The sequence below is a fragment of the Camelus ferus genome, chromosome 9, assembly GCF_009834535.1.
Source record: "Camelus ferus isolate YT-003-E chromosome 9, BCGSAC_Cfer_1.0, whole genome shotgun sequence".
Lineage (NCBI taxonomy): Eukaryota > Metazoa > Chordata > Mammalia > Artiodactyla > Camelidae > Camelus > Camelus ferus.
This window is the reverse complement of record NC_045704.1, coordinates 19862562-19934650: the sequence shown is the minus strand read 5'-3', so window position 1 is coordinate 19934650 and position 72089 is coordinate 19862562. Positions and strand designations below refer to the sequence as shown.

Here is a 72089-nt window from a genome sequence, read left to right as displayed (position 1 = left end):
AAGCAAAATTTAGAATGTAGATATGTTTTATCAATAGATTAGTAAAACAATAATGGGGCCACAGAGATAAGCACTAACTCCATTCAAGTAAGGATAATGATGTATTTACTGATTTAGAAAACTGTTCATGATGTAGTCTGTCATAGGATTTATGAAATATATTTTCTTTAACATTTTTCTGAAAGGATTTGACAATTTGAGAGTGGTTATTAAAACGGTTGATAAAGATTTCTTTTGTGCCTTTTGAATTCCTCTGAAAAAAAATTCCAGTAAAATATTAATATTCAAAGGAACTCCCTTCAAAAAAACATTGTATAGTTCTATTTATATTGTTATATTAAAAGTAAAATAATTAAGACAAAGAGGTACAGATACAATTACAGACATATATGTAAATACATATACACACACATACATATGAATGATACTTCAATTGCTTCCCTGAAACTTAAGCTTATATAAATAAGAATATATCAACAAACCAGTAGAAAAAGCAACTAGAAAGAATAAGTAGTGATGGGTTCAGAATCGTGGAGAAAAAGAAATCAACTCAGAACTGTAATGCACAACTAAAAATTAAATTAATAGTGACAGTAAATAATTAATTTTAACGATCAGTAAATATACATAGGACTAAAATACCTTAGAATTAAATTAGGAAAAATAAAATGAAATCCTAGCACTATTCCTTAATAAATTCTCTCATGTTGAAGGTTGATCTGCAAAAAAAAGTCTGCATTTTCCTCATTCACAGTTATAAATTCTGATATTAAGTAAGGAATGAACTGTTGACGAAGGTCTTCTGACATTTGCTGTATTCTTAAGCATTTAGGTTGTGAAAAGCAAATAAAAGCCTCTTCATATTAATTATGGGATATCTCATCAGCAGGAAGTCCTATCTCAAATTACGTAAAATTCATACTTGAATGCCTCTCCCACAGATACCTTTCAGAGTTTCTTACCTGCATGACCTTTCTGATGTTGTTTTAGATTTGAACTACGTACAAAAACTTTCCCACATTCATTACATTCATAGAGTTTCTCACCGTTATGAATTCTCTGATGTTGAGAAAGGTCTGAAGAACGATGAAAGGCCTTTCCACATTCCTTACATTCAAAGGGTTTCTCACCAGTATGAACTCTCTGATGCCGGATAAAGGCTGAGCTACTACTAAAGGTTTTCCCGCATTCCTTACACTCATAGGGTTTCTCACCCATATGAATTCCCCAATGTTGGCTAAGGCCTGAAGGGTGATAAAAAGCCTTTCCACATTCTTTACACACATATGGTTTCTCACCAGTGTGAATTCTCTGATGTTCTGTAAGTATAGAGCTGTTACGAAAGGTCTTTCCACATGCCATACAAATGTAGGGCTTCTCGCCTGTGTGAATTCTCTGATGTTCTATAAGTTTTGAACTGCTACAAAAGGCCTTTCCACAATCCTTACATACAAAGGGTTTTTCACCGGTATGAACCCTCTGGTGTCGATTAAGGGCTGAACTACTTCTAAATGCCTTAGCACAATTTTTACACTCATAAGGTTTCTCACCCGTATGAATTCTATGATGTATAAAAAAATATGATGCACTCTTAAAGGCCTTGCCACATTCCTTACATTCATAGGGTTTTTCACCAGTATGGATTCTCTGGTGTCTTTTAAGATCTGAGGAATAGTGAAAGGCTTTGCCACAGTCTTTACATAGATAAGGTTTCTCACCAGTGTGAATTCTTTGATGTTCTATGAGTATTGAACTGCTACGAAAGGCTTTTCCACATTCCTTACATATATATGGTTTCTCACCGGTGTGAATTCTCTGATGCAGAATAGTGCCTGATTTACTACTAAAGGCTTTTCCACATAACTTACACTGATAGCGTTTCTCACTGGTGTGAAGTCGCTGGTCATAAGTAAGTTCTGAGGAATGATGAAAACCTTTCCCACCTTCCTCAGTTAGACAGGGTTTCTCACATGTGTGAATTCTCTGATGTGATTTAAATATTGAACCAGTACTAAAGGCTTTTCCACATTCTTTCCACTCATAGATCTTCTCCTCAGTATGAATGCTCTGATGTTGTACACAGTCTAAGACCCTACCATACTCCGTATGTTCATAGGTTTCACCAGGAAGCAAGATCTGATGCTGAGTATGTTCTGTAACTCTACTAACGGCCTTCGCATTTTCCTTATAGTTATTGAATTTCTTGTCAGTATCAATTTTCTGAGGTGCAGTTCGTTGCAAGTCATGTACAAAAGCTTTCTCATAGTCCTTGCATTCACAGGCTTCCTCTTCAATATCAGTCTTTTGATTTAGAGTAAGAGATGTGTGCTGACTGAAAGTGTGCATATTTTCATAGTTGAAAATAACTTGATTATCAAAATTTGTTTCATGAGATCCTTGTTTTTTCTCAGTCTTTCTTTTACATTCCCAATCACCTGTGTAACAGGAACATTCAAGTCCATGTTTTGAAAGATGTCCCAATATAAACCATTGAGGCGATTCTACTTCATAAACTTCCTTCTTCAGCAATAATTCCTTGGTTTCACACCTAGATCCACAGTCTGAAAGAAAGCATAAAAGAGAACATTCAACTTTTTTTCCTGGAAGAAATGAAACTTTTATGGTATAAATAGGGGAATTAAACTGAAATTAATGTATATGAATGTGAATGACTTATACAGTGATCAAATATACTGGTGGAATTTGATAAATGGACAAAGTACAAGAAATGATGGGAAGTCATATTGGATGATAAGGTGGTTGGGACATTTTAATGAGATTTACAGATACATATGACAAAAACACACAACTATGAAGTCAAGCTCTAAAAAAACCAACAAAAAAAGATGGACCTACTATCCCCACTTTTCTTTAACATTTACTGGAAATTACAGACACTGAAGTAAGACTAAGACAAAAACTAAAAGAAAAAGAAGCAAAAGATCAAACCATTGTAAAGTGAGAAAAAACCGACAAGCCTATTATCTGCCGGAAAACAACAAATGGTGGGAGTATTCTAAAAGTTAATAAGATGAAAAATCAACAGATTTATTTAAAAAGGCAGAAGTTTCATTGCATTTATCTTTTGAAATTTTGCTTGCTTATTTTTGGAATGAATTACTAGGAGTGAGATAACTGACTAATGGGTAAAATTCATCTGGCATTTCCTGGACATTGCCAAATTCCTGTCCTAAAAAGTCGTACATTCACTCACACATTTTAGTGCCTATTTCCCAACCACTTCTCAAGCACAGTACACCATCAAACTCTGGGATCTTTGCCAATTTGATAGGTTTCTCATTGTGGTTTTAACTAGCATTTTTCTTTAATGAGCAAAGCTGAGCATCTCCTTATGTGCTTATGTGAATTTCCATTCATTTTTTTACATTCAAATCTAAAACTCATCTGGAATTCAATCTTATGTATCAATAGCGTGAAAGGGCAACCCAGAGTGGGAGAAAAGATCTACAAATCATGTATCTCATAAAGGATTAATATCCAAAATACGTAAGAACTCCTACAACTCCACAACAAAAAAACAAACAACCCAATTTTAAAATGTGCAAAAAACCTGAGAATAGTTTGGCAGTTCCTCACAAAGTTAAACATTGGGTTACCATATGACTCAGCAAATTTCATTCCTAGGTATATACTCAAGGGAGCTGAAAACATATACATTTGACCCTTGAACAAGGTGAGTTTGAATTGTGCAGGTCCACTTATACATGGATATTTTTCAACAGTAATTACTACAGTACTACACAGTCCATGGTTGGTTGAATCCGTGGATAGGGAGGGCCACACTTGGATTAACCCCCACATTGTTCAAGGGTCAACTATAATCATGCAGAAACTTGTTCTTGAATGTTCACAGCATCATTATTTGTAACAGCCCAAATGTGAAAATAATCTTTCTATAAATTGATGAATGGATAAACAATGATGGAATTTGGCCATAAAAAGGAACTAGTGATACGTGCTACAATACGTGAACCTCAAGACATTATGTGAAACAGTCAAACACAAAGACCACATATTGCATTATGCCATTTATATTGGCAACCTATGGGCACAAGTTTTCTTTGGGGGATGAAGTAAATGTTCTAAAATTAGATTATGCAACATCTTTGTAAATACACTAATAGCCATCTAATTGTATATGGTAAAAGGGCACACTTTATTATATATAAACTATAGCTCTAATAAAGCTATTTTTAAAAAATAAAGTTTTTAAAAATATGTCATTTTACCATTCTTTGAACTTTTCTAGAGATTTGAAATGCTCAAAAGGCAAAAGTTGGAAAACTAACCAGAAAAGTGTAATTTTATCCAAATATAGATCAAAAGAAGATGTTTTTTAAGTAAGAATACACATTCCTCATGAGGATGTAATAAAATCACTCTCTTCTTTATGCCAATTAGCATGTACTCACTCTCTACCATGCATTTTAACACACAGCTTTAAATATGATATATACACCCATGCCTTTTGTATTTTCTCTCCAGCTGTACTCCTTTTGAAAAATCAGAAACCTAAGCTTAAACAACTCATTAACTTTCACATTTGGATGTCTGACAATCACCTTAAACATAGCATGTGCAAAACCAAACTCTTCAATGAACCTTATTTTTGCTTTGTATGCCACATCTTAAAAAAAAAAGTGAACTCAATTTTTCCACTAGTCAACCCAGAAAACGTGGAGTCATTCTCAACTCTTCCCTTTTTCTTACACCCAACAATCAAAGTATCAGCAAAATCAACAATTTCTGGCTCTGCTATCTAATCACTTTTCATCAGTAAGCTATTAATACATTGCTCCCCTAGACACTGGAAAAAGCATTTCTTTGGCCTCCCTGTTTCCACCTTGTACCTCCAACCTTTTCATTACCCAGCATCTAGGGTAATCCTTTTAACGTGTGAGTCAGTAATTAAAACCTTTTATATATGTCACATTTTAGTCAGAATAAGAACTTCATCATGATTTAAAAGCCACGGCATAATCTGACCCATTTCAAAATCAGCTCTGATCACATTTCACGTTTCTTCCCTTCCCTCACTGTCTGAGCCACACTGGACACTTTGCTGTTCCTCAAACATAGTACTTCTCTTCCTGCTTTATGGCCTTTGTATCTGTTATGCCTTTTTGCCTGAAATTCCCTCTTCCCAGATAACCACATGGATTACACTATCTAACACATGTTAGTTGAATGAAAGAGTGCACGTGTCTGGTTCTCCTCCTTCACTCCAATCTCTTCTTACCTGCGACCTCTGTCTTTGGATTTCAGGCACATGCCTTTTATCCCCAATACTCTATACAGGGGTGAACACAATCACTCCCAATGCTCCAACTATTATACTTCTGTGGGGCTGCAATGGACTGAATGTTTATGTCCCTCCAAATTTCAGATTTTGAAATTCTAACCCCTAAGGTGATAGTATTAGGAGATGGAGCTTTCAGGAGGTGATTAGGTCATGAGGGCAGAGCCCTCCTGAGTGGGATTAGTGCCCTTATAAAAAGAAGCCCAGAGAAACTCCCCTTCTTCCATGTGAAGTTATAGAGAGAAGACGATAAACTATGAGGAAGCGGGCTCTCACCATACACTAAATCTTCTGATGCCTTGATTTTGAACTTCCCAGCTTCCAGAACTGCGAGAAGTAAGTTTTTGTTGTTTGTAAGCCACAAAGTCTCTGACACTTTGTTATAGCATCCCAAATGGATAAGAGATGAGCTCCCCACTTTTCCATCCTTAGCCCTTTCTTCTGACTGCCCTATTGAGCTCCTCTTGTAATTGATTCTACTTTTAAAAAAATTATTTATGGACTCGTTCCCAGGTTTCTTAGTCTATAAATTTCTTAGTAGCTTAAAATCTTATCATCTTGCCATCATCTAGTAAACATCTTGTACCAATTATAAAATTAGTAACTGTTGGTTCGAAGAATAAATGAGTAAAATAATGAATTGAAAAGTAAACTGGTTCAGGGAAGAAAAGTCTCCAAAAATTTAAGAGAAAGTGACACTTAAATCTAAATGCAAAAGAAAATAAGAAATTGTATAAGACTATATTCAAAATGAAGGTAGAAATTGGTCACTGAAGAGGAATAAGGGTTGTACTTCCCACTTTGAAATGGGAAGGAAACACGGACTGTGGGAGGTAGCGGTAGAGACATTTGGACAGTTTGGTGCAGAGATCTTACTTTCCTCTACAGGTTTTGACTATGGATGGAAACTTCCCAGAAAACATCTCAGTGTTGTTTCCTCTATAAGCAGCTGGGTTACATCCTTCAATGCCCTCTCCTTGCCTGATCATCCCTCACTTACCTGGAAGCAAGTCCCTTGTCAGCTCTCTGTCAACCATCCAGGGATCTTCCCCTTCCTCCAATAAGGACACCACATCTGGCTTAGGAATGGAGAGTCCTGCTCCCAAGAGAAATGGTACACAGTATTGCTATGGGAGGCTTAGAATTCAAAATCAAAGAGGAGAGGTCACTATTTAGAGGAGATGAAGCTTCAGCCTCAGCCCCAACGGAGCTGCGCATTTTCAACTCTTCAAAGCTCAAGCCTTTTCCTTGGGAACAGGGAAAGGAAATGTACAGAATATTTGAAAGGAGCTGAGAAATTCTCAGTGGGAGAATCAAATATTCCAGAGGGAAAACTGAACTTTTAGAGATAGGTATGCTTACCAACTGAGACCAGGTTGTTATAGTTTTCCAAAATCACATTTCTGTACAGATCCCTCTGATCAGAATCCAGGCATTCCCACTCCTCCTGAGAAAAGTCTATAGACACATCCTTGAATAACACCAATCCCTGAAACAATAAATCCATGTATGAATGATATAATAAAAACAAATGCTTTTAAGATGGGAGGAGATAAGAAAAAGGTAAAAATACAGGTGATAAAGAAAGTGTTTATAGGAAGTGACACATAGAACAGGCTGGTCCTGGAGGCCCAGAAGTCAGTATGATTTATGTCTTCAAACATTCCTGAAGATAGATCAAGCTATCTGTTCATGGCAGGATATTTTCAGTATCCAACCACTTTTGGGAGGTACAAAGGCTAGCTGAGTGGAGTTTCTCTATTATTTGAAATAGTATAAGTCATCCTCTAGTCTACTAACACCTGGCATATAATTAATTGTCAGTAATTGACAGTTCCCTTCTCCTACTCTTAACCCTAAGGAAGAAAAAGAGATCAACTCTACAAATTTTCCGGGAATAAAATTTGAGAATAAAAGGAATAAAAAGATCCTTTTAAAAAATTAAGACAAAGAAAACAGGTCATATTAAGTATCAAGAATCGGAAATGCAATGGATTTCTAAACATCACTGTTGGAATCAAGAAAACACTGTAAAGACATACCTAGAGGAGAGTTTCTCACCATGGCAATGTTGACATTTGGGGCTGGATAATTCCTTGTTGCAGGGCTTCGGGGCTGTTCTATGGATTGTTTTTTGGATATACAGCACCAACGCCGACCTCTTCTAGACTAGATGCCAGTATTACTCCCTTCTCCCAGCTATGACAATCAAAAATATCTCTAGACACTGCCAAATATCCACCCCTGGCGGGGGATGAGGTAGGGGCAAAATTGTCCCTGGTTGAGAACCAGTTTAGAGTCTGGACTAGCAAGGGCTTGAAATATTCGCCTCCTATTTCTAAGCATCTTTGCTTAGAACTGGTTGTGCTCTGTAAAAGCTACAGAGCAAGCCATGAAAGAGGTATACCAGGTACCTAGATAAGGATAAATAAGGGTCACAAGAGAAAGAGGACAAAAAGTTCCAATGTAACTGTGAAAGAAAAGTGCCAGGATGACAGCTGGGTAGCAAGTGGGAAGAACAACCAATGGAGACAGGAGCAGTAAAACAAAGGAAACCAGAAGAAGGCACTGAAGAAATAAATGACTGATGCTTGTGACAATATGGGAAGTGTTATTGATAGTCATGTGGCAGTGATGTTTGTACACTTTGATGGATTAGCAATACAAATGTGGAAAACTGAACAAGTAAGTTTAAAAGCTAATTAGTCCAGGAAAAAAATTACTACATTAGAAATCATAAGTCTGCTTAGTAGACTATTTGTAGTATAACCAGGCTATATATTTACACATTAGTAATGACACACACATGATAAAGTTAACTAAAAATCATGTTATAAACATTTTGGGGAAAGTGTAGAAAAAAGCTAAGTTTCCATTCCAACACACAGGGAAGCCAAGGAACGATGACTAAACATGATTATTCCACAAACAGCAAAATGAGAATAATTGGAAACACTACAGGGATAAATACTGAAGGCAGTTAGTTGAGGGTAACTGTCTTGAGACAGGAACTAGGTGATATGGCAAGGCCCTGCTACTTTAACGAGAAGCATCATATTTCAGTTTGAATCATTAATACTTAAATTTTGGTATGAGTTTGAAAATCTCTTTTTAATAAATAGAATCGTCATGTAAGTTAAGAAAATTTTCAAGACATAGGTTGATTCTTATATCACATAGTAATATAAAGGGATTTATTCTTTTTCTGAAAATTCTTTAATAAACATCATTTTGATTAGAAGCATTTTTATACATCATTTGGAGTCACTGACTTAGTCTTTCTTCTCATTTTGTTCATTAATAAGAACTTTAAGGTCTGTCTGGGCTCTAAAAATTCTCAAACAACTTATGCTCTGGGATGATCCAACCTGCAGCCAGGCACCAGTAAACTGTAATAAATGTTCCTGGTTCCTGAATTGCCAAAATCTGCTGGAGAAGGATCAAAATTCACAAAAGACTGAGGTCAAGAGGGAAGGGGATACTGACACAACATTGTAAACTGACTACAACTCAATTAAAAAAGTAAATTAAAAAAAAAAAAGAGGGAAGGGGATAGCTCAGTGGTAGAGTGCCTACTTAGCATGCAGGAGGTCCTGGGTTCAATTCCCAGCACTTCCATTAAAAACAAAAGAATTAAAAATTTTTCAATTAAAAAAAAAGACTGAAGTCAAATGAAGACTGGACCCACCAACTACATCTCCCATCTTGCCTTACTAGGAAGCCTCAGTCTGTGGAGATGATCATGACTTTCCAGATGTGAGCTCCCACTCAGGTTCTCAGCTTGACCTCATCACATCACAGTCTGTGTAAAACAGGTCCATTTGGCAAAGAATGTCCACATTTTCCTCCCTGTGCACTTTTGCTTCGCCAGTATTCCTGACCCCACAGGGAAAAAGATAACGATTTACAGAAAAAAGTTGTGGACACCTGGCAACTGAGGGTACCAAGGCAACAGAACTAAGCGGATGGGATGAAAGGAAATGAATAGTAGGAGGCCCTGGAAGAGATGCTCCTGCCCAGGACAGGTCAAGATAAAGAAGGCAAAGGCTCATGTGTCTCAGGAAGCATCACCTCACCTGGGTCATGGCTTTCAGTCTTTTCAGGGAATGCGCGATCCTCAGGGCTCCTCTTCTGAAAAAGGGCAGAGTCCTCAGCCTGCAGGCCAGGCAGAGCAGCGCCGGCCTCCCAGTTCCCAGAACAACCCCGTTCAAACGGCAGTCCTTTATCTTACTGTCCACTCTTTCCATTTCACACGGACACACTGACAGGAATGGGAGGGAGACCGGACAAATCCTATCCCTTCCCTAAACCAGAGACCCGGGGCTCCAGCTGCAGCAGAATGACCTCTGGACGGCTGACCGTGTCTGGAGACGCGGACGCGACGCCCCTATCCCGGGCCACCTTATTTCTGAGCGTCCCTGTGTCCTCGCTACTCCTGTGGAGCAGGACTGTGAGACTACACCTACAGCATTAAGACTCGCCTCAGTCAAGACCCTGAGCCGAAGACGCGCCCAAATTCCGGCCCCAGACCAAAGATCCGGGGCACTGCTGTCCTCAAGGAGGCCACCTCTCCCCTGAGCACAGCTGATCAGTCAGTCCTGGACGTGCCCACATATAAATCACTCTCCCGGTGTTAAAGGCGCGGCTCGCTGATAACCAAGCCCAACTCGCTAAGACCACAGCGACAGATACACAGAAAGTTTACCGGATGTAAGGTCTCCAGTCGCAGGGTAGTGCTTATGCCCATTTGGGTCTGGCCCGAAGTCACTCCCACACCGCGAGGCTTTCAACCCTAAGAAGGCCGCTCCTTCGTGCCAAGTAGGGATTGGAGCAGATAAGACGCCTCAGGGAACTACACTAACGACGCTGTAGACAAAGCGGAGACGGCCAAACTGCATCTGCGCCTGCGCAGTTGGAAGCGTCGCGACGTTTGAACTACAATCCCCAGAATCCTTTGAGCCCATCCTTCAGCGCCCTAGACAGCGCCACCCTGCCTACACCGCCTGTGCGAGACCACGCGGGCCTCTTTGGTGAACCGGCACTGTGCGGTGGGTTGATATCCCGGCTCCCCTCTTGTTATTCAGCAGCTAATATTGCTCAATGCCTGTGTGGTGGATGATTGGCAATGCCCTTGGCTCAGTCGGTCCCATCTGAGAAGTCATTCCTCTGTTCAGAAAACTTTAGAATACAGGCTCAGAAAAGTTTAGTGACAGCTAAAACTAGAAATGGATTGCGGCCTAAGATTGATTTTTTAACAATTTAAAATTTCTGCCTGGGGGATAAAATTGACTAATTTTTGCATATGCTAAATAAAAATTTTTAAAAAGTGATATAAGGAGAAAAAAATGAACACCTTGCATCATCTCCAGACACCCCATACTCTCCAAGCAACCAGGGCATTCACCACCTTTCCACTATCAACTGAAATAAATGCACAACCTAAAAGTTGAGAGTCATGTTTTACTTGGTTGATAATTCTGAGGACTCAGCCCGGGATAATAGCCTCTCAGATGACTCTGAGGGACTGCTCCAAAGAGATAGGAGAGGAGCTAGGATATATTGGAGTTTTACAACAAAGACCAGGTAGTCAGAACGTTAAAAGATTATTTGTTAACTGAAGAAAACCAGATATCTCAAGTTAAAGAATTCAGCGATTTTCTATGTATGGGAGGAAGCAAATATTTGGGCTCATTGAATTTATTCCTTTGACAAGCATCTAGCTATCTAGGGCCAGTATCCTGTCCTTTCTTATTCTGAGTCCCCTCAGAGTGCATGGTTGTGAGTGGCTCCAGAGGCTGGACTGCAGGCTTGTCTTCACTGAGGGGTGGCAGCAGCTGCTGATAACTTAATGGCTTCATCATTCTTTGTTTACTGACATGGCTTGAAGTATTTTTCATTCACATCACCATGACAATAGGTGCGTGTCAGTTTGTTTCTATGCATGTGCTGAGTTCATATATACAGATAAATATGATACATTTTAAACAAAAATATTAGCTTGTAGGAGGGGTAGGGGATTAAAATAAAAATATATATTACCTTGTTATATACACAAAATATTGTTTGTAACTTTCTTGTTACTATATAGATACCTTGTTCTTTTAATTTGCTGTACATTTCCATTAAACAGATGTATGATAATTTAACCAATTTATTACTGTAACTGACTCCTCTCCCCTAGTCTTTTGCTGTTAGACTGGTGCCATAAATTATATTCTTTGTGGATATGTCTGGTGACATCTGTTACATAAATTCCTCCACAAATTCTAGAGAAATGAATACCTGAGTTTTCTTTTGATAAGTATTTTGCTACTGCCTTCCTTTAGGTTTTATCAATTCAGCTGTCCACTATCAACATGTAGATTAGATACACAATTTCCTTACTTTGTCAATCTGGTGGATGGATATTGCATTTCTAAATTCTATATATCTTACTGAGATGGGAGTAAAAATTTCCAAAGGGGTAAAAACTTCTTTGCAGTTTCTGTGATATATTTTTTCATACTTGCTCATTTTCTATTAGGTCATTGTTTATATTTTCTCTTAACGATTTGTATTGCCTATTTTTGTTATTAAGTAATACTGACTATTTTCAATTTTTAAAGTCTCCAGTTTGGGATTTATATTTTGACTTTCAATAGTGTTTCCAGTTTGCCATATAAAAGTAGACAAATACATTTTTTCCTACAATGGTTTTCCTATATGGTTTTGTGTTACTTTAACCTTATTATTTTTCTCCATGTTTTTCTCTAAGATTTTATGGTTTAGTCTTACATCTTATAATTCTTAGTCTACATCTTTGATCTATTTGCATTTAATTTTGTTTTGAGCTGTGCATTAGGATTCTATTTTTTTTTTGAAATCTCCTCCGTATGGCTACCCTATTACATTAAGCCATTTAATGGATAATCTGTTTTACAGATATGTCCATGTTTTACACAAGTCCTGTGAACTGATACATTCTCTAATATAACCACAATAAATTCTCAGGAAATTTAACAATTACAATATTATGATCTAATATATAGTACATATTCAAATTTCTCCCAAATATCCCAACAATTTCTAAAGCTTTTTAAATCCAAAATACAAAGATCATTCACTATTTTAGTTGTCATATATCATTAATCTTCTTTGATTTGGAACAGTTCACAGCTTTCTTGTACTTCAAAGCCATATATTTGGTGTCCAGACTGCTTTTCTCCCCCCAAGTGTCCTTCTAAACATTTTAAAAAATTCCCCATGTTCCAGGCTAAATATTTTTGACAAGAATACTCCATGGGTGATAGTGTCCTTAATGCATCACATCAGGAGCCACATGATGTCACTTTCTCCCATTTGTTGCATTAATTTACTTCCTTAAGCTTGTGGTCAACAGCCCTATTCACTGTAAAGCTATCTTTTCTACTTTTTTTTTTTTTTTTACTATTGAGTAAGCTATGGAGTGATGTTTTCAGACTGTTTGAAAAAATATGTATACAAATTTGTCTTATCTTTGCCACATGGCTACTAAAAACATTGGTTGAAAATCTATATGTAAAATGATATATATATATGAAATAATACATCCAAATCCTCAAGATTTATAACAATTCAGAAAGGTATTAAATGATCAAAAATGCCTTCATTACCATATACTACCTTTCCTATCTGTTTGGATATATAGCTAGAGCTAGACTCTTGATTATTGTAGAATTGAAATATACCTTAATGTCTAATAGTTCTAATTAACCAATTTTTATTATTCTTTTTCAGAATTTTACTGGTTTTTCTGGTCTTTTTATTTTTCTCCATAGACTTTAGAATTAGCTCATATGTTTAAAAAATTCTTGAGTATTTTTAATTGAGAGTACATCACATTTATAACCTAAGGAACTGTGATATCTTGATGATGTTAGCACTGCAATTTCAGAACATGTTATATTCTTTCACTTTTTCATCTTCTGAGTGCTTTAGAAATTTTAAATTATTTTTCCATATTGGTCATGGATATTTCTATTTAATTTTATTTGTGATAACTCAAATTTTTTGTGACTGCTTAAGTAAAAGAGTTTTTTTTCTATTGAAACTTCTATTTCTTAAGACTGTTTGCACATGAGTTAATTGATTTCTGTATGTTAATTTTCTACCAAGGCAACTTCAGATTGGTCTCTCTCATAGTTTAAAAGGATGATAAAATACAACTTTTTTCAATAAGCCTGTGTGATGTAATTTTTTTGCAATTTTGGAAGTGATCTATAATACATTGTCCAATACAATGGCCACTGGCCACAGGTAGTTACTGAGTGCTTGAAATGTGTCTAATGAGGCAGAGGAAATGAATTTTAAATTTTATTTATTTTAAATCTAAATTTAAATAGCTGCATGTGGCTTACTGGCTAAGGTATTGGACATTGCAGGGTAAAGATGTCAAAAAAGCTGAGAAATGGGATTGGTTATGTTGTATAAAGTCTGAGCCACTATTCAGATACTTCCTATAGTCTCCACATTCATAGGGTCTCATACCAATAGGCACTATATGATATAAACTAAGTTTTGAAGTCCTACTAAGGGCCTCCCTATATTCTTTATAGTCAGATTTTTTTTTTTTGCCAGTTTGACTTTCTTGATAAGTAGTAAGTTGTGAGTCTTGTCCATAGGCATTTTTATGTTTTTTGCATTCACAAGACTTCTCTTTAGTATTAAATGTTTCATGTAGAGAAAAAAGTGTATGCTGAAAGGAAGTGGGCATGTCTTCAGTGGTAAATGACATTTGGCTAAAATAGCTTTCCTGAGATCCCTTTTTAAGTCCATGCTTCGTAAATTCTTCCATTATAACCCACTGTGATGAATCTGTTTCATAATTATCCTCTTTCAGAAATAATTTCTTGTTCTCACACCTAGATTTATATTCTGAAAGAAAATACAAATAAAAACATTCACTTTTTTTCTTGGAAGGCACAAAACTTAGAATAAAAAAGGAAGAATTACAATTACAATGTCTATAAATGTGAATAGAATATAAAGTTCTGATATGATGGTGCAATTTAAGAGATAAAGAAGATTTAGAAATTGAAAAGTGATATAGGAAGGTAAAGGGAAGGTGATTAGGAAAAGATTAAATCAGTGATTGTTAAATTGTGGAACAAATTCAAAGTATGCTTTGGCAAAAAAGAAAGTTTGATAATGTAGCTTGTTGAAAGACTATAGGTAAATAAGTCTCTCTCACACAGCCAGGTTAGCAAATAAAAATGATACAACCACCAGAAACAGGTATTTGCCAGTTTGTAGCAAAATTTATCCTTTGAACCAGCAATCCCAGTTCTACGAACCCAAACATATACTCTCTGGAAAGAATCTGAAAATATTTATACAGAGGGTATCACACCATCACAGAACTCTTTGTAAGAGCAAATGAGTAGAACTAATCTAAATAGCCACCAGCATGGTATCACTTGAACTCACTGTAGTATAGGAGTACAACAGAGTTCTATGCAACTAAATGAAGAAATGAGAAGCATCTATATATTCCTATGGAGTGATCTCCATGACATATTCTTTCAAAGTGAAATAGCAAGGTGGAATAAACTCTATCTACGGTATGCTACCATTTATATAAGGAAGGGAATTCATGAAGAATATATACAGAAACGTTCACATTGAATACAAACAATTAAAGTATAAACCATAAAGTTTATAAGCTATTTCCTTTGTTGGAGGGAATGAAAGCAGTGGGAGGGGACAAGAATGGAAGCCAAATATCTATGAATATATGCTATTTTGTAGATCTGACATTGAAACTGTAAATATTTTATAAAATTGTAAAACAAAATTAAATAATAAATGCAAAAATGTAAAAAACAAAATTGAATAGATGAACCTTGTTAGGCATTGGGTTGTGCCATAAGCAGAGACAGAAAATTATTCTAACACTGCTGAAATATAAGATTTGATTGCACATTACTAGTGGGTTACCAGAGACACTATTGAAAATGTTGCATGGTAGTGATGGGAGTACTCTTATTACTTAAAATATTCAATATATTTTATGTACATTTTCTGGAAAAGATAATTGAAAAAATAGGAGAAACAAAAGGGAATCATCTCAATGCATCTGATGAAGTTGGATATAAAATGAGACAAGGACAGTATTAGGAAGAAAAATTAAGATTCAGTCTAATGAATGTAGATGTACAGATTCTAAACAAAATATTACCAAATTGGATCTAGTAATTTAATTAAAAAAAAAACTTCATGATCAATTGTATTCATTCTAGGAGTATCAGGTTAAAACATAAGAACATTTGTTAATGTTAAGTCACTATATTAAAGGGAAATGATGATCCCAGAAGAAAAAATAATTAAATAAAATTCAACATCCAATCATAAAGTAAACTCTTATAACATATGAACAAAATAGAATTTCTTTATACTAATGAAGTGTATTCTTATGAAAATACAGCAAAAATACGAATAACAATGAAAGTTTAAAATCAAGTCCAAATTCACTTTGTGGTATTCTTTCCCCAAACCAGAAAATCCAATCTAATCATCAGAAAAACATCAGACCAATACAAATTGAGAGAGATTCTACAAAATACCTAACAAGCATTTTGTCATAACTGTCAAGTTCATAAAAATCAGAAAAAACTAAGAAACTGTCACAGACCAAAAGATATGACAAAAGAAAAAAGACATTAATGTACAAATGAACTGATTTACAAAACAAAAACAGACAGAAAACAGATATAGAAAACAAACCAAAGGGGAAGCAGAGGGAGGGATAAATTAGGAGTATGGGATTAACAATTACACAATACCATATATAAAATAGATAAACATCAAGGATTTACTGTATATCACAGGGAACTATATTCAGTATCTTGTAATAACCTATAATGGAAAAGAATCTGAAAAAGAATTATATATATGTATATCTATCTATCTATCTATCTATCTATCTATCTATCTATCTATCTATCTATCTATATCACTTTGATGTACACCTGAAACTAAAACAATATTGTAAATCAACTATACTTAAAAAAAGACATTAATGGAAAAATATAAAATCTGAATACATTCTGCAGTTTAGTCAATAATAATAATGTACTAATCTTGGGTTCTTAGTTTTGACAAATATACCACAATAATGTAGAGGAAACTGATATTGGGTGAGAGGTATATGGGAATTCTCTATACTATTTTTAAAACTTTTATGTAACTATAAATTTATTTTAACATTTAAAAAGAAAAGAAAAAATTATGCCTATACAATCATGAAAAAAGATGAAGACAGAAAGTAACACTACTTCTATTGAACATTTCCTGGAAGGTGTACCCACTGCAGTAAGATTAGAAAGAGGCACCCAAGTTACAAGCATAGGAAAGCAAGAAAGAAAACTAAAAATATTTGCAAATTTCATGATTAGTGAAGACTCTACTAATTATTGGAATAATTAGTTTTACTAATTAATGAGTTATGACAAAAATCAACACATAAAACATCAAGAAAGAAAAGTTGATTTTATGTAGCTTTTTAATTTTTGCTACTGTATCTATATGGAATGCCTTCCACAACATCCTGTAAATAATAATAATAAAATGATCAATATGATAAAAAAAAAGCCTCTAGCCAGGCTAACTAAGGGAAAAAAAGAGAGAGAAGACCTGAGAATGAGATAAATAAAATAATGGACATCACTACAGATCTCATGGACTTAAAATGATAATAAAGAAATATTATGAACAACTCTATGCCCACAAATTTTATAACCTAGGTGAAACAGAACAATTCCCTGAAAGACACAATATGCCAAAACTTACTCAGATGAAACAATCTGAACAGGTGACAATGTATAAATGAAATTTAATCAATACTTAATAACCTTCCAAAATAGAGGGTACCAGGCCCAGATGGGTTCACTGGTGAATTCTGTCAAAAAATTAAGGAAGAAATTATTCCAATTCTCTACCATCTCAGAGGATAGAAGCAGAAGGAATACTTCCTAACTCCATTCTATGGGACCAATATTACCGTAATATCAAAACCAGACAAGACTTACAAGAAAAAAACTACAGACCAGTATATCTCATGAATATAGATGCAAAAATTCTCAAGAAAATATCTGCAATTAAATTCAATAATATCTAAAAAGAATTATGCACCAGAACGAAATAGGATTAATCCCAGATATAAAAAGCTGGTTCAACCTTTGAAAATCAATTAATGTAACCCATCACACCAACAGACTAAAGAAAAATCACATAATCATATCGATAGATGCAGAAAAAGTGTTTGACAAAATCTCACATTCATTCATGATAAACTCCATAAACTAGGAATAGAGGGGAACTTCCTCGACTTGAATCTGAAGGAATCAACAACAACAAAAAATCTCCTAGAACTACATATGGGATTATAGCAAGGTTAAAGATTAAAAGGTTAATATACAAAAGTCAATCAATTTCCTATATACCAGTAATGAACAAGTGGATTTTAAAATTAAAACCAATATGACTTACATTAGCACCCCCCAAAACAAAACACTCAAGGTATAAATCTAACAATAGGTACAAGAGCTATATGAGGAAAACTACAAAACTCTGATGAGTGAAATCAAAGAAGAACTAAACCAATGGAAAGATGTTCCGTGTTCATGAATGAGAAACTTCAATACTGTCAAGATGTCCGTCCTTCCCATCTTGATCTATAGATTCAATGCAACCCAAATCAAAATTTCAGCAATTTATTTTGTGGATGTTAAGTTGATTGTATCATTTATATGAACAAGCAAAAGGCCCAGAATGGCCAACACAATAGTGAAGAGAAACAAAGTTGGAGGACTGACACTACAGACTTCAAAATTTACAGTAATAATACAGCAATTAAAATAATGTGGTAGTGGCAAAAGAAAAGAGAAATGGATCAGTGGAACAGAACAGAGGGCCCAAAAATTGTTCCTCATAAATACAGTCAACTGATCTTTGACAAAGGAGCAAAGCAATACAATAGAGCAAAGATAGTCTTTTCAACAAATAATGCTGGAAAAACTGGATATCCACTTTAAAAAATGAATCTAGATTAAAAATTAAATGTATTACATTTCTTAAAAATAAATTACAAAAATTAATTTAAAATGAATCATAGACCTACATACAGAATGTAAAACTATAAAACTCCTAAAAGATAACACAGAAGAAAATCTAAATGATTCTGGGTTTGGTGATGACCTCTTTTTACTTAAGTTTTTAAAAAAATTTTAAATTTTATTTTATATCTTTATTGAGGTATAGTTCATTTATAATACTATATTAGTTTGGGTTTACAGCATAGTGATTCATCATTTTTATAGATTATACTCTATTAAAAGTTATTACAAAACAATGGCTATAATTCCATGTGTTGTACAACATATCCTTGTTGCTTATCTATTTTATATGTAGTAATTTGTATCTTTGAATTCCAAACCCCTATCTTCCCCCTCCCTTCTTTCCTCTTCCCCACTGGTAACCACTAGTTTGTTCTCTATATCTGTGCATCTGCTTTGTTTTGGTATATACATTCATTCATTTTATTTTTTAGATTCCACATTTAAATGATACCATACTTTGTATTTCACTGCCTTATTTTACTAAGCATAATATTCTCTAGGTCCATCCATGTTGCTGCTAATGGCAGAATTTCATTCTCTTTTATGGCTGAGTAATATTCCATTTTATATACTTATCTATATCTGTATCTATCACATCTTCTTTATCCATTCCTCTGCTGATGGACACTTAGGTTGCTTCCATATCTTGGCTATTGTAAATAGTGCTGCTATGAACATTAGGGTGCATGTATCTTTTAGAATTAGTGTTTTCAGTTTTTATGGATATATACTCAGGAGTAAACCTGCTGATTCATATGGTAGTTCTACTTCTAGTTTTGTGAAGAACCTCCATACTGTTCTCCATAGGTGGCTGCACCAATATGCATTCTGACCAGCAGTGTACAAGGGATCCCTTTTCTCCACATCCTCATCACATTTGTTATTTGTAGACTTTTTGATGATAGCGATTCTGACAGGTGTGAGTTGATATCTCATTGTGGTTTTGTATTTCTTTAATAATTAGTGATGTTGTGCATCTTTTAATGGGCCTGTTAGCCATCTGTATGTCTTCTTTGGAAAAAGTCTATTCAGGTCTTCTGCCTATTTTTTTTTATTGGATTGTTTGGATTTTGGGGTTTTTTTTTGATGTTGAGTTGTATGAGCTGTTTATATATTTTGAATATTAACTCCTTGTATGTCTATCATTTGCAAATACTTTCTCCCATTCAGTAGGTTGTCTTTTTGTTTTCAGCGGTTTCCTTTGCTGTGCAAAAGCTTTTAAGTTTAATTAGGTCTCATTTGTTTATTTCATTTTTTCCCCCTTAGGAGACAGGTCCGAAAAAAAAATATACTGCCACAATTCATGTCAGAGTGTTCTGCCTATGTTCTCTTCTAGGAGTTTTATGGTTTCAGGTCTTACATTTAGGTTTTTAAAACATTTTGAGTTTATTTTTATACATGGTGTGAGGAAATGTTCTAACCTCATTATTTTAGAACTTATTTTAGATTTTTTTTTGTACAATTTTATTTATTTATAGGAGTTAATTAGGTTTGTTCCTTTATTTTTTAATGGAAGTACTGGGGATTGAACCCAGGACCTTGTGCATGTTAAGCATGCACTCAACCACTGAGCTATATCCTCCCCTCTAATATCATTATTTTAATTGTAGCTGTCCAGCTTTCCCAGCATCACTTATTGAAGAGACTGTCCTTTCTCCATTGTATATTCTTGCCTTCTTTGTCATAAATTAATTGATCTAAGTGTGCATTCATTGCTTTCCTTTCCGTTCCATTGATCTGAGTGTCTGTTTTTGTGCCAGTACCACACTGCTTTGATTACTGTGGCTTTGTAGTATAATCTTAAGTCTGGGAGGGTGCTTCCTCCAGCTTTATTCTTTTTTCTCAAGATTGCTTTGGCAATTCAGGGTCTTTCATGATTCAATATAAATTCTAGGATTATTTGTCCTAGTTCTGTGGAAAATGACACAGGTATTTTGATCAGGATTCCATTAAATCTGTAGATTACCTTGGTTAGTATGACTATTTTAACAATATTAATTCTTACAACCCAAGAACATGGGATATTTTTCCATTTCTTTGTATCATTTTCAATTTACTTAATCAGTGTTTTATAGTTTCCTGAGTATAGGTCTTTCATCTCCTTGGTTAAGTTTGTTCCTAGATATTTTACTCTTTTTGATGTGACTTTAAATAGGATTGTTTTTAAAAATTTCTCTTTCTGATAGTTGATTATTAGTGTATAGAAAACCAACAAATTTATATATATTAACCTTCTATCCTGCAACTTCACTGAATTCATTTATTACTTCTAACAGTTTTGTGGTGGAAACTTTAGGGTTTTCTATATAAAGCATCATGTCATTTACAAATAGTGATAGTTTTACTTCTTTACTTCCATTTGTATGCTTTTTATTGATTTTTCTTGTCTAGTTGCTGTGATTGGACTTCCAAAACTATGTTAAACAGAAATGACAAGAGTCTGCATCTTTGCTTTGTTTCTGAATTCAGGAAAGTCTTTCAGCTTTACACCACTGAGTATGATGTTAGCTCTGAGTTTTTCATGAACGGAGTTTATTATGTTGAGATATGTTCCCTCTATACCAGCTTTGATAAGTTTTTATCATGAACGAATGTTGAATTTTGTCAAAATTTTTTTCTGTGTCTATTGGCATAATCGTGTGATTTTTATCCTTCTTTTTGTTAATGATGTGTATCATATCAATTGATTTGCAAATATTGAGCCATCCTTGCATTCCTGGAATAAATCCCACTTGATCGTGGTGTATATTCCTTTTTATATACTGTTGGATTCTGGTTGCTAATATTTTGTTGAGGATTTTTTTTAATCCATATTCATCAAAGGTATTGACCTGTATTTTTTTTAAATATCTTTGGTTTCAGTATCAGATTGATGGTGGCTTCACAGAATGTATTTGGGAGTGTTCCCTCCTCATCAATCTTTTAGAATAGTTTGAGAAAGATAGGTATACATTTCTCTTTGTATGTTTGGTAGAATTTCCCTGTGAAGCCATCCAGACCTATACTTTTGTTTGCTGAGAGTTTTATGATTACAAATTCAATCTCACTGCTAGTGATCTGTTTGTTCCAATTATCTGTTTCTTCTTGATTTAGTCTTGGCATATTCCATGTTTTTAGAAATTTGTTCATTTCTTCTAGGTTGTCAAATTTTTTGGCATATAATTGTTCATAATATTCTCTTATGATTTTTTTGTATCTCTGTGGTGCCAGTTATTATTTCTCCTCTTTTATTTCTTGTTTTCTTTATTTGATCCTCTCTCTTCTTGCTGAGCCTGGCTAAAGGTTTATCAATTTTGTTTATCTTTTCAAAAAAACAGCTCTTATTTTTGTTGATCTTTTCTTTTTTTGGTTTCTATTTTATGTATTTCCCTTCTGACCTTTATTATGTCCTTCTTCTGCTGACTTTGGGCTTTGTTCTTTTTCTAATACCTTTATGTGTTAGGTTAGATTGATTACTTGAGATTTTTCCTGTTTCTTGAAGAAGGCCTATATCGCTATAAACATCCCTCTTAGTACTGCTTTTGCTGCATCCCATAGATTATGGAGAGTTGGGTCTCCATTTTCATTTGTCTCAAGGTACTTTCTGGTTTCCTCTTTGATTTCTTCATCGACCCATTTGTTTCACATTAGACCATTGTTTAGTCTCTATGTATTTATTCTTTTTCCATTTTTCTTTCTCTAGTTGATTTCTAGTTTTATACTGTTGTGGTCAGGGAAAATGCTTGATTTAATTTCCATCCTCTTAAATTTGCTGAGAATGTTTTGTGGCTTAGCATGTGATCTATTCTGGAAAATGTTCCATGTGCAATTGAAAAGAATGTATATTCTGCTGTTTTGGGATATAATGTCCTGTAGATATATAGTAAGTCCAACTGGTCTGTTGTGTCATTTAAGGCCATAGCTGCCTTACTGATCTTCTGTATGGATAATCTGTTCATTGATATAAGTGGGGTATTAAAGTACTCTACTACTATTGTCTTATTGTTAGTTTCTCCCTTTATGTCTGTTAGTATTTGCTTTATTTATTTAGATGCTCCTGTAATGGGTGCATATGTATTAATAAGTGTAATATCCTCTTCTTGTATTGATCCCTTTATCAGTATATAACTCCCTTCTTTGTCTTTTGGCATAGCCTTTGTTTTAAAGTATATTTTTTCTGATGTAAGTACCGATGCCCTCACTTTCTTGTCATTACTATTTGCATGAAATGTCTTTTCCCACCCCCTCACTTTCAGTCTGTGTCTCTAGCTCTGAAATGAGTCTCTTGTAGGCAGCATATAGATGAATCTTGTTTTTATCCAATTAGCCACTCTATGTCTTTTGATTGGAGCATTTAGTTCATTGACATATAGAGTAATTATTGATGGATATGTACTTATTGCCATTTTATTACTTGTTTTCTAGTTGTTTTTGTAGTTCTCTGTTCATTTCTTATTCTTTGTTTCTTCCCTTGTGAGTTCATGGTTTTCTTTAGTTATTTGCTTGTGTTCCTTCCTTTTTAGTGTTCGTGTATCTACTGTGGTTTTGATTTGTGGTTAGCACAGGGTTCATATATGTTGACCTATAACTATATCTACTTGTTTTAAACTGATAGTCATTTAAATTCAAACAAATTCTAAAAGATCTACATTTTTACACTCCTCCTGGCATTTTGTGTTATTGATGTCATATTTTACATCTTCATATTTATCCCTTAACTATTTATTGTAGTTATATTTGCTTTTACTTTTTTTGGTCTTTTATCTTCATTTTGGCTTATTTCAGTGGTTGATCCTAGTCCTTACTATATTTTTGCCTTTCATAGTGGGATTTTCCTTTTCCTATAGATTCTTACTGCTTTTCCACTTAAAGACTCTTTAACATTTCCTTAGGGTAGGTTTAGCATTAACTCTTTTAGTTTTTGCTTCTCTGGGGAGTTCTTTATCTCTCCTTCAATTCTAAATGATAACCTTGCTGTGTAGAGTATACTAAGTTGCAGGTTTTCCCCCTTCAGCACTGTGAATATGTCATGCCGCTCCCTTTAGATCTGGAAATACAGAAAAACTGGCTGATAGCCTTATGTAGATTCCCTTGTAGAGACCCTTGTTCTTCTCTTCCTACCTTAAGAATATTGTTTTTATCTTTAATTTTTGCCATTTCAATTATGATGTGTCTTAGTGTGGGTCTGTTTGGGTTCATCTTGTTTGAGACCCTCTCTGCTTCCTGTACCTGAATATCTGTTTCTTTCTTCAGGTTTAGGATGTTTTCAGCCATAATTTCCTCAAACATATTTTTGGTTCCCTTCTCTGTCTCTTCTTCCTCTGGAACCTGTATAATGTGAATGCTGGTATGCTTAATGTTATCCCAAATGTCATCCCTCTTAAATTGATCTCACTTTTTAAAATTTGCTTTTATTTTGGCAGTTGTAATTGGGTCATTTCCATTATTCTATGTTCCAGATCTTATGTATTCTTCTATGTCATTTAGTCTGCTATTCATTCCTTCTAGCATGTTTTTTAGTTCCATTTCTTAATTCTTTAGAGGTTAGAGCTGGAGCTGGGATTGAGGTGGGACTTCCTCTCTGTTCAGTAGCCATCACTGCCCTACTGGTTGTGGCTGGGGTGGGGGGAATCTGATCCTAAGTTGTTGGAGCGGAAGCCTGAGAGTCAGGGCCAAGGTGGATCTGTTTCCCTTAAGTGTGTGTTTTCCACTCTTCTAGCATCAGGACCCTCATCCCAGGTTGGGGGTGGGGTGCCAAAGCAAGATGGGGCCTGCATGGGTTCTCAGCCCATGCTGGCTGCAGATGTCTGACTGTCTCCAATGTGCTGTCTGTCCAGGCACCAGCAATTGTTTCCCTTGCTCTGTTCAGCTGGTAAAGCTCATCTTACTCTCTCCAATGCATTCAAACATTTTGTTTTCCTCCTTCAACAGAGTGCAGGAAACTTGGACTTCTACAAATGCTCTCTTTTGTAAGTATCTGCCCAAATCAGCTCTCTTCAGGTTTACCATGATCATGGCCAAGAGGGGCTGGGGCTGGTTCACAGACTCCTGCTGGCTTCACAGCCTATACTGAGGACTTTCTGCCTATTACTTGATACATAGGTGTGTGAGACTCCTCTCAGGTCCCTTGGTATATATACATAACTCCCAAAGAGGCAATTTGTGGATCGATGCCAAGTTTTAGCTGTTAAAAGGGGAGGTGTATGCAAAATGGAGGGGCATCTTATGCCACCACGAGGCTGATGTTATTCTTCAGTGTTCAGATTTATGAAGGAGCTATCCTATTTTTGTTTTCACCTTGGTCTAAGTTTGACGGTGCACTTTCCTTCTTACACTTCACAATATTTATTTTTCTTTAAGAGGAATTATTCCTTGTAAAATAAAGAATAAATGTTGATCAAGCTTTTCCTATATTCACTTACATAAATGTCTTTTTTTCCTTAATAATGTCTTTGATGTTGAGTAAGGTATAGATCATGGTTAAAAGTTTATCCATACGTAACAAACACTCAGAAGATAACAATGGTGATGGCTAAACTAACCAAGTGTTTATTATGTGATGTGCATAATTGTAGAATCCATATAAGAAGCCTCTGAGGTATACTAATTACGCCCACATTACCATAAACACATCATATATGTATAGAAAAGGATCTGGAAGAATAAGTAAGTTGGTTAACATTGGGGAAGTAACTGAGGTCAGGGATGTTGGTCAAAGAGAAGCACAGCTTTACCTATAATGTATAAATCATTAAAAGCATAAGAGATCCACATATTATCTCTAAAATGAACAACAAATAAAGTAGACACAATCAAAAAGGGCCAACCAGGTAACTCTTTATAATGGCAAGATTTTCAGTATTTGACAAAATAGGGTTTGATAAAAACAGTTGAATATTTTCAAGCCAATAAAATAGTAACAATATATTTACAGACAAAGAATATTAAAGGCTGGTTGTAGAATAATCACACTTTCTTTCGAAAACAAAGCCAGATATAATTTTAAAGGATTTTTCCCAAAAACTTGACTGTGATTGTCTATGACTGGTAAGACTACAGATAACTGTATCCATTTTTTAAAATTCATATCTACATTTTATGGAGGAAAATTGTTCTGCAAAAAGGAGAATATAAAATTTATAAAAGGTAAATAAAACAATCTTCTGAAACAAAAAGTACACATCCATAAGATACTAAAGGATACTTAAAAGTAACAGTAACTTAACACAAACAGAGTAAAACACAGATACAAACACAGATATGCAAATTTAAAAAACAAAGGCTGACTTGATATCCAAACTTTACATGTATAAAAATATAACTTATCATCAAAAGGCAATAAAAAATACAAAAATAGATATGTGTATTGAATAAATGGTGTTAGGATGAGAAATGAGGGAGGGAGAAAAGGGGTAAATTTAGACCTTCAATAATAATTTAAAATAATTCTGAAATGGATCAGCAATTCTGTTAAAACCCATAAAAATTAAAAATATTAAAAAGAAAGTAGCAGGGTTAGCCCCAAAATAAATTTCAAGGCTTAAAATAAAGACAACATATAATAAAAAGGTTTTCAATGTTTAATATTCACAAGTATGAATTTTCTGAAAGTAATGAAAGAATGAATTTAGATAAAAATCTTTAAATATCTTATTCGGTGTTTTTTTGTCTGAATTTCCTCCAACTGATTAACTGATTATGTATAAGTAAGGCATTTGTACCTTAATTACATTTGTAGAGACTCTCACTAGTATGAATTTATGTGTTGTGTGCTTCCTTAACCATATAATTTCAATTTATAGAGTTTCCAATTCAGAGAGCTTCTCATTAGCATGACGTTTCTTATGTTGCTGAACTTCTGAAACCCGCCCAAAAGCCATCCCACATCCTTTACATTCATAATGCTTCTGACCAGTATGAATTCTCTGATGTTGAGTAAGGCTTGAGCCAGTACCAAAAGCCTTGTCACATTCATTACATTCATAGGGTTTCTGACCAGTGTGTATTCTCTGGTGCCGATTAAGAGCTGAGCCACTACTAAAGGACTTTCTGCATTCTTTACATTCATAGGGTTTTTCACCAGTGTGAATTAGCTGATGTTGAATAAGTTTTGAGCCACTACCAAAAGCCTTCCCACATTCCTTACATTCATAGGGTTTCTCACCAGTATGAATTCTCTGATGTTGAGAGAGGTCTGAACCACTACTAAAGGCCTTTCTACATTCCTTACACTCATAGGGTTTCTCACCAGTGTGCATTCTTTGATGTTGGATAAGTTTTGAACCACTTCTAAAGGCTTTCTCACATTCCCTACACTCATACGGTTTCTCACCAGTGTGAATTCTCTGATGTTGAGTGAGATCTGAGCCACTATTGAAAGCCTTTCCACATTCCTTACAAACATAAGGTTTCTCACCAGTATGAATTCTTTGATGTCGAGTAAGGGCTGATCCAAAACTAAAAGCTTTCCCACATTCATTACACACATATGGTTTCTCACCAGTATGAATTCTCTGATGCCGAGTAAGGGCTGAACCACTACTAAAGGACATTCCACATGCTTTACATTCGTAAGGTTTCTCACCAGTATGAATCCTTCGATGTTGAGTAAGATTTGAACCACTACCGAAGGCCTTCCCACAATCCTTACATTCATAAGGTTTCTCACCTGTGTGAATTCTGTGATGCCGAGTAAGGGCTGATTCAAAACTAAAAGACTTCCCACATTCCTTACACTCATAAGGCTTTTCACCACTATGAATTATCTGATGTCGAATAAGGCCTGATCCAAAACTAAAGGCTTTCCCACATTCCTTACATTCATATGGTTTCTCACCAGTATGAATTCGCTGATGGTGAGTAAGGTTTGAGCCGCTACCAAAGGCCTTCCCACATTCACTACATTCATAAGGTTTCTCACCCGTATGAATTCTTTGATGGTAAGCAAGGTTTGCACCGCTACCAAAGGCCTTGCCACATTCTTTACATTCATAAGGTTTCTCACCAGTATGAATTCGCTGATGTCGAATAAGGACTGATACAAAACTAAAATCCTTCCCACATTCCTTACATTCAAGGAGTTTCTCATCAGTATGAATTCTCTGATGCTGGGTATTGAAAGTGGGCATGTCTTCAGGAGTAAATATCATTTGACTGAAATGTCCTTCCTGAGATTCCTGTTTTCTCTCAAACTGGCTTTTACATTCCCAATCACCTCTGAAACTTGAACACTCAATGCTGTTTTTTACAAGTCTTTCCATTATCTCCCATCAGGATGATTCTATTCCATAAATATCCTTTTTCAGAAATAATTCTTGGTCTCAACCTTGATTCACAGTCTGAAAGAAAATATAAAAACATTCACTTTTTGTGTGTGTGTTCTGGGAGAAATGAAACTTTTATATTAGATATGAAAGACTTAACTGAAAGTCATTTTCATGAAAAATGAGTGGCTTAATACAGTTCTCATATATGATTGGGCAATTTAACAAATGGAAAAGGAAATAGAAAGAATGAGGAGAAACACTAGAAGGTGAAGGAGATATTTAGGAAAACAGATTAAGTCACTTGTACCTAAATAGTGATTTAGATAAACATCCCCCATAGACATGGGGAAACTGATAAATATAAAGATGTCTAGGCCCCACCTCAATTTTGTTAGAGGATAAGACTAGTGTCATATATAGTTTTAAAAGAACATAATTACCCTTTAACCCATTTCTTAGGGTTGTTTAGAGTATTAAGCAACTATACCAGGAAGGAAAAATCTAGGATAAATGGTCATAAATTACATTATCTGAAGGAGATAAAAGAGAAAGATACTTCAGATGTAGCAGTATCTTGATGAGAGATTAATGAACTGAATAAGTCTGGAATGAGCAATGGAGAGGGGAGATTCTTTTGTGGTTAGAATATAGTTTGTTTATGCCATTTGATAAAATCTATGTTTGCCTATGAAGTCTATGCGGCTAATCTTGGGAGAACAAAAAATGGTACTCTGCAAAGGCCACAGCAGAGTAACTGAGAATGTAATTTTAAAGTCAGAGAGCAGGGAGAAGAAGATAGGTGAGACTTGTGGAAGATTACAAGGAGGATGCAGATAGATGAGGAATCTGAACCCCAGCTCTGATGATTATTGAAATGATTCTGAAATCACATATAATGTTTTTATATAGTTGAATAAAGTAACCCTACAGTGTTTGGTAGCTATATTCTGGAAGACTTAAATGCCGTAAAAGAGACCAGCAAAAGAAAAGGATTCAGAGACACCAACTAAGACCCTGAATAAATACCTCAAGCCCCAAAAGGTGAATACATTGCAACCCCATTCTCTTTCTACAACACTCAAATAGCAAGCTGGTTTAGACAAGGCCTAAATATGCCTTGAAATTGTTCTTTGCATCTCCACTGACAATAGCTAATCCTAGCCCAAATGGCCTTTTACTTGGATATTGAAGCAGTATTTTAGCTAGCTGCTACATTTCCAGCTTTGGACCCTTAGCAGTCAGAGTGAAATTCAGTCTGGCACTGTTCTGCTCAAAATGCTTCATTGGTTTCCCATTGTCCCTAGGATAAGACCCACACTTCTAAATTTACTCTAAAAAATCCCTCCAGGATCTGCCTCCTGCTTGTCTCTTCAAGCTGACACCTCTCTCCCATCAACAGTAAGCTAGAGTTACATAGGTCTTCTTAGTTCTTCAAATGCACTAAACTGTAACACTCCCCTCCCCAATGATTTCATCTGCCTGAAATATTCTTTCATAGCTCCGTTCCTACTGCCCCACTCTTAACCTTGCAGGTTCCTGGTCACTGACCTGAACAATACAGATCTTTTCTAAATACTCAGTCTTAAATGTATACATCCTGCCATTACTTCTCAGAGCACTTTTTCTTTTTTCTCCCTTTCTTTGTGTTTTGTTTGGTAATAGGTGATTACACACTTGTCCCCTACAATTGCAAATTTCATATTTTTTTGTATTTTTACTTAATATGTCTGCTACAGTAGAGCCAAGATTCAGGAAGCCAGGAATAAAATCTGTTACTTTAATCAACTTAAACCCTGGCACATGAAAAAAGATCAAAATACATTTACTGAATGGCTAAAATAATAAATTAGTTTCAAATTTTATTATCCTTAAAAATAACTTCTAAAAACAATATTTCTCTAGGAAAATGATATATTTTCTATCAAATAGGACAAGTCAATCACATGTAGTTATTCTTGTCCTTCAAAAAAAAACTCACTAAAAGGAATGAAATGGATTTTTTTAAAAAAGAACAAACCCACAAAGTCAATGAAAGTCAAAGAGGAAATAGCAGCTACAAAACTTTTGAAACTGGGAAGCATGAAGATAAATGACAAACAACTTAACAAACGAAAGAAGGAGAAAACCTAACTCAAAAGTAAGGAAAACCCCGAAGGGGATGATTTATGCTGCAAACCCCAGAAAGGCTTAAGAAATGGGAGCACTACGTACTTAAGAAGGTCTACCAGTTGGCACACAAAAAGTTAAACCAGCTTCTCAGTATCTCCTCCAAAATACAGACAGGCAAATATCATCACACATTTGAGGGCTTCTTGTAACATAAAAGAGACTAAACATAGCCCAAAGGAACTTAGAAGAGAAACTATATGGAAAAACAAGGAAATTTCCAGAAGCCACCATTACTACCATCAGAGGGATATGAGAAGCCATTTCACGTAATAGAAGACTAGGATAACATAAAAGAAGCAAGAGGCAAAAAAGAATTCTTAGAAAATAAAAATATAAAGTGGGAATAAAAACATATCATTAGAAGAGTTAAAGATAAGTGAAAAAATCTCTTTAAAAAGTACAAAAAATATGGAAATAGAATGTAGGAAAAACAACTGGAAGGTTATGCCAGGCAGCTCAACATCTAATGGATGGAGATCGTTTCTGAAAGTGCGCTAATCATCTGCCAAGTATCAGGCAGAGCGTTAGAAGGAAGGAAGGGATTTGAAAACTGCCATTTTGAAATCACCAAACTAATAATTGATTCAGGCAAGGATCTTCAATGGATTCTAAAACCACACAGTGAATGATTGGGATAAGGGATATTCGCTTGGTCTCATAGCATCAATCCACAGATTATTTACTAATTATAAAGGGAAAAATATACCTCTTTATGGAAAGGTTTGATACTCGGTAGCTTTAACCTTAAATGATAAAATGTGGTATCATCAACAGTAGAACATTTTATGCCTCTGATGTAATGCAATAAATGTTACACCATAATATCACCTCTGTAGTATGCTGGTCACTGATAGGTAAATCTAAGCCTGAATCTGAGCCTATTTCTATGAGATAGTCATCAGAGAAATGGGAATGTGAGATATTCTGTAAGACAACTGTCTTGCATTCTTAAAAAAATTCAATGCTATATAAAACAAACAAGAAACAAGGGGCTGTTCTAAATTAAGAGACTAAAGAAATCCAACAACCAAAATAATACATGAATCCTGATTGGATCTGAGATCAAACAACCAACCAAGTAAATAAACAAAAAAATAACATCAGCTGTAAAAAGATATTCTGGGGAGCCACTGAAGATATTTGAACATGAAATATTTGAGGTGGTAATAGAGAGTTTATGTTAATTATCCTAGATTTGATACATCACTGTTAATGTTTGGAAAATGTCCTTATTCTTAGGAGATGCATGCTAAAAGTATTTAGGGTAAAATGTCAGGATGTCCTCAACTTATTTTCAAATGATTCAGGGGGAAAATGTGTGTGAGTGTGTGTGTGTGTGTGTGTGTGTGTGTATTTAGAAAGATAAAGCAAATGTGGCAAAATGTTACAGTTGGTAATTTTAGCTGATGGCTACACAGAATTCACTGGAATATTCTTTCAATTTTTCTGTATGGTGGAAAATTTTCAAAGAAATCAGAAATCACAGATTGTTTTTAAAAGTAGCATTTAAGAAAAATTTCCAGAACTGAAGGACAGAACTCACCATGTTTAATAGGCTCACTTGATAACTAGCATAAAGAACAAAAATGATTCACACTAAGATATGTTTTCATTAGGTTCCAGGACATTGGGAACAAAGAAAAGACCGTAAAAGAATCCAAAGAGTGAAAAACAAGGAACAAACAAAAGACCAGGAATGAAAATAGCTTTGGAGTTCTTCAAAACACGCTAAGCCAGAAGTCATAACTTCAAATTCTGAGGGAAAATAATTTCAATTAGAATCCCATGTCCTGCCAAAGAATCAATACTGTGTTTGAAAGGCCCTTTTCAAATATGCTAGAGCACACAAATTTAACACATTTATCCCTTCTTACATGCCAAGAAATAGGGAGGCATGGAATCCAAGAAATAAAAACTCAACACAGAACACAGAATTTAAAGGCAAATTCTAGAATAATCGTTGTACATGTACACTTGGTAGGGAAGAACAAAGGATTGTAGGAGGGATGTCTTTAAACACAGGAAACTGACAGGTTTCCCAAAGATTTATTTTCTGGCAGACTTTGAGTATGAATTAGCGATATATGGACAACTAGGTACCACTCTCCCTTTCAAAAAAGGTAATATTAAATACACAGAACACAAAGTTGTAACAATCATGAGCAAGGGAACATGATTCTTAGCTGAGTTATGAATAAAATCCATTAAAGAGTAAAGAAATAAGCTACAGAATGGGAGAAGATATTTATGAATATTTACCTGTCAAAAAACTAGTATCCAAAATATAAAGATCTTTTTCAAATCACTGATAAAAAACCAAATGACCCAAGAGAAAAGGAACCACTTAATAAATAGGAAGACATCTGTTGTATAATAATCTGTCTGGCCTTTATCCCAAGTTCCTAGAACAGAGTTTCTAAAACCCTTGGAATTTCCCAAGTGATAGAAGTGTCTTTGTTACAGGATTACATGTGAGTTTATGCTTATGAGGTGACTCATGGTTCAGCCATACGTAGCTTCAGCATTGAGGCTGGTCGCCAGAAAAATTGAACAATTCTAACCTCCAGCAGAGAGGAGTGGAGCTGGAGACACTTCAGTCATGTGGCCAATAATCAATCATGCCCACATAATAAAATCCCAGTGAAAACTCTAGACACCAAAGTTCAGTGGATCTTCCTGGTAGGTGAACACATTGATGTGCCAGAAAGTTAACACACTCTGATTTCACAGGGAAAGGGCATAGAAGCTAAATGTTCCTTTTCCTTCCAGACCTTGCTCTATGTGTCTCTTCCTTTGGCTATTCCTGATTTGTATCCTTATTATTTATAATAAAACTCCAGATGGTTAGTGCCAGAATTGAACCACAGCACACCAGTTAGGATTGAAATAGTATGGGCATGGATTGGAAGGTTTAATACTGTTGCTCCCCAAAGCAATCTATAGATTCAGTGCAATCTGTCAAAATTTCAATGGCCTTTTTGGAGAAATGGAAAGCCTCTCTCTTTGACTTGCAGATTGCCACCCGCTCACTGTGTCCTCACATGGTCTTTCCTCTGTGTGTGAGCATCCCTGGTATCTCTTTGTGTGTCTAAACTTCCTCTCGTATAAGGATACCAGTCAGATTGGTTTAGGATCCACCTCAGTAGCCTCGTTTTAACTTAATCATCTCTTTAAAAGCCCTATCTCCAGGTCACCTTGTAAGGTACTGGGGTGGGGATGGTTAGAGCTTCAACATTGCAAGGGAGGACACAATTCTGCACATAATATTTACTAAAACCAGGGTTATGGGAGCAGAGTTAAGTTGCTCTTACTGTAACTTTTTGAGTAGTTTTAACGTTTGGAACCATGCTCATATAGTCAAATCCACAAGAATGGATTAATATTAATTTTAAAAAATCAAACAGAATACAAACAGGTACAAATGAACCTAAATGTATTTCAAATGAATAATATAACCACTTGGGGGAGGGGATAAAAAATGAATCCAAGTAAATCTGAACACAGTATTTTAACTATGTACCCTTATCCGAAAGACAAAGAGAACTATAAACAAATATTGAGCTCCTTTAGTAGGTTTGGTACTTACTATAGTATAGGTTAGCAATTCTGAAACTATTTTTGTATATTCTAGAATTGAACAAATTAGTAAATATAATAGGATAATAAGAGTCAGGTTTTTAACCACTGGAGAAGGGAGATACAAATATGGAATAGGCTAAGACTAGAATGAATACTGTAGTCCTAGCACCCAGATCTTGGTTTCTAAATATTTTTTTACAAGAAACCAGGCTCTTTACAGAAACGGTTCACACTGGGCTGGAGGTGAGAGAGTATCTAGAAATGAACCTATAGCATCTTGTTGTGCCAGAAAGTAAGAAAATGCTCAAAGAATCACGGGAAAAGTCAAAAGGAACAGAAGCCAACCTGAATAGGCTCCTATTGGCAAAATCTGGGACGATTTTAGCATCAAAATAAATAGTAAAGATCATATAACCCACTGAGCAAAGTGAAAATCTACAAACTCATACTGACATAACAATTGAACAAATAAGTGAGGGAGAAGGGAATGCTACTCTTTACAACAGAATGCCAACTAATTAACACAGACAAAATCATGGAGATTTTGCAATCCCACCATTTTAAAAACATCATAGTAATAATGGATCTATACCATAATACTAATAGATGCTGAAAGTAGTGACTGGAAGTCTGGTGACGAGCTATTTACAGTTTCAAAGTATCTCCCCACTGATTATCAATTAATTACAAAGAGAAAACTTATCACCTTTACAGTGAAGAAACGTAGTAGATACTACCTTAACCAATTATCAAAGTCAGTATCTCCAAATGGGACAAGTCAATATCACGTATCCCCAGCTAAGACACACTGAGAAGGATTCAATCACTTTTGTGGTATTCCTACTACAGAATTCACAACCTGAATGTAATTATGAGGAACCATAAGACAAGTCCTAATTAAAGGGCATTCTACAATATAACTGGCCTAGCTTCTTCAAAAATGTCAACATCTTGAAGCAAAAAGAAGGAGAAAACAGCTCTTCCAGGTTAAAGATGAAAAGGAGACATGATAACTAAATTCAGCCTGTGATGGCAGACTATATCCTGAACAGTGAGTCGGAGAGAGGGTGAGGGTATGGTGAAGAGCTACAAAGAATATTATTGGGACTAGCAAGAGATTTTGTATATACACTGTTAGACAATAATATTGCATTGTTAAAATTTCTTATTTTAGTAACCCTACTGTGGTTATGTAAGAGAATACTCTTATTCCTAGGAAATAACACACTGAGTGTTCAAGGCAAGGTCACAGGTATAGCAGATACTACTGCCTGCCTGCCTCAAAATCATCCCTCCCCTACTTCCTTATTATAAGCATTTTTTTCCATAGTTTTTTCATCAGCTCCAGAAAATGTATCATGATTTGCCTAAGCCAGTGGTTCTGAATTCTGATTGCTATTAGAATTAATTGGGTAGCTTTTTAAAAATTCTAAAGCTTGAACCCCACTCCAGACCAATTAAATCTTAATGTTTTTCCTGTCATCTTGTCTGAGCGTATTAAGTCATTAATTCTCAGCTGTGGCAGCACACTAGAATCATCTGGTGATCTTTTAAAAACGATGATGTCCAGGCCATATCGCAGACCAACTAAAACAGACTTGCTGGGGGTGGGACCAAGACATCAGTAACCAAGGTGAAGAATAACCAGGTTAAATTAAATGAAGTAATTAACCCTCTGTTCTACTTGTTCTAATTGTGTTTTTCCACCTTATGCAGCCAGAAGTAACCTAATGGCAGTGGAAAAACAGGTCCTGGCAAAGAGAGCTTCAGGTACTGTGAAGTGAATGAGCCACTATGAAGTTTAACTTAGAAATATTAACTGAAGTTTAAAATACGTGTACTCTATGATCTCCATAACTTCACTTTAGTATATATCTTAGAGAAGGTCTGTACTTCGATGTTCACTGGAGCACTGTTTGCCACAGTGATTAACTATATAAAATATAACCCAGAAAATGATTACACATACCACGGTGTTACAAAATATGGCCTTACATGAAGCAATTAAAGTGAGGTAGCTCTATAGTGAACAGTTCTCCATGCAGAATAAAAAAGCAAGTTTCAGAACAGTAACTATAACTACATAGTGACCACTAACTGACACTAAGTAAATGGTCAGGTCCTGTTTTAAGGGTTTTACATGAACCAACTCAATTTTTGGACCAACCGTATAATGCAATTACTTTCCACACTTTGCAGGATGCTCTTATAATCTTTTTATATAGAAGTATTTTTAAGTGACAAAACAGTACTACATGCACACTTACACGTGTGTGCATTTTTAAAAAAGGATAAATAATTAACTGATAATAGTGGCTACCTTTGGGTACTTTGGGTAGATACCTGGGATTGGGGACTATATTTACATAGGACTTGAGCCCCTTCATAACAAACAAAATTATCTTTATAATGAAAATATAATTATATATGTACTTATAATTTAACTAAAAATAAAATTTTAAAAGGAAAATGCTAGCATTTGACTTAAGGAGATGTTCATTGTTTATAATGGAAATAATGTGTAAGCAAACCATGTTTGAAAAAAGGGGCTTGGTAAAATAGTAACAGTATGAGGCCATTATAACTCATGGTAAAGATAAATATATAAAGACATGGACAGTTGTTTATTATGTATTTTGGCATAATAAAGATGGGTTACAGGTCAGTAGGCATAGTATGATCAAATTGAAAAAAGAATCCTAGGTATTTGCTCTCACAATATAACAGCAGTTGTCTTTAATTGATATGAATACAGGTGACCTTTGTTATTTATTTGTGCTTCTCTGTTATTTTCTAAATTTGTTGTAATAATGTTTTTGTAATGAAAGGAATACAGAATACAGCTATCTTCAGAAAAGAAGTGACATATTTGACCAGGTATTCAAAGATTTTTTTAAAACGAAACAATCTAAACATGGCATAGGTACAAGCACAGAGACATAAATTTAAAAATTCAAACAGATAATACAAACTATTTAAATAATATAACAAGTAGGCAATACACAATGGACTACTATTCAGCCATAAAAAGTAATGAAATCTTGCCATTTGTGACCACATGGATGGACCATGAAGGTATTACGCTAAGTGAAATATAAAAAAACCATAAGCTCTCACTTATCCACTTTAAATGTGAAATTTAAACAAACAAACAAAAATCAAGCTCATAGATACAGAAAACAGACTGCTGGTTGCCAGAGACAGGGCGGTAGCAGGTAAGTGAAATGGGTAAAGGGGGTCAAAAGATACAAACTTTCAGTTATAAAATAAATGTCTTGAGGATATAATATACAGCATGGTGACTATAGTTAATAATACTGTATTGCATATATGAAAGTAGCAAAGAGAATAAATCTTAAAAGTCCTTATTACAAAAAAAGTTTTTTCAACTATTGCAATAATTTTTTCAACTAACAGATGTTAGACTTACTGTAGTGATCATTTTGCAATACAGTTGACCCTTGAACAAAATGGGTTTGAACTGCATGGTTCCACATACACACAAATTTTTTTCAGTAGTAAAATTACTGTACTACAAGATCCGAGGTTGGTTAAATCCGAGGATGCCGATACAGAGAAACCACAGATACAGAGGGTCCACTATAAGTTATATGCAGACTTTTTAATTGTGTAGAGTCAGTGCTCCTAATCCTTGCATTAAGGGTCGACTGTATATACAAAACTCGAATCATTATGTTGTGCACCTGAAACTAATATGTTACACGTCAATTATATCTCAATTTTTAAAGAAAGGTTCCTTTGGGACCCACCAAAAGACTTTTAGTTAAGTGCTCTATACTGTAATTGATATAGAGGTCCCAAGCTAAGAAGTAAAGTAACATTTATTGAATTTCTGATGCGTACCAAGTGTTCTACACATCTTATTTCAGTCTCAATAACACTGAGAATGAGAACCTCTCATTTACAGGTTAAACAGCTCACAGGTGGTGTAGCTGAGATCAGAAGCCACATTTGATACAAGAGCCCATAATTTTTACATCGTCACAGAGACTAGTGCAGGTAAAATAATCTGAGGGATGGTTTGCTTATTTTTTTTTCTGAAGGAGCCAATATTTAAACTCAAGGGTTAGTGAGAATAGATGGCAAAGATGTAGAGGCAGAAACCACCTGATGGAGGGTAGTAGTGGTAGTGGTGGTGGAGTAGGGGTTGTTACTAAGGAAGAAGAGAAGCGAAAAGGGCAGTTAAAAAAGAAATATAATACAGGGAGAACAGTAAAAGGTACAATGCAAAACAGACTTGGTTGGACCAGAATGTTATTAAAATAAAAATATTAGAAAATAAATATCTACATCTGTATCTATTTCATATCCCCCACTTCCAAAAATGTATTTGAGGAGGCTAAGAATAAAGGAAAAAAATTAAATCATACACAAATGTCATACATTGTGGGTACTCAATATTGAAAACCCAGGCTAAGATTATTACTATGATTGATCATTATCTGAAGTAGTTAAATTCCTGGCAGTCAGTGCAAATGGGAAATACTTTATATAATGGATTAAATGATTCCCTGTTGCCAAGGACTACCAGGAGATAAGAAAGACCTAGTTGAGAAACATGAAGAACACCTAATATCAATTGAAAGTTTCATGTTATTAGAAGATCCCCCAAATTTCTACTCACATAATTATAGATACAATGCAATTCAGTCAAAATCCCAAAAGATGTCTGAGTGGAACCAAGCTATTTCAAAAATTTACATGGATATGCAAAGGAACACAGTCAAGACACTCTTGAACAAGAACATAAGAGGACTTGCTCCAAATATTGTAAAGTCACAGTGAATAAGAGAGTGTAGTATTGTTACAAGGAGAGACAAACAGAGCAATGGAACAAAATATAAAGTCCAGAAACTGATGTAGACATAATGGTCATTTGATTTTTGACTACAATGGCACTGCAGATCCATGTAGAAAGATGAACTTTTTAATGAATGATACTGGAGCAGCTGGATACCCATGTGGGGGATAATATGAAATTGAATCCCTACCCTACACAAATCAGTTCCAGGTAGTGTAAAGACATAAATGTTAAAGTCAAAAACTAGAAAGCTTTTAAAAGAGAACACAAGAAAATCTTCATGACCTAAAGGTAGCAGAAAATTTCTTAAACAAGCAATAACTATTGAAAAAGATTTCATTATGTTAAAATCAAAAACCTCTCTTCACCAGAAGGTACCAGAGTGAAAAACCAGGCCAGAGCAGAAGCTAATATTTGTCACATGAGCAAGTGATAGTAAACTAACATAAAGAAGATATACATTATGTATACACATTATATACATATATTCAACTGCTATAGATCAGAGAAAACAAATTTATTTTGTATAGCACAGGGAACTATGTTCAATATCTTGTAATAATCTTTAATAAAAAAATATGAAAATGAATATATGTGTGTATGTGCATGACTGGGACATTGTGCTGTATACCAGAGACTGACACATTGTAACTGACTGTACTTCAATTAAATAAACAAACAAACAAACAAAAAGCACAGTACAGAACAATCTACACTGAATGCTACCATTCACATATAATTAAAAGAGGAAAGAATGAAAAAAAATCAGAGAAAACTCAATTAAAAAATGGCAAAATGTCTAAACAAGCATTTTACAAAAGAGGATATCAAGGTGGGCAAGAATTGGTGTTCAATTTCATTGATAATAAAGGCATATCAATTAAATGTGATAACATTAGATGTCTACCAAATTGGCAAAAATGTTAAAGTGTGATGAAACCAAGGGCTGGCATGGCTATGGAGCAAAAGGAATCTCTGTAAATTTCTGGTACAAGTAAAATACTTGCACAGTATCTTTAGAGAACAGTTGGCATGGTCTAGTAAAATTGAAGATGCACAAACCCTAGACCTTAACAATTTAATCACAACGTTAATTTATTATATTAAAGAAACACAAGCACATGTGTACCAAAATATGTGCACAAAATATTCATAGTCACATTGCTTGTAATAGCCAACAACTGAAGCAATTCTACTTCAAATTTCCATGAAGAAGTAGAATACATAAGTAGTAAATTGTGATACTCTCAGACAATGAGATAGTGTGTATATATAGAGAGAGCAATAGAAAAAAATTAACTATAGTGACAGGAAATATGAATGAAGCTCACAAACATTTTTAATGAAAAAAGACGCAGAAGAATGTCTATTCACACAAAGAAAACAGGCAATAACTAAACCTATGTGGTTTTGGAATTCATACCAAAGTTCTAATGATTAAGGACAAAGAAATGATCACAGTGGTTATCACTGGAAGACAACTGTTTGTGATTGTGGAGGGGTACAACAGAGGCTGCTTTAGAGATGGCTGTATTCTTTTTCCTGACCTGGATATTCCTTACATGGGTCTTTATAATTTTCTGTTAAACTGCACAAATGGGTGTTACATGCCTTTTCTGTATCTAATTTGAAAGAAAAAAAAAAGCCATAGGCATTCAAATAAATATGCACCTCTAAAAATGTTTCAAATATTAAATTATGTGGGAAAATATTAAATATAATTTTATTGAAAATGTAGGCTATAAAATGGTAAATACTGAATAAATTCAATTCTAAAAAATGACACTTTACATATGGATGTAAAACACACTGGGAAGAAAATATCAAAAAGTTACCATTGGTTTTAACTGGAAATGTAAATTTTCTTCATTGAGGGGTTGCCGTACTTTTGAAATTATTTAAAATAATCATGTTTTACTTTGATAATCAAAAAGGAATATGTATATATTTTAAGACAGCATTAAGAAAAATTAAACCATTTGACAAATTAGGAAGACAAAGTCAGATGCACATGTGGGTTGGGGTTTAGAGCAAATCACATTTCTCAAGGGAAAAATTCCAGGGATCAGGTCACCGGATAGGCAAGACTTCTCAAGAGAAGGAAAGCAAGTCATGTCCTGACAAAAGAGGATTTCAGGAAACAAGGGGAAATGACAAGCTACCTTGCAGGGGCCTTGTGGATGTTCAACAGCCATTCTTTATTCCACTCTGGAAGTCTCTGTGCAAGCAGAGAAGAGCTGGGGAAGGAGAAAGGAGTCAGGAAAAACCAGGCTCAGGTCAACCTACCGCCCACGACTTACAGATGTGGGTCAGACAAGGCTTGGGCTTCCTGCTCAACACCTGCATTACAGGTGAGAGCAGGGTCATTTGCAGTTCTGGGCAGAATATGTTCCTGAACTCACAGAGGTCTCCTGGGAACAGAGCGCTGGAGTCACAAAGGCACAGACAAAGGCGCCCCGCAACTACAGTGCTTTAAGGATACAGAATCATAAAACTCACACCACGGGGACTCAGGCACTCCAGACCTCAACACAATGGGTTGCAGACGGCCACACAATCATACACACCACGGGGACAGTCAGTCACAATCAGAGTGATAGGCACCCCACATACTCACATTCTCAGTGACACACATCATGGGGACATAGTGACAACAATATCACACACACACACCCCCCCCAAGGGGATACACAGTTTTACAACCGCAGTCAAGGAACCGCACACTCGCAAACAGTGCCACACGCGGTCACACAATTAAACCCCGATCACACATGCACTGTCATAACCGCAAATCAAGCCGGCCTCCCCGCCCTCACAGTTCTGTATAGAGTCACACAGACACCGAGACACAATCACAATAAGACACACACACTGCCCACAATCTCCCCTTCTCAATTGGCTCCTGTACAGGCCGGAGGTTCCAGACCCGCCCGGTCCAGACCATCTCACCTACCGCTCCTCTGGTCTGGTCAGCACCGCTCCACTCTACTTGTAACAAATACAGCCCAGCAGCTCCCACAGCGCCCTGAGGCCGTTTGCCACAACCCGCCAGAAAATCCCGCCCACTCCTCAGGAGAAGGTCTAGTTCTCGCGGGAGGGAGCACCAGGCCTAGAGCCTTCTGGGAGGTGTAGTCCAGAAAGCCACAGGCTGCTAAAAGCTATCTTGGGGAAGTTCCGATTTCCGCACCGGAGGCCTCCCCAGGTCTACGTACGAGGACTCCCTCGACTAAACTTTAGTCAAGCTCCTTTGAGCCCTCTTCTTTACTAGACCTCGTCCTTGATCGGCTGACCCTACTTCAGCAAGAATCCCCTGTCTTGATACTTAACGGAGTTCCTCTCAGTAATTTTCCATCCACCTACTCCCGTCACCCCCCTATATAAACATAAATCCCCAGCTACTGTTATATACCAAGTTGAGTTCAATCTCTCTTCCCTATTGCGATAGTCTTTAATACAGTCTTCGTTATCTGTTTAACGTGTTTGGTGAAACTTTTTGACACAACCCAGCCAGGGAGGCTCTCTCAGGTTTTGGCCGCTCACCACGTAGTGGGCCCCATGGCCTCCTGGGAAATGTAGTCCAGGACTTCGCCAGGGGAGGGACTCAACCAAGGTAAACTGCGTTCCCTAGACGCTGAGGCGGCGTCTGGCGTCAGTTATGTGCTCGTGAGGCTGCTCAGAACTACTCTTTTCCCTGGGAATGTGCAGAGGCTCTTGAGGCAAGCTGTTGCAGAACGTGTCGGGGAGCCAGAAGAAAGAACTGAGTGGGGGACCTGAACGTCTGGGACCACAGCAGCTTAAGGAGTTTGAAGGGGAGGAATCCGCAAGCCCAGTCACAATGTGAGAGTGGGCAAGGGAAGGCCGGAATATGAGACCGTGATGAGACTGCGTGTGTGGCTACATTTAGCGGTTAGTTGAATGAAAGACTACAGATGGGTAAAATTGATGATTATGAGTGGGTTTGTGAAGATGGAGGGTCATACTGTGGGCGTGTGTGGTTGGGAGTATAATTGTGTGTGTACGTGGTAGGGCAAGATTGTGTGTGGATCTGTGTGTATGTGTCATCATGTGAATGTAGGTCGCTGCTTGGGTGGCTGAGATAGTAGAGGAGTCTGAATCCTATCAGCCTCATTTCCTCTTCAAATTGTGATAATAAGGGTATGTCTTCCCGGAGCTTCAACTTTAAGGAGAAAAAGCTCCATATTGATATAGTAAATAACTTACAGCATTTTTATATAAACACTTTAGATTCCAAACATTTTGTTTTGGAACAGAATACCAAATCAGTATGACTTTTTAAATGGGGTATATTTTGTTATGGGGATGCCTATTTTGGGTTATGTCCACAAATTTCTCCCAGACATTTTTCTCCTCTCTGTTCTTTGGGAGACCTTAGTAAGGTAAACGATGAGATACGTGATTGTTCAATTCAACCAGGAGTATCAACCACAATGAAAAGATGTTCAGAGGAAGTTGTACTGAGCTGTGATGCTGGAGAACTAGAGCGAGGTAGCCACATTAGGTATGGATAGCTTCTCTGAATAATCCAACTTTTGAAAGTAAAATGACATCTCTGAAATATTTAGAATCTTTACACGCATTATAGATTCAGCTTTGAGATGTAGGCTTCAGATATTCTCAAGCTCTCTGCTACATGATTATATATGCTCAACCGTTAAGGCAAAACATTATTTACTTTGTTCCTCTTTATATGGTAACTTCCTTAAAGGCCCGGTCTCAATCCAAGTTTGGGGATAGTAGATTCAGCTTTGAGATGTAGGCTTCAGATATTCTCAAGCTCTCTGCTACATGATTATATATGCTCAACCGTTAAGGCAAAACATTATTTACTTTGTTCCTCTTTATATGGTAACTTCCTTAAAGGCCCGGTCTCAATCCAAGTTTGGGGATAGAGCTTGAATTCAAGCCTTATGTAACTGCCCCATATATAAGCTCTCAACATCACCAAACTGCATGAAATCTTCGAGTTGGAACAAGAAGATGGGTTATGGGTGGTGAGCAGAAGAAATGTAAAGGAGGTTTTATACAACTGAGTGAGTGAGAACCAGGTGGATATGCCTAAGACAAGGGAGAACACAGATGTTCAGTAAGGGAGTTAGCACCACTAAAATGTTTTTCAGCAGGGAGGATATATCTCAGCAGTAGAGTGCGTGCTTAGCACGCATGAGGTCCTGGGTTCAGTACCCAATACCTCCATTAAAATAAGTCAATAAATAACCTCATTACCTCCTCCTCCCCAAAATGAATAAATCATGTCACCCTAAAATGCTTTTCAGGATTTCCTATATAGATCCTACTCTTCTTGAGTTTTAGTGGCTGTGAATCCTTCAGTCACTATTCTTCCACTATCAGTGCCCACTTTTTTAAAGCAGATCCTAGAGGGCCATATTCTTTTAATTTTCACAGGCTACACATGCATTTGCATACATCTTCATACATCTGCAGTCTTTTAAGACTCTTACCGTGTCACGCTGCTGTTTCTTTTTATTACATTCCATTTTCTACCGTTCCATTGCTAACAGCTTCAGGGGTGTATTTTACATCTGCATTTCCTATTGTCGTTTACTTCCCACCGTCATATTTCTGCAATCTCCATTACCTCCAGAAGTTGCTAGCTTAGAAATCATTGTTGCTTTCCTCCTAGCTCCCCGTTCTGCCAACTTTTTAATTTCATAATTGCTTTTAAAAGCATCATCTCATTGATATTATTTTATTTGGGGGGGGCGTAATTAGGTTTATTTGTTTATTTACTTACTTTTTTTAGAGGAGGTACTGGGAATTGAACCCAAGACCTCATGCATGCTAAGCATGCACTCTACCACTTTGAGATATACCCTCCCCACTGATTTTAAAATTTTAAATAAGGTTATAGTGAAAAAAGAAGTCTCCCTCTATTTCTCTTCTCCATGTGCATCTACTATGACTAATTTCTTATGTAAACTACTTTCAGTTATCATATGATTATACCAACATATCTGTGTATATATAACCCCTCATCTTTATTTCTCACAAATATTAATATAGTGTAAAGCACCTTTTTACTCACTATTATTTCTTATAAGATGTCCCATATTAATATATATTCCTTATTTTTTCTTATGATGGTATAATATTTTATGGTAGGGAAAATGTCATATTTTAACTACTACTATGTTACTGAATTTTTAGGATGCTTTCAGGTTATTGCAATTTGCGAATTAAATCCTTGTACGGCTTTGCACAGATGTGCAGGTACATCTTTCAAATTCTTCTAAGAAGTGCTGGCTCAGAGGTTAGGTATAAGTATTTTCAGTTCATAGAAGATGAAATACTTTCCATTCCCACCAAAAAAATGTATGAAAGTGCCTATCGCCTGTTCCTGTCAAAATGTTTTTCTTCATTCAGCTGATATTTGTTGAACCCTTTATCTGTGCCAGGTGCTGTTCTAAGCACTAGGAGAGCATCAGTGAACAAAACAGCCAAAATTTCCTGTCCTGAAGGAGTTTACATTCTAGTCTGGGAAAGTGGCCAATGAATGTGTAAATGAAATATATAGTATACCAGTACAAAGAAGAAAAAAGCTTGGAAATAGGATAGTGTGTGCCAAAGTAGTTGCAGTTTGAAATAGAATAGTTAGAGAAAGCCTAGTAAGAAGAAAATATTTAAGCAAAAAAAAAAAAAAAAAAAAAAAAAAGGAAGAAGCAGTGACATTTGAAGATATTTGGATAAAGAGCATTATAAGCAGAGAAAACAGCTGAACCTAAATGCCGTGGGTTAAGTACAAGCCTGGTATATCCAGGGAGCAGCAAGTAGACCAGCGTGACAAAGTGGAGAGCCGTAGTTGAGGTGAAAGAGCTAATGGCAGGACAGATTATGGAAGATCTTGGAGAACGTTTTAAGAAGTTTGGTTAGTCTCATTGAGATGTAAAAGCAATAGTGGGTTTGAAACAGAACAGTGACATGATCTTATGTTTAAAAGGGATCAAGTTGGGCTGCTGAGTAGAGAGGAGGATGTAGGGGGACAAAGAAAGAAGCAGGGAAACTAGCCAATGGGCTGTTGGAATATTCTAGGTACGAGATACTGGTCTATGGTGATAGCAGTGGTAGTCATGAGAAATAATTGGATTCTAGATATATTTGGAAGATAGAGCTGAATGGATCGGGTAATAGATTTGATATGTGAAATGAGAGAAACAGAGGGATCTAGGCCAACCTAAGTATTTCAGCTTGAGAAACTGGAAGACCAGAATTGTCATTTACTAAGATAAAACTAAGGAATGAGCAAGTTTTAGTGGATGGATCAAGAGTTCAGTGTTTGCTCTGCTAAACCACTGGGACAGTCCATGCTAAAGAGAAACATTTGTATGTTTGTTGCCAAAAAATCAGCCTCTGCACCCTCAAAAGCAAATTCAAACTCAGAGGCAGAGTTTTGGGAGCAAAGAAGAGAGCCACTTGATTGCTTTGCCTGGCAAAGGCGAGTCACAGCAGGCTAATACCTGGGAAACAATGAATCCACCCTGGGGTTGGGGCCTGGTGATTACTTAGGCAAACGGGATGGAGCATATCAGTGATAACAAACAAGAGTCCTTTACAAAAGTATATCTTGTGTCTTGGGAACTTCTAGTGGTCTGTTAAGTAGGTCACTGCTTGTGGCCTTGGCGTTATCAGGTCTGATCCCTCTGGTGTCATAGTGTGTTTCTGGGTTTTTTTTTTTGAGGATCTGGCTGTTCCTTCAGTATTATCATTCTGTGACCTTCCTTCTGGAAAATAGCTTCTGGGATTTTGGATACAAGTTATTTAGGGTAGGGCATAAATTATAGGGTTGGGGTTGCTAAACATATAATCATTCAAGCAAGTTAAACAATAGCAGTAGCAAAGGGGAAAAAAGCAACGAGATAGTTAGAAAGAACTCAGAGAAAACGAGTTAATCAATCACAGCAAACTCTAAGCTGTCTTGGCATCAGGGAAGCCATTTTGTGACTTCTTCATATTGTTAGTACCTAGATGTTATTTATAGCAGAGAGACTAGATGAGACTTATAAGGAAATCTATTAGGATAAAACTAAATATAGTGCCAGGTTGTTTTGGGTTGAATGGTGGCACCCCAGAGATATGTCTACATCTTAATCCCCAAGACCTGGGAATATGACCTTATCTGGGGGAAAAGTCTTTACAGATGTAATTAAGTTAAGGATTTCTAGGTGAGATTATCTTGGATTATCAGGGTGTGACCTAAATCCACTTACAATAGACAGAAGTTGAAAAGACATAGAAGAACCCATGAGGATAGAGGCAGAGACTGAAATTATGCAGCAACAAGCTAAGAACACCTGAGTCTGCTTCTGGTTGTTGCTTTGTTTTGGGAGTGTCTTGGTTTTTCTTTCCTTTTTGTATGCCTTGTAATTTGTTGTTGTTGTTGAAGCCAGACATTTTGTTTAGGACAATAGTGTGCAGAAAAGGGTTAATATAGCAAACCTGAGACTTCTTATTCTTTGAAATGTCTGCTTGAAGTTTGGCCCTTAGCTTGTGACTAGAACTTAGATTTCAAGAAGATTCCCACTATCCTAACTGATAAGAATGGCTCACGATGCCCTAAGTGCTTGTGCAAACAGCATGGTTTATGCTAAACACCTGCTTTCCTTCTGGGAGTCTGAAATTCTGGTATGTGCCAAGGAGAGACTGCCTATGTGACCAAGGCCCCAGTAAAAACCCTAGGTATGGAGTCTCTAATGAGCTTTCCTTGTTGGCACCATCTCACCTGTGCTGTCATAACTCATTCCTGGGGGAATTAACAGACTATATGACTCCACTGAGAAAGGATCTTTGGAAACATGTGCCTAGTTTTTCCTGGACTTTGCCCCACGCACCTTTTCTTTTTGCTGATTTTGCTTTGTATTGTTTTGCTGTGAGTTCTCCCAGTGAATCATCAAACCTTGAGGGGAGGGTTGATCTTGAGGTCCCATAACACCATAGTAACCGGGGAAAATAATTTTTATGCCTGAATGGGCATACATTTCCTTCTGCAAAGCTTTTAGTGTGGAGTTTTGAGTTATTCCAGTTAGGGTTTTTATCAACCAAGCAATGTAAGAGATTCATACAATTTGATTGCACTTATGAAATTTCAAAGAAAGATAACTGAAAAACCAAGATATTATTACATATCAGGATAGTGGTCAGCTGGGAGCCGGGGATCAGAAATGATCACATGAGGTGGGCGTTTTTTCCTGAGATATGAACAAAATACTGTTTCTTCACTTGCATTGAGTTACACTGAATTTACACACTCTATGCATTTTTCTTCAGGTATTTTCTATTTCACAATAAAAAAAATTCAAGAAAACATTTTAAAAGATTACCAGACGATTTTAAAAATATTGAAAATTATACATGTAAATAATTAAGCACACAGGAAAGGAAGCAAATGCAAAACGTTGATAAGCATTAATTTCAGCAAATAGAATGGGTCGGACACGAATAACATTTACAAAACAACTAACGCAACCATGAATATTAATTTAAACCAACACTTTAAGGGTAATTGGAACAAGGTACGTATTTTTGGATGTGAGGGATAACACACCTGGTGAACGTTCAAGGAGATCCCAAGGACAGGGATCCCCCTACCCCCACCCCCCGAATGGTGCCTCATAAGAGCCTCCCTTTCATCCGACCCCCAAGCCTACAGAGACTCAGGACCTTTCTGCCATACCACATCTGTCGGAGTCCCAGGTGGCGAGTTTGGGATGAAAAGAATTGCACCCTCCTTCAAGAGGGATATCCACGGCTCTGGACTACATTTCCCAGGGGCCACCGCGATCTCGGCCCCTTCCAGTCAAAAGACCGCGATGGTTTATTGTCCACGTTCTCCGAGAGGCGCTCTGGTTGGCGGAGGAAGAGTAGCGTCACGTCGACAGTTGATGCTTGTGTTCTAAACGCGGCCTGAAACTCGTTGAAGCGCTCTGCCCACGGGTATGAGCGGTGTGAGGACGACAGTGCTGAGCGAAGGAATAGGGTCCAAGACCGAGGGCTGTGAATTGAGACCGTTGGGCTCTAGGCTCTTAAAGGCAGCCCAGGCTCCGGACTACATTTCCCAATGTCCACTGTACCCAAGGCAGCGTCCTGTCCGCGCATCGGCCCTTTCAGGACGGGACGGGGGACTCACCGCGAGTCCCTGAGGAACATCCACGGCTTGAGGGAACCGCAGAGCCAGGTGAGTGAGTCTGAGACCCGGAAGCGGAATGACCCCAGAGAGGCCGAGGCCGCGGGGGGAGGCAGTGAGGAGCTAGCGTTTTCGGAGTCTGAGGCTTCACCGGCGGTGTGGGAGGGAAGGTAGTAGGGAGTTGTTTGTGCCCCCGCGCGCGCCAGCGGTCGCGATAGAGAACCTTCGGTGCTTGTGTGAAATTGATAAAAGACCGAGGGGTGAGGGTAATTGCACGAGAATCGTAGAACTGTGTGTGTGTGTGTGTGTGTACACGTGTATACAATGCGAGGGTGACTGGAGCTGTATGTGATTGTAATGGACTATTTAGGTGTGACTGTGCACGTATAGGATTGTGACTGCGTCACCATGTGCGTGACTGTTTGTGTAAATGCGATAACAGCAGCTGTGGGGCCAGAAACAAAGAACTGAGCATTGCGTTTTGTAACATTCACAGCCATTCCTGAATGTGTGGAGAGCAGTTTCTGTGGTGGCTGTTAGTTGGAGTAGGGTAACGTAGAATGAGGGAAGGGGAGTAGGAGACAGTGTAAACCACGTATTCCAAGAGTTTCTTTGTAAATATAAGCAGAGAAATGGAACAGCAACTGGTGGGGGAGAAATAACCTATCAGTATGCTGGTGGGAATGAACCGTTAGAGAAGGAAAAGTAGAAGGGAAAGGTAAGTAAGCCAGGCTTATCTGTGTGGATGTATTGAAATTGCAGGAATAGAAGAAGGGTAGTAGTATTGCAGAGAACTAGCCATGAACCGTGAGTTTTCAGAAACAAGGGGAAAGAATTATTCTGTATTTGGTAGATATCAGCAGTAGTGAGATGTGAGTTATTTATAATTTCTTGGCATGAAATTCAAAAGTAGAGCTTTTGTGGAGGAGGAAGGTCTAAAAGTTCTAAGAGCAAGGATGACACCTGTCTCACTTCCAGACTCAGTGGCAAGAGGCTATAGGGAGAAAAAAAAAAATTGAGAGAGCTGCAAGAGACTTCTGGAGAGAGCCAGATTTCTGTTAGACCCAAAGATGAAGGGAGTGTTCAGGGAAGTGGTTGAGGATAAAAGGGATTTGTTATTAATGAGTTATGAATTCCAGAAGGCATACTGGAAAGTGTCAGGAATTGGGGAGTGATGAGAAAAGGGACATCCAACTGATGGGAAGTACACTGTCTGTAAAGAAAGATGACCACAGAGCCTAGGACTTCTATGATGGACGTAAATGTTACCGAAATTCAGATCTGGCTGCTTGTAAGCCAATATTCAAGAGGCAAGTGTTGGTAGAAAGGAAAATTTTCTTTATTCTAGAGGCTGGCAACCAAGGGACATAGTGGACTCATGTCCAAAGGCCAACTCCCCACTGACAAGTGGTGGGCAAGAGCTTTTAAAGGGGGAGTTTCAGGGTGTGTAGGTGAAGAGAGGGAGCTACATGCAGAAACTGACAGTTGTCTTGAAATTGGTCATGTGGTGGTCTTATCAGCATCATCTTTATTGTTTTAATTTTATGTACAGTTAATCTTCAGTTCCAGCGTGGGTTTGTTCCCATTTCCTTGAGGCCGTTTCTCAGAACTGTGGCAGCTTATGTCATAGCTACAGTCTGGTCATCATGTAGTTAACTTCTCCCATCTGGTGGGGTTTCAGTATCTACAAAACAGCTCAAAGGATATGGCTCAGAATATTATTTATAGCCCTTCAAGAGGAACTAAAGGTCCTTGCCTTTGCTTAATTATTAAACTATTATTATTTTGTCCTGCTTGACTACTTTTCCTTTGTTTCTGCATTTTCTCATTTCTCTGATAAAATTTATTCTTTGACTAAAGCTTTTCTGCAGGCAAAAGACAGGCAGAGGACATATGGGGAGACTGGGTGGTGGAGGCTCTCTCCTGGCAAGGCACTTTAGGGTCCTGCTCCATTTCATAAAGATGGATAAAGAGAATTTTGATGTTTATTCTGGTTGGTTTTCACGACAGTGTTGGAGAGGTAGTGTTTGGATAGAAGGAGGTGGAGTTTTGAGTATGCCCTTTGAAAGAGGGAAGCCGGGGATAGAACCTTTAAGAGTGGTTGGGGTAAGCAGAATAATGCCTCTGCAAAGATGTCCAGGTCCTAATCCCCAGAACCTGTAAATATCTCACCTTTCAAGGCAAAAAGGACTTTGTAGATAGGCTTAAGTTAAGGACCTTGAAGTGAGGAGATTATCCTAGATTATCCAGTTGGGCCCAAACTAATCACATGGATCTTTAAAGTCAGTAAACCTTTTCCAGCTGAGTTTAGAGTCAGAGGGAGAGGTGATCACGGAACAGTGGTGCAAAGTTGCCAAGAGATGCAAAGTTGCTGGCTGGATAAAGCAAGGTAGTCTTGAGCCAAGGAGAGTTGTTGGCCGCTAGAAACCAGAAAACATAGGGAAATTAATTCTCCCCTAAAGCCTGCAGAAAGGAAAACAACTCTGCCAACACCTTGATTTTAGCCCAGTGAGAACCACATTTGACTTTTACCTAACAGTAAGGTTAATAAAGTTGTATTGTTTTTAGCCACTGCATTTATGATAATTTGTTACTCATTAGTAGAAAACTAATACAGTGGTGTAGTGTCCTAGCCTCAGTGCTGTGGAAGGGTTTTGGGCCCTGTGACATGAGGGGAACTCAGTTCCTATTGATAAAATTCAGGACTTTAGGTAAAGCACATAGGCCCCCTCTTTTTTTAATTTATAGTTTTGCTGCATTGTCATATTTTTTAACATTGGGATTTAATAAATTTTTCTTTTTGATATATGGCCAGTTTATAGCTGTTTGTTTTCTACTTGATTTATCTTGGATTGAGAAAAATGTATTAAAATTCTCTTCTCTATTATTAATGAAATTTTATCTTGTATAACCTGTAACTTCTGCTTTATGAAAGTGATAAATAGATACTCATAATTGTTATGTGTTTATTGTGAATTTTAGACTTTAGTATTTTCACATGCTCAAGATCATGGCCCTTGCTTATTTTTGTTTGTTTGCATTTGCCTTATACATTTCTCCATAATTTGTAAAATAAACTTTTTATTGAAGTTTATCCTATATGCAGGCAAGTATATACATGATAATACATTCAAGAAACCAATACAATCAAAACTGTATTCCTTGAGTTACCACAAAGGGAACACCATGTAGTAAGTGCCAGATCAAGAAATAAACATTGCCTACATCCCAGAAGTCCCTCTTGCACTCATGTTCAGTCAGTAGCTTCCCCAGAGTAACCACCATATATCAATTTTGTCTGTTTTTGAACTTACGTATAAGTGAAATCACAGTATTCAGCCTTTTGTTTTGCCTTTTTTGTTCAACGTTATGTTTGTGAGATTCATCCATATTGTTGTGTGTAGAAACACCTTACTGTTTGCATTGCTAAATGCACTAGTATTCCAGTGCCTGAATATACCAACTATATTTGTCCATTCAACAGTTACCATACTGTTGATAGACATTTGAATTTTCCCAACTTCAGACTTTCATGAATAATGATGCTAGGAGCTTTCTTGTATTTGTCATTTTGCATTCATGTGTATCCGTTTCTGTTAGGTCTATTTCTAGGAGAGACTTGCTGGGTCATAGGGTATGCAAATGTACTTAAGCAGGTACTGCCAGTTTTCCAAAATGGTTGAATTGGTTAGTGCTCCAGTCAACAGTTTATGCAAGTTCCAACTACTCCACTTTCTCATTCACACGTGGTATTGTCAGACTGTAAAATTTTTGCCAGTATGGTGGATCTATATAGTATTGCACTGTGTTTTTCTTAACTTATAACTAATGAAGTTGAGTGCTTTTGTTTTAATGACTCTTGACCATTTGGGTATCTTCCTTTGGGAAGTGCCTACTGAGGTCCTTTGCCTGTCCTTTGGGAAGTATCTGTTCAAGTTTTTGAGCAAAGGACACTTCCTTTGGGGAAGACCATCTTTTCTCCCTAGTAATTTTCTTTGCTCTGAAATATATCTTGTTTTATATTAGTATAGCCTCTTCAGCTTTCTTTTGATTGTGATTTGCATAGTATATCTTTTACCATCTTTTTACTTTTAACCTTCCTATACTGTTATATTGAGGATAAATGACATCTTGAAAATCATCAGCCTTTCATCTCATAAATGGGTTAAATTCCTCTATTCGTTAGATATTCTTTAATTTCTGTTTTATTTATAATCATATATAGAGACCTTGTACATATTTTGTTAAATTTTAAATAGATATTTGAATTTTTGTTGCTATTACAAATGCTATCACTTGAAATATAATTTTTAATTTCTTAATTTTTACATGTACATTGAAATGCAGTTGACATTTTTACTCTCACTTTACATTTGTATTCTTAAATATTTCTAAATTTCTATTCATGACTTTTCAGCTTTAAATGATGTCCTTTCTCTTTTAGTTACTACAAATGAGGTAATTGATAAACTTGTGTATTTTCCATTTTATAACCTTTATCACTATATTAGTCACTTATTGCTATAAAATTACCCTAAAATATCAAATATTTATTTTTTTACACCATTTTTGTGGATCAGGAATTCAGGAGTGGCTTAGCATGGAGGTTTGGCTTAGGGTCTCATGGAGTTGCAGCTAAACTTTTGGGCAGGGCTACAGTCATCTGAAAGCATGGCTGGGGCTGGAGGATCACCTTCCAAGATGATTCTTTAACATGACTGTTGGCAATAGATCTGTTCTTCTCTATGTGGACCTGCATAGGGCTGCTTGAGTGTCCTCATGACTTGTCATCTGGCTTTCCCCAGAGCAAAAGGACAGCAAGAGTATATAAGATAGGAGCCAGAATATCTTTTATGACCTATCCTCATATTCCACCCTTCCACAACATCATCTTAGTACACAAGTCAGCCCTATTCAGTGTAGGAGGCAACTACACAATGTTAATAACAAATACTGGGTACCCTTGGGGGCCATCTAGCATGCAGGCTAACATAATCTCCATCTTACTTTTTGATTTAGATTTGCATTTAAATATGCTCAGCATCACTGCTTTTGCTGAAATAGGCTTTTTCCCTATTGCCTCTTTTTTGGCTGAAATATGTCCACCAATAGTTCAGAATGGGCTTGTGTGAACAATAGTCCCCAGATCCTTGCATCGTAGAACTCTTTATTTCCTTCATACCTGGTTGTCTGTATGTAAATCTCTGACTCCACTCATTTGTTTTTCCACAAGTAGACTGTAGGGGCTGCCTCACTATTTGGAGCACTGAATTTAGCAGTGGAGAAGTCTAATGACAACTGAATTTCCTTTTTCTTAATAGGAAAAAGCTTATTTGATATTTTTATTTTGATTCCTCATAGGTTTTAGTCTAATAATTTTATTAGGAAATATTTTGGTAGGGACAATTTGAGTCATTTTCTCCTGCAATATGTGTATTTTCATTATGTATATTTGTGTGTTATTTCAGAAAATTATTCTTGAGTATTAAAAATGTAGTCTTTAACATTTATTCTCTTCCTTGATTTAGATTTCATTTTTAGGGGCACTGCAAGTTGGATCACTTCAGACTTTCATTTTTTTCCCAATAATTGTCATGTCTGTCTTTGTTTCATTTTGTTCCATTTGCTAATTTCTATATTTTTTGTTCCATGCTGTACTTTCCGTGGTATTTGTCATATCTTGTGCTCTTTGTAATTTATTCTTCATTTCTAAAGTGGTTTTGCCTGTGTTCTCTTCCATTCTTGAATTCTGCTAGCTTTCATGTATGGTCTACTGTCACTCCCTTCCCTTTCCTGAGATCTTTGTACCACTTGTGCATGTAATCTTGCTTCTGATTATATCATAATTTTAATATTGATTATATCATAAGTTTCTTTTTTATTCATATTGGAATGTTGGATAATAATTTTAATCTTTTCTGAACTTTTTTAGTGAGTTTTCTTTATGAGCAATCTTTTCAAAATTTTATCTAACAGTATCTTTGGACACAGTGTTTCTAATTTTGTTTCTGTTTTTGGAATGTGATTTTTTTTTTTTTTAGATCTGTCACTGGCACTTTCCTATGAAAAAGGGGAATGGGGCAAAGGTAGTTTTTTAGCTTCTTCCACTCAGGAGTTCCTTCCTCTACTACAGTAGAAGACAGTTTCTTTAAAAGAGACCCCCTCTGAATAGCCAGGCCTTCTTTGTTGTTCAGAACCTAACCTGCTTCCAGGAAGACTCCTACTGTCAGCTCTGAGTTCCACAGTGTCTTCTTTGCTGTAATTAAAAACTATAGTCAAGCTCCTCCCAATTCATTTGATGAGGCTAGTATTACCTTGATAGCAAAACAGGCAGAGCTTATCTCATAAAAATATGAGTACAAAAACTCTCAACAAAATACTAACAAACCAATCCAGCAACATGTAAAGTGAATTATACGACATGACTGAGTAAGTGGAATATATCCCAGGAACAAAAGGTTATCTGAACAGCCAAAAATCAATTAATGTAATACATCATATCAATAGAAATAAAAAGCAAAAATCATGTGATCATTTTAATAAACATAGGAAAAGCATTTGACAAAAACCAATACACTTTCATTATAAAAACACTATAAATTAGGAATGAAAGGGGATTTCCTCAGTTGGATAGGGCATCTACAAAAATCCTACAGCTAACTTAATGGTGAATGTCTGAGTGTTTTCCCCCTAAGATTAGGAACAAAACAAGAATGTCTGCTTTTGCCAATTCTATTCAATATTGTACTGGAGGTTTTAGCCAGGGGAATTAAACAAAAAAAGTAAAAGCATCTAGACTGGAAAAGAAGTAAAATCATCTCTGTTTTCAGGTAACACAATCTTCTGTATAGAAAATCCTAAGGAATACCACACAGAAACACTGTTAGAACTAATAAATGAGTTTAGCAAAGTTTCGGGATACAAGATCAATATATAAAATCAGTTGTATATTTATACACTTGGAATGAACCATCCAAAAATGAAATTAAGAAAGCAGTTCCATTCACAATAGCACCAAAACAAATAAAGTATTTATTAATATATTTAATAACTGAAGTATAAAACTCATACTGTGAAAACTACAAAACAGGTATTAAATGCTTGTATATGAATGATCATATCAGTATTATTTATAATAGTCAAAAGGTGGAAATAACTCAATGTCCAATAATGGATGAACAGGTAAGCAAAATGTTGTCTGTCCATTCAGTGGAGAACTATTCAGCCATTATTTCAGGAGTGAAATACTGGTACATGCTACAACTTGGATGAGCCTTGAAAACATTATGTTAAATGTTTTCACAATTGTGATAACCAGTCACAATAAATTTACATATTATATTATTCCATTCACATGGAAGTCCAGAATAGAGAAATCTATAGAGACAGAAAGTACATTAGTGGTTACTTGTGGTTGGAGAAGAAGCAGAGCGAGAGTGTAAGGGGCTGAGAGGATGGAGAGTAATAGCTGAAGGATACAGGGTTTCCTTCTGAGGTAATGAAAATACTCTAAAATAGATTGTGGTGGTTGCACATGTATTAATTTGCTTAAAAAAAAACATTGAATTGCTCATGTTAAATGGGTTAATTGTAGAGCATATGAATTATACCTCAGTAAAGCTTTTTTTTTTTTTTTTTAAGAATGCAGCCTATGTGTTTTGCCACCTTGAATCCCCCTGACATCGTCATGCATCCTTTTACCACTTTCACCATCAGTTACCTTCTTTTCGTATCATTCCTGCTTACAGAAACTCGCGTTAGGATGTGGTCTGCTCCTCATGGGAATGAATATTTCTTATTTTTCTTTGCAGCATCACTGAGGTTTCCTACGTAGTTTTTTCCTTTGCTTTTGGCCACATTTCCAAGTAATTTGGAGTTTTTGGTTTTCTGTTTCCTGATGGTTAGAATTTACTTTTATTTTCCTTGTTCCTCTCTACATGGTTTCCAAGGGGAGTAATGTCAGGTTTAGAACTACAGTTGACCCAAGAACAACATGGGTTTGAACCGGGAAGGTCCACTTATACATGGATTTTTTCAATAAACAAATACTGTAGTACTACACGTTCCCCTGGTTGGTTGAATCCTGGGTTGATTGAATCCTCAGATGCAGAACCGCGGATATGGAGGAACTCCATAAAGTTATGTGCATATTTTAACTGTGTGAGGGTGGGCGTTGTTCAAAGGTCAACTGTAATTCTTCCCTGAAACTATATAATAATCTTTCAGGTCCTTTCCATTTCCCAACACAAAGTGTATTTCCATGCATAATTTGTTCTCCAGCTCTTTATTCTTTTTCCAAAGCACTTAAAGTCCTATTATACCACTGAAATTGTCTGTCTCCTAAGGCAAATTTGTACTATATGCTTCACCTGAAATGTTCATGAACCACCCCCTTCCCAGATTGAGTATATCAGTCTTTCCTCTGCCCTCACACACCAACTTTGTTGTATCTGTAATTAGAAATATTTTAAAACCTTACTTTAAAATGTAAAATGATTTCTTAGTATGTCTAAGATAAGGCCTTAACTCCACAGCCTATCTTTGAGGAGTTTTCATGATCTGGTCCCTGCTACACAGATCTCCATCTGTCATTGGTCTTTTCTTCAACCCTGTACTCCTTGAATGCACAAAGATACTATGTGTAATTTTGACATATTGTTTCCTCTGCTTAAAAATTCTTCTTCCTTTGGCCTGTCCTCTCTGGTAAGCCCCTTAAGACAGCTAAGTGCCATCTGCTGTAGAAAGCTCTCCCTTAGTAACTAGTTTGGTTTGGGCTCCTTTGAACTACTTGATTCCCCTTCTTCTACAGCCATGATAACCTTTAGCTCCTACGATATTGTGATTGCTTCTTTACTTTTCTGACTGTGAGTTCCCTGAGGGCAGGTCCTGCGACATATTTATCTGGATCCCCAGTGTCAGACACAGATTGGAGAGTTCCCTTGGGGATGTCTAACTTGGGGTGCATATTGTTAAAGAGGGTATTCAGAGCAAGTCAAATGCTCTATTCTTGTATCCAGAATACCTTGATCCATGTCATGATTTAGAATAACTAATTGGACTGAAACTCCATCTTTTTTTATTGTTGTTGTTGTTTCAAATTCAGTTTTGTTTTTTTGTTTTAAATTCAGTTTTTTTATTGTTGTTGTTTCAAATTCAGGTTTTTGTTTGTTTGTTGTTTCAGATTCAGTTTTGAAACTTCATCCTGAGTTGAGTCTCTTGGGTTTTGAATAGGACCAGGATTTCTTTTTTTTTTTTTAACACCTTTATTGTGGTATGATTCCTGTAATGTGAACTACACATATTTCAGATGTGCAATTTGACGAATTTTGATAGACGTATACACCAATGAAACCACCACCACAATCAAGATAGCTAACATTTTCATCACTCCTCAAGAGGTGCAAATTTGGAATTCCCAGTTTATCCCTTCCCACCTCCTTTACCCCTTGGTACCCATGAGTTTGTCCTTCATGTCTGTGAGTCTGTTTCTGTTTTGTAGATAGTTCATTTGAGGACCAGGATTTCTGCAGACTCCCTCTGACCTTCCTTCAAGGAAGAGAATGGTTCTTAGTCCATTTTAAAGCTCTAAGGAAAGCCTGACTTTTCATTATTCCTTCCCTCTAGCTCTGTTCTCTGAAGGCTCTGTTTCACCAGGAGAGGAATCCAGAAGACTGAGCAACTCTTGGAATTTTAAATTATGACCCATGTGAGTTGGAATTGGCCCCTCTCCCAAATTATAACCATTTATATCACACCATGTGAATATTTTTATTCCTTATTCTTAAACTGCTTACCTGAATCAGTATTCAGTGTGGTAAATGATAGCCATGAAACAGTGCAGTGCCCTCCCTAGATGTCCCTCTTCTCTCCAGCATGGCACTCACTACTTCTTGGGTCCTAATACTTAGACAGAGCACTGAAGGAGGAGAAATTATTCCCTTAAAGGAAATAGGAGAGACTTTGTTTTCTAAACTGTGGCTCAACAAGGTGTAACTGAGTGGCTGTAAAGGACACACTACGTGAAAGCTTTTATTTACTCTATGTAATGGGGTGTTTCAGTTAGGAAAGATGGGAGTTGGTGTTGGTTGGTATTCACTTTAGTAATGGCACTCTGTCATGCTTTTAGATAGAGGGTATAATAGAAGGTTGAGTTGAGAGAGAGCTGGGGTCTCTCCAGGAAATCAGTGAGAGATTAGTATCACTAGCAAGACATGTGTTCATTGTCAGCTACTTAGCCAAGAGCCCAGAGATTTTATGCATTCTTCACAGAAAATAGTATTCAGTTAGGGAGTGTATCTCTTAAGAATCCTCATTCAGTCCCCAGTACCTCCATAAAAACAAACAAATAAATAAATAAAAATTTAAAAATTGGAAAAAGAATCTTTTCAACTTCAACTTAAGGGAAAAAAACTTTTTCACACATAATAAATCTGAAGTTGATTATTCCAGGCTGGTGTAGCCTGTAAGTGAGATCAACAAAGGGCTCATTCATATGATATCTGTTATCCTGGGTGACCGTCCTGTTGTCTTGGTGCTTATTACTGGTAGATCGTAACAAAGTTGTGACTAAGCAACAGGGGATTTTAAGAGCATATCGGGGGAGGGTATCACTCAAGTGGTAGAACACTTGCTTAGCATGCACAAGGTCCTGGGTTCAATCCCCAGTACCTCCTCTAAAAATAAATAAATAAAAATCTAATTACCTCATACAAAATTTTTTTTTTAAAAAAAAGAGTCACTAATGAAAAACAACAACAAAAATCCAAAAGAACATATAGGCACTTGGCTTCAGAGACACTAATTTCTGTATCATTTCCCCCCATACTATAAGCACCTAACTCCAGTTTTTTGCTCAGTATGTATACCACTCCCTGTAGTGTCCTTTTCCATCATTTCATCTTACATCTAAAAGATTTCTTTTAATTTCACTGTTGGTGCTTGGGTTTGTCATTTCAGCAGTTGATGGTGTTCAGGGACGTAGCTGTAGACTTCTCTCCAGAGGAGTGGGAGTGCCTGGACTTGGAACAGAGAGGTCTGTACAGAGATGTGATGTTGGAGAACTACAGCAACATGGTCTCACTGGGTAAGATTCAGATTTTGACCCCAGAAATTCCTGATTTCTACATTGTGAGTTTTTGGATTGTCTTTCAAGTGTCTAATGGGATTTCTGACCTATTTCTGGGAAAATGGTTTATGCTTTGTAAGTTTGGCAGTAGTCATCATCATTGGGAACCTCCATCCTCCTTATTCTTTACAAATCCTTTATGCCTTTTTCTTGCCCTTCCTAAAAACTAAGGGACTTACAGAAGCCTTACCATGTGGTAATTTCCTATTTCTTATCTTCTGATCAGGACTTTGCATTTATCAGCCAGATGTGTTCTCTTTACTGGAGAAGGGGAAAGAGCCCTGGATGGTTTTGAAGAATGAGACAGGAGGACCTTGCCCAGGTGAGTGAGGGCTGAGCAGGCACAAGGGGACCATCACTGCAGATAGCAGTCTGGCTGTTTACTGAGGAAGCAACACCTCTGAAATACTATTCTAGAATTCCCCCTGCAGAGGCCAAAAACCTGTAGATAAAGGCCTGAGACCTAGGAATAAAAGTAACCTTTTCAAAGTGAATTTCCAAATGAACATTCTCTTTACCTTTAAATACCGCTTCATGTCAGTGTTCTCATTTTTCCTTCATGTTACAAAAAGGTAAGTGCCATTCTTTTTCTCCAGTGAGAAATTTATCAATGGTTTGGATCAAGTTTTTTCCCATTTCTCTCTTTTTTTTTTCCCATTTGGATATTTGTAAATTTCTTCACTCCCTAAATAAATTTTGAGCCTGTTTTTCATTTTATCTGCTATCTCTTGAATTTTTCCTGTTTTGCCTAGTTTCTCTTTGCTTCAGCACTTCCTTCATTAATCCTTTCTTTTAAGCAATATTTATTGATTTTCTAACTTCATTTTAGGTTAAGAAGGGTTAACAGAGTATGTAATCAATTTAGAAACTTGGTATTCTTTTCTGTGACTGGAGCCTTTTGATAAATTTCTGCAAAGTAGGCTCTACATTAAGAGAATGCCTAATAGGCTGCTTTGTTATGGTGTCTGGCTACTGTGAAGAGGAAATGGCACGAGAGAGGTTAGGACTAATGAAAGACAATGAGGAGAGAGTACAGTGTCATAAAAGACAGATTCTGGCTGTCAAAAGGAACCAAGGGGTATATTTGGCAACTATTCGATAATTGATGAATTTCCTGTAATGGGTAGGACTCAGATCGAAGTAACATACTCTTGGAGCTTCTTTTTTATTTGAAATATCAAGGAAAAAAAATAATTTTATTTCCTTATTGGAGTCATGTTTTTAAATTCCAGAATCTATGTTTATGTTTTAACATTTTTCTTTTTCCAAGCTATTAATATGTGGAAAAACTTTAATGAATCTCAGGGATATCATGCTGAATGAAAAATTCTAATCTCAAAAATGTAATTGACATATAATATTCACATACTATATGAATCCATTTATACAACATTCTGGAAATCACAAAATTATAGAGATTGAAAATATATTAGTGACAGCCAAGGGTTAAGAAAGGGGCAGTGGCGGGGTGGTTATGACTGCAAGAGATAGTATGAGGAGGAGGGTATAGCTCAAGTGGTAGAGTGCATGCTTAGCATGCTTGAGGTCCTGGGTTCAATCTCCAGTCCCTCCTCTAAAAGTAAAATAAAACCTAATTACCTCCCCCTGCCAATTAAAAAAAAAAAGGAGAGATAGCATGAGAGAGCATCTTTGTAGTGATGGACTAATTCTGTATCTTGATTGTCATGGTGGTTATAGGAATCCATGTATGTGATGAAATGATGTAAAATTATACACATATTGTGCCAATGTTTATTTCATGGTTTTGATATTGTACTATAATTATGTAAGATATATTCATTGGGCAAAACTGGGCAAAGGGTACAGAAAACTCTTTGGACTATCTTTACAAATTATTTCAAAATAAATGCTTTTAAAACTTCCTGTGTTCCATAAGGTATATATAATTTTGTCTTATATTTTTATTCCTTAAACACTACCATGTACCTTTTCTATTTTGGTTTATTTTCACATATTATGAATACATTGTTATATATTAAGGTTGTTTTGCATTTTTGTTACTAAAGTTACCACTATTGGTACATGTCAGTTATTCCTGGGCTTTTTCCACAAGGAATGATAGTTGTATGTCACATAGGAAATCTCTCAGCCAAAAGATTTAAAATTAAAAGATCATGTGCCCAACTAATTTAAGATAATTAATTGATTAGTAATTGAAAATTTATTTTAAGTCATACAAAACTGTATGATTATCTTAAACAACCTGTAACTATTTATTTACACCCATAACTGTTTCACACATGTTTCAACATAGAGCCAGGACATGTTCTCCCTAATTGCAGTTTGGCCTGTTCTTTCTTATATCTTGTTTCTTTCTTCTCCCTTGTGGTTTGATGACTTTCTTTACTGTTTTTTTTTTAAATAAGATTGCATTCTCATTATCTTTTCCGTATTTACTATCGTTTTTGCTTTGTGGCTACCATGAGGCTTACAGATATCAGTGTGTGTGTGTGTATGGTCCATATTAAGTTGATAGCAAATTAAGTTGAATGCATTCTAAAACTCAGCATTTTTACTCCCCTTCTCCCACATTTTATGTTTCTGGTTTCATATTTTACATCTTTTCATTTTGTGTATCCCTTAACTAATTATTGTAGTTACAGACTTTATTACTTTTGTCTTTTAGCTTTTATGTTAGCTTTATTAGTGTTTAGTCCACTACCTTTAGTATATATTTATTTTTACCAATGAGATTTTTAGTTTCCTATTTTTTTATACTAATTAGTGCCCTCTCTTTTCAGCTTAAAGAAGCCCCTTTAACATTTCTTATAAGGCCAGTGTAGTGGTGGTGACCTCTTTTAGCCTTTGCTTGTCGGAAAACTCTTTATCTCTCCTTTAATTCTGAATGATAGCCTTATCAGGTAGAGTATTCTTGATTGGAAGTTTTTTGCTTTCAGCACTTTGAATAGATCACGCCACTCCCATTCTGGCCAGCAAAGTTTCTGCTGAAAAACTGGAAGACTGGGGTTGTGTTTCAGTCTGCTGTCTGTGTAGTACCCTGAGAGTAATAGCCTGCCAAAAACTTTGATTGTTTCAGTCTCATGGAACCCAGAAACAAGCCCTCCTGGCCCTCAGAGCCAGGCATTCAAGGCCTATCCCCTTGTGGACTGCACCTGGGAGTGGGCTTGGGTCATCCCCTGTGTTGACTGGACTTGTGTTGGGTGGGGCCACAAGAGGGGGCACCAGGCTAGGGCAAGACCACCCAATGGGTTGGGTCAGGCCGTGGGGCACACTGGGCTGGGACAAGTCCAGTCACGAGCTTGACTGGGGCTCTGGGTAGCACCACCCACTGGTGCTAGCAAGGTAGAGGGAGAGCGTAAAAATGGCGCTCGCCAGCACCTCCACGCCTGGAGAGAGTTCCAGTGGATTCCAGTAGATGCTTTACCAAATGAATCTCCGATAATGGACTAGGCATTTTTCAACCTGCTGCTATTTCCCTGAGTCTTGGGGTGAGTGAGTCTGTGCACAAGCCCTTTAACCAAATAAATATTGCTTAAAAGAATTAATGAAGGAAATGCTGAAGCAAGGAGAAATTAGGCAAAATAAGAAAAATTCAAGCAGATAAAATGAAAAACAGGGTCAAAATTTTTTTAGGGAGTGAAGAAATTTACAAATATCCAAATGGAAAAAAAAAAAGAGAAATGGGAAGAAACATGATTCAAACCATAGATAAATTTCTCACTGGAGAAAAATAATGGCACTTACCTCTTTTTTTTTTTTTTTTTTATAGAATTAATCTTTTAATGCTTAACATGTGCTAAATGTTGATTATACCATACTGGGTGAAACAGTCTTAAATCTTTAAGTGGTATTCCATGATTGGGGTAGTACCTGAACAATCTTTTTTTGTTGTTGAACTCCTCAGATGAATTTGACCCAAACAAAACTTTATATATCTAATCACCTGCCTCAACTTTTATTAGTTCTTTTAAATTTCTATTTATTTTTTAGGCTTTTTTCATATTGCCCAGAATTTGAGAATTTTTAAAGCCATTCACATTTCATATGCTCTGTTTATTTTAGGATTCAACTCTTATGTCAGCATTGGAAATTTTATTTTTTTGAACAGTAAAACTGTATGAATTTATCTTCTTATTTTTCAGACATGCAGTCCAGGTGTCAGACCAAGAAGTTATCACCAAAAAATGGCATTTTTCACAGAGAATTTCCTCAATGGGAAATAATGGAAATTTGTAAAAAATGTAGCCTTGAATGTTTATGTTTTAGAGGTGATTGGGAGAGCAAAAGTCGGTTTGAAACACTACAGAAAAATCAGGAAGAATGTTTTAAGCATGTTTTACTCTCCTGTGAAAAAATTCCCACTTTTAACCAGGACACAGCTTTTAATCTGCATCACAGACTTGATATAGGAAAGAAACTGAATGCATTTAAAGAGTGTAGTACAGCCTTTTATTCTAGCTCAGACTGTATTCAACATCAGTTAATTCAAACTGGTGAAAAATTTTGTGACAATAAGGAATGTGGCAAGATTGTTCTTCCTAATTCAGAGCTTACTAAATATCAGACAGCTCACACTGCTAAGAAAACATATGAATGTAAAGAATGTGGGAAGTCTTTTAGTTTGCGTTCAAGTCTTACTGGTCATAGGAGAATCCATACTGGTGAAAAACCTTTTAAATGTAAGGAATGTGGGAAGGCCTTTAGATTTCATTCACAACTTAGTGTCCATAAGCGTATTCATACAGGTGAGAAATCTTATGAATGTAAGGAATGTGGGAAGGCCTTTAGTTGTGGCTCAGACCTTACTCGACACCAGAGAATTCATACTGGTGAGAAGCCCTATGAATGTAATGAATGTAGGAAGGCCTTTAGTCAGCGATCACATCTTACTAAACATCAGAGGATTCACACTGGTGAAAAACCTTATGAATGTAAGGAGTGTGGGAAGGCTTTTACTCGTGGCTCACATCTAACCCAACATCAGAGAATTCATACTGGTGAGAAATCTCATGAATGTAAAGAATGTGGAAAAGCCTTTATTCGTGGTTCAAATCTTGCTCAACATCAGAACGTTCATGTTGGCAGGAAACCCTATGAATGTGAGAAATGTGGAAAAGCCTATATCTGGAGTTCACACCTTGCACGACATCAGCGAATTCATACTGGTAGGAAACCTTATGAATGTAAGCAATGTGGGAAGACTTTTATTTGGGCCTCATACCTTGCTCAACATGAGAAAATTCATAATGAGAGGAAACTCTATGAATGTAAGGAATGCAGAAAGACCTTTCTTCATGGCTCAGAGTTTAATCGACATCAGAAAATTCATACTGGTGAGAGAAACTATGAATGTAAGGAATGTGGAAAGACCTTTTTTCGTGGTTCAGAACTTAATCGACATCAGAAAATCCATACTGGAAAGAGATCATACGAATGTGAAGAATGTGGAAAAGCCTTTCTCTGGGGTTCACAACTTACACGACATCACAGAATACATACTGGTGAGGAACCTTATGTGTGTAAAGAATGTGGGAAATCTTTTATCTGGGGTTCCCAGCTTACACGACATAAGAAAATTCATACTGAGGTAGCATCCTATAAATGTAAGGAAAGTGACCAGTTCGTTAGTCACCATTTATATTTTACTGAAAAGAAAATTCACAATGGTGAGAATCCGTATCAATGGAAAGACTATGGGAATACCATTAGTCATGACTCAGACTTTGCTCAACACCAGAATATTTACACTTTTGAGAAATCGTATGAATATAAAGATCTTGAGACAGCATTTTCTCCAAACTCTCACTTTACTTCATTATTGTGAAATCTTATGATATAAAAATATAGAAAAGTCTTTATTCATGATTCATTAATTGATGTCAGTTAATTCCTTCTTTTGAGAAAACCCATTGTGTAAGTAATATTGGAAAACCTTTTGATGGAGCACAAAACACACTCAATAGCAAAGAATTCCTATTGCAATCTGTATTAACAGAGGAGAAGAACATTTACTGATTGGTTGTCAGTTACAGAATATCAGAGTAAAACCAAATGAATGAGATAACAGTGTGAATCCTTTTTGAATATTCTCAAAACATTCTCCACATCACTGATACAGAGTTTAAATCCAATTCTTATAGAGAAACCTTCCATCACTACTTAAATCTTGTTGCACTTCCACAGATTCTTACGAAAGGCAAATTTATGTTTTGTAATTAACCTGGGAAAGCCTTGTGTTATGTCATGCAACTTATTTGGCATGTCTTATTTTCAGTACATCTTACTTCTTAATTTTTGGAAAGTAGCAATTTTGTTTTTGTTTGCTTACTTGTTAGATTGTAAGGGTTAAATGAGTTTGAGGATTTAAATGACTTAATGATCATCATTAACAATAGTATTGGACCATTTCTATGAGAGGAAGACCTTGAAAGTATAATGATTATAGAGAAATGTGCCATCTGTATGTATGTCTTACTGAACGGCAGAATGTTAATTCTGAAGAAAAACCAGTAAAACAGAATGAAGTGAAGAAAACTTTGAATCAGTGTTAATTTCATTTGCTACATCGAAAAATCCCTCATACTATAGAGGAAGCCTGATGGTTTAGTGAAAGTGCTGGTGTTAAGTGCTCAGCGTTTTTAAAGGCATTTGGAAGTGATTTGTTTCTAATAAATTTCTAAAGCCAGACATCGTAACCATTTTATCACCGCTATTAAAATTTAGAAATTAGAGAATGGCCAAATGAATTCTAACATCTTGGAAGATTAATGCTACATATGTAAACAATTCTCAGGTTAATGAGTAAATCAGAAGTGAAATTATGGGCTATTTGGATGTGAATGATAATGAGACTCCTGTAAATCAAATCTATGAATGTGACCAGAGCACTTCTCAATGGAAACTGCTCTATGTATAAAACCAGGAAGATCTGAGGACAGTTTTTCTTGTCACCACTGTATCTCCAGCTCTTAGAACAGTGCCTGTAGTATTGTGGGGTCCAAATATTTGCCAGATTAAATAATGATTACTCAACTAAACAAGCTAAAGTAAGAGCAACTGCCCCAAATGATGGAAAGGTTTGATGAAAATAATGTGAAAACGTGGAAGAATAGAGAAGATTTTAAAATTTTAAACCAAAATGTTTCTTTGAGGAAAACTGTTATTTGCTAGATTTTGGCAGTGCCTCCACATTATAAGAAGGGAGAAATGTTATATAATTGTTGAAGGTCATGTAAATGTGTATATATATATATATAAAGTGTATCAGACACAGTTTTAAAATATAGAAGGTATAGTTTATTTTCTAGGAAAATACTTTTAAATGATTAAAATTTGAGAGTAAATAAAAAGGATCAATTGGGGAAAAAATGTTTTTTTTTAAATTATGTAGTACCAGATAATTGTTCAGGCTATTCCCGAAGGAAAAGAAAATCCTATGGAAAAGTTGTTCGTTCATGCTAGAAGACTAACATAATTCTGATAATAAAATTTGATGTAGAGTAGCCATTGAACAACAAATTCCAAAATAATTTCAGTCATGAACATACAATGAAAAAAACTAGTACAGTAGTCAAATGGTATTTACTCAGAATGTTTTAGCTCTGTTCTAAATGAGTGGTAATTCTATTAGACAACAGCAAGATATCAATGAAGAAAACCTCAGTTTGGCACTGAATAAATTTATACCATGTGCATTTTCTTGGTGCCTTTTAGTATTACATGAATTAAGGAATTGTGAGTATATGTATGTATATTTAGTGCATTTACAATTCAGTTATTTAACAGTAGTTAAACAGTATTAGGGAGCAGTAGTTCCCTCCTGAATTATTGTCTTATATATAGAATTTCACAACTCGTGGGGAAAATGAAGATTTTTTTGACATATCACTTTATTATAATAAGCTATTTCATTCATGCTGACTAAATTTTTTAAGGTGACAAATACACTGAGAAACATAACATTTAGAGCTTTCTGGACATCCATATTCAGATAAGTATAGAATATTCCTTTTTTCTTGGCTCAGACTGCCTTGTTTAGTATCAGTGTGCATGTCTATTATTCCCATCTCCTTCATGGTGAATTTCTGAAGCTCCTTGAATGCCTGAGATATATGCTTCTTGAACTCCAGTCCATTGATATATTTGTGAATATTGATAATATCTTTTCTAGTCTACCTTATAGAACACAGAGTTGCCCTTAGTTTTTCCCTAACCACCTTTTCAGGAGCCATTTTACTAGAACCATTTTGGGAAATAGCTTTTTTTTAATTGAAGTATAGTCAGCTTACAATGCTGTTATCAATTTCTGGTGTACAGTATGATGTTTCAGTCATACATATACATACATACATTCCTTTTCATATTCTTTTTCATTATACATTACTACAGGATATTGAATATAGTTCCCTGTGCTATACAGTAGAAACTTGTTGTTAGTTTACATATAGTAGTATTTGCAAATCTCAAACTCCCAATTTATCCCTTCCAACCTCTTTTCCCCCCTGGTAACTGTAAGTTTGTTTCCTATGTCTGTGAGTCTGTTTCTTTTTGTAAATAAGTTTTGTGTCTTTTTTTTTTTTTTAATATGCCACAGATGAGTGATATCATATGGTATTTTCCTTTCTCTTTCTGGCTTACTTCACTTAGAATGACATTCTCCAGGTCCATCCATGTTGCTGCGAAGGGAATTATTTTATTCCTTTTTATGGCTGAGTAATATTCTATTGTATAAATATACCACAACTTCTTTATCCAGTCATTTGTAGATGGACGTTTAGGTTGTTTCCATGTTTTGGCTGTTGTAAATAGTGCTGGTAGGCACTTTGGGATGCATGTATCCTTTCGAATTACAGCATTCTCTCCACACATATGCCCAGTAGTGTGATTGCTGGATCATGTGGTAAGTCTATTTTTAGTTTTTTGAGGAAATCTCCATACTGTTTTCCATAGTGGCTGCACCAAACTACATTCCCACCAACAGTGTAGGAGGGTTCTCTTTTCCCCACACCCTCTCCAGCATTTATCATTTGTGGACTTTTTAATGATGGCCATTCTGACTGATGTGAGAGAATAACTCATTGTAGTTTTGATTTGCATTTCTCTGATAATTAGTGATACTGAGCATTTTTTCATGTGCCTGTTGGCCATTTGTATGTCTTCTTTGGAGAATTTCTTGTTTAGGTCTTATGCCATTTTGGATTGGGTTGTTAGGGGGTTTTTTTGTTACTAAGTTATATGAGCTGTTTATATATTCTAGAAATTAAGCCCTTGTCAGTCACATCATTTGTAAAAATTTTCTCCCATGCCATAGGTTGTCTGTCTGTTTTGTTTATTATTTCCTTTGCTGTGCAAAAGCTTAGAGTTTGATTAGGTCCCATTTGTTTATTTTTGCTTTTATTTCTATTGCCTGGGTAGACTGCCCTAGGAGAACACTGCTAAGATTTATGTCAGAAAATGTTTTGCCTATGTTTTATTCTAGGAGGTTTATGTTTTAAGTCTTTAAACCATTTTGAGTTTATTTTTGTGTATGGCGTGAGGGAGAATTCTAACTTCACTGACTTATATAGAACTTTTTAATAATTAGTTTTAGTACAGCTGGATAAAATTTAGGGGAAAAACTGAAGATTCATTCCTGGCAGTATAAAGCAGGGTAAATTCCCAACAAGTCAAGAGATATAAACATTTTTTTAAAGGGTTGTGGGGTGGGGGAGAAACTATACAAGTACTGCAAGAAGACATAGGTGAATTTATTTGTAGCCTTGGAATTGAGACATAAATAACTGTAACTCAGAAATCCAGAAATAAGGAGAAAGCAACCGGAGATCTGAGATCAAAATTATAAGTTACACTACACTGAGATCCCACTTCATACCAATCAGATGGGCAAAAATCCAACAAGGTATTAAAATACTCTGTTGACAAGACTGGAAAAACAAGGACTCTCACACTGCTAATGAAAATGCAAAATAGTACAACTCATAGGAGAGAATTGAACAGTGTCTATGTGTAATCTTACATGAATATGCCATAAGACCCAGCACTCTTGCTTCTGTCCTAAACATATACTGGTAAAATTACAAAATGTGATATGAACAGAAGAATTTTAAAAATGCTACATGGAGCATTTTACAGCAGACTGGAGACAATTCAAATGTGCAGCATAAATTGGCTGGATTAACCATCATGTGTATGTACATTGGAGTATTGTACAGCTGTATACATCTATGGAGTGGTCTTCAGGATACGTTAAATGAAAAAATAGGTAAGTGCAATAATATGTATACTATGCTAATATTTGTGAAAAGGGAGGAATACTATATATGCCTGTACTTTCAGAAAGAAAGTGAAGAAACAACATTTGGGAGAGGGCAAGGATGGAAAGTAGTTATCTTTTGTTGTACCTTGTTTTATATTTTGACTGTGTATCTGTGCAGATACTTGACATGTTGGCTTTTATTTAAAAAAAAAAAAAAAGAAGTCAAAGGGAAAAAATAGCCATCCTAAATATCAAAACAAGTGAATTTGATTCAGCATCAGCTTATTACACAACAACATAATTATAATTTCAAGTGCTATTAAAATATTTTGACTTAGAGGAAAGCTGTATCTCAAGGACAAAGGAGAAATACAAATAAATCTATACTGGCTTTACTTGTCTTTTGTTAATGGTAATATTGGTATTATTGTTGGTGAGTCCAAAATTAAGTATGTAACTTAATTTAACGAGGAGTTCAATTTTTGCAAAAGAAAAAAGAAGGTGCCCTGAAGTGTTTTCATTTCCTGTGCCAGGAACCTGGACAAGGACCAAATATATTTCTTTTTATACCATAGAGAGGTATCCCACTACCCCTCCTCAGATCTGAAGTGTGATTAAAGAAAAGGTGTGGACTTTGCACACAGGAAAGCTCTGAGGTTTTCCATAGACCTATGTCTGTAGATAAATTTTGTTTAACGTTGATTGGCCTCAGTCTCATTAAGTGGTTGGGGCCTGCTTACAGAGAGATCGGGGAATCTTCCATGGGAATCTCTGAAAGGTAAAACCTTGAAACAGGGTCCACTTTGTGGTTGAATGAATGTGCTAGTTTTGACATCTTTGTGATTCTGATACATGCTACATCAATGTTCTTTATCTCGGGAACAAGGAAAATGTATAAGGAAGGATGGTGGATTTATAAGAAAATTATCCAATGCATAAATATTAGATTATTCTCTCAGAGTTGAAGAAGTCTTAAGGTTATTGTCCAACATAAATTATTTTCTTAATTCTATGATTCAGATTGACTGTTATATAGCTAATAGAAATCACTTAGAATTTATCAAAACAAAGAAAAATTAGGATATAATATGACATTATAATGAACTTGAGAATTAAAGAATTAAATTCTTTAATTTTATGTAAACTTATTATTCTAAAAATTTTTATTCAGCATTTAAGAAAAAATCTGTAAGTTTTCCTTCATTTTTTTCTTCTATTCATTATAAATAATTATATTCATTCAGCACATACATACATCTTTATTCATTTGTTTGTTGATGGACATTTAGGTTGCTTCTCTGTCTTGGCTATTGTAAATAGTGCTGCTATGAACACTGGGGTGCATGTATCTTTTCAAATTAGGGTTTTCTGAAGATATATACCCAGGAGTGGAATTGCTGGATCATATGGTAAATCTATTTTTAGTTTTTAAAGGAAACTCCATACTGTTCTCCATAATGGCTGCACCAATTTACATTCCTTTTTCTCCACACTCTCTGTAGCACTTTTATTTTCATTTAAGTGTAGTTAGTTTACAGTGTTGTGTCAATTTCTGGTGTACAGCATAATGTTTCAGTCATATATATATGAAAACATATATATATGTTTCATATTCTTATTCTTTTTCATTATATGTTACTACAAGATACTGAATATAGTTCCCTGCAGCATTTACTATTTGTAGACCTTTTAATGATGGCCATTCTGACTGGTGTGAGGTGACACCTTATTGTAGTTTTGATTTGCATTTCCCTGATAATTAGCAATATTGAGCATCTTTTCATGTGCCTGTTGGCCATCTGTACGTCTTCTTCATTGGAGAAATGTCTGTTTAGGTCTTCTGGCCATTCTTTGATTGGGTTTTTCTGTGTTTGTTTTTGTTACTGAGTTATATGAGCTGTTTGTATATTCTGGAAGTTAAGCCCTTGTCAGTCACATCATTTGCAAATATATTCTCCCAGTCCTTAGATTGTTTTTTTGTTTGTTTGTTTTATGGTTCCCTTTGCTGTGTAAAAGCTTATAAGTTTGATTAGGTCCCATTTGTTTATTTTTGTTTTTATTTCCAATAAGTTTTTTTAATGACTTTTTTTAGAAAGACGATAGAAGAACTCATTTATTGAGAATTTTAAAGGCAGGAATATAGCTTGTTTGTATCCTCTATTTCATTTAATTGGGAAACATTTATTTGTTCCCAGAAATGTTTGTGTATTTAAAGGAACTCCACAATATATAGGAAATTTTGCACTCAGCAACAAGATTTTTCAAGAAAATGCAGTAACTGCTTCAGAACACTAGTTTCCTGT

At 36.0% G+C, this 72089-nt stretch overlaps 3 protein-coding genes across 8 annotated transcripts in view; 1 reads left to right on the top strand and 2 right to left on the bottom strand.

Annotated features, from left to right (window-relative positions):
• Positions 1–41330, bottom strand: part of LOC102513159 (zinc finger protein 566-like) — a 43967-nt gene extending 2637 nt beyond the window's left edge. Inside the window, exons 1-5 of one of the 4 annotated variants that reach the window (XM_014555624.2) lie at positions 41218–41330; positions 40431–40505; positions 6683–6809; positions 6321–6416; positions 1–2561 (exon numbers count right to left, since the gene is read on the bottom strand). The exon at positions 1–2561 is cut by the window's left edge and continues 2637 nt beyond it. In XM_014555624.2, coding sequence (XP_014411110.2) covers positions 949–2561; positions 6321–6416; positions 6683–6809; positions 40431–40463 — 1869 coding nt within the window. In that variant the 5' untranslated portion in view covers positions 40464–40505; positions 41218–41330 and the 3' untranslated portion in view covers positions 1–948. Of the gene's footprint in view, positions 2562–6320; positions 6417–6682; positions 6810–9396; positions 9452–10025; positions 10933–40430; positions 40506–41217 lie in introns of those variants that run through there. The other 3 variants (XM_032488006.1, XM_014555625.2, XM_014555623.2) reach the window with 3 other exon arrangements.
• On the bottom strand, positions 25253–41312 carry LOC116656622 (zinc finger protein 345). The gene is made up of 3 exons (XM_014555617.2): positions 41222–41312; positions 40431–40505; positions 25253–27770 (listed from the first exon to the last, which is right to left on the bottom strand). Exon 3 carries the CDS (start codon positions 27690–27692, stop codon positions 26229–26231), a length of 1464 nt encoding a protein of 487 aa, XP_014411103.2. The 5' UTR covers positions 27693–27770; positions 40431–40505; positions 41222–41312; the 3' UTR covers positions 25253–26228.
• Positions 41331–47445: 6115 nt separating the features above from the next.
• LOC102508610 (zinc finger protein 790) lies at positions 47446–66216 on the top strand. 3 transcript variants are annotated; one of them, XM_032488002.1, is made up of 5 exons: positions 47446–48475; positions 58049–58130; positions 59384–59507; positions 59776–59871; positions 63674–65355. In XM_032488002.1, exons 2-5 carry the CDS (start codon positions 58122–58124, stop codon positions 65353–65355), a joined length of 1911 nt encoding a protein of 636 aa, XP_032343893.1. In that variant the 5' UTR covers positions 47446–48475; positions 58049–58121. The 3 variants fall into 3 exon arrangements, with proteins under 3 accessions (XP_032343893.1, XP_006180478.2, XP_014411119.1); XM_014555633.2 differs by having other exon boundaries at positions 47638–48475; positions 59381–59507; XM_006180416.3 differs by lacking the exon at positions 58049–58130 and having other exon boundaries at positions 59381–59507; positions 63674–66216.
• The last annotated feature ends 5873 nt before the right edge of the window (positions 66217–72089 follow it).

Coding starts and splice junctions, on each gene's coding strand:
- LOC116656622 (XM_014555617.2), bottom strand. CDS start 27,692: ATGGAAAGACTTGTAAAAAACAGCATTGAGTGTTCAAGTTTCAGAGGT.
- LOC102508610 (XM_006180416.3), top strand. CDS start 48,359: ATGTCCACTGTACCCAAGGCAGCGTCCTGTCCGCGCATCGGCCCTTTC. Junction 48,476..59,380: donor TGAGGGAACCGCAGAGCCAG/GTGAGTGAGTCT, acceptor TTGTCATTTCAG/CAGTTGATGGTGTTCAGGGA. Junction 59,508..59,775: donor CAGCAACATGGTCTCACTGG/GTAAGATTCAGA, acceptor TCTTCTGATCAG/GACTTTGCATTTATCAGCCA.